This window comes from Tiliqua scincoides, chromosome 2, assembly GCF_035046505.1.
Source record: "Tiliqua scincoides isolate rTilSci1 chromosome 2, rTilSci1.hap2, whole genome shotgun sequence".
Classification (NCBI taxonomy): domain Eukaryota; kingdom Metazoa; phylum Chordata; class Lepidosauria; order Squamata; family Scincidae; genus Tiliqua; species Tiliqua scincoides.
The window spans coordinates 158,743,661-158,815,749 of NC_089822.1; the positions used below are offsets into that span (position 1 = coordinate 158,743,661).

Sequence of the window (72,089 nt, forward strand, 5' to 3'; positions counted from 1 at the left end):
CTACAGATAGGGCAGGAACCAGTCTTTTTGAGGAGCGTTTTCTAAGGTCAATGAGGGTAAAGTTAGATTTTTTTTTTTTGTAGTTGGAGGACAGTTTGGCATCTTGTGTCCCACCCCTTACCTCTGTAGCTCTCATTGGAGCTCTGTTTAAAATGGTCATGGATTCTAGGCATTCTTCATCATCAAGAAAAACAGGTTTTTGCAACTGGATGCTCAAGTTGAAACCCATGAGAGATTCCCCGACTGTGGAGTTTTTTCAGTAGCCTTTGGTGAGGGACCGTGTCAAACGCCTTCTGAAAGTCCAGATATATAATGTCCATGGATTCTCCCGCATCCACATGCCTGTTGACCTTTTCAAAGAATTCTATAAGGTTCGTGAGGCAAGACTTACCCTTACAGAAGCCATGCTGACTCTCCCTCAGCAAGGCCTGTTCATCTATGTGTTTTGAGATCCTATCTTTGATGAGGCATTCCACCATCTTACCCGGTATGGATGTTAGGCTGACCGGCCTATAGTTTCCCGGGTCCCCCCTCTTTCCCTTTTTAAAAATAGGCGTGACATTTGCTATCCTCCAATCTTCTGCCACCGTGGCCGTTTTGAGGGACAAGTTGCATACCTTAGTCAAGAGATCTGCAACTTCATTCTTCAATTCCTTAATAACTCCAGGGTGGATGCCATCAGGGCCCGGTGACTTATTGATCTTTAATTTATCAATGAGGTCTGAAACATCTTCTAACCTCTATCTGACTTAATTCCTTAGTCAGGACGGGCCGTTCGGGCAGCGGTATCTGCCCGAGGTCTTCTGCCATGAAGACAGATGCAAAGAACTCATTTAATTTCTCTGCCATCTCTAAGTCTCCTTTTATCTCCCCTTTCCCTCCCTCACCATCCAGAGGGCCAACCGCTTCTCTGGTGGGTTTCCTGCTTCTGACATATGTGAAGAAGCTTTTATTATTCCCCTTAATGTTGCTGGCCATGCGTTCCTCATAGTCTCTCTTGGCCTCCCGTATCACCTTCTTACATTTCTTTTGCCACAGTTTATGTTCCTTTTTATTCTCCTCATTACAGCAAGACTTCCACTTACGGAAGGAAGCTTCCTTGCCCTTCACAGCCTCTCTAACTTGGCTTGTTAGCCATGCCGGTACCCTCCTGGACTTAGTGGAGCCCCTCTTTCTTTGCGGTATACACCTCTGCTGGGCCTCTATTACTGTTGTTTTAAGCAGCCTCCATGCACTCTGGAGAGATTGGACTTTTTTTGCCTTCCCTTTCAACCTCCTTCTAACCAGCCTCCTCATTTGAGAAAGTCCGCCGATCGGAAGTCAAGGGTTTTTGTGAGAGATTTGCCCAGTATTCTTCCCCCAACGTGCATGTCGAAACGGATCGTAGTATGATCACTGTTCCCCAATGGCTCCGTAACACTGACATCTCTAACCAGGTCCTGAGTACCACACAATATTAAATCCAGAGTCACCTGTCCTCTGGTGGGCTCCATGACTAGCTGCTCTAAGGTACAGTCATTTAGCATGTCAAGGAATCCGGTCTCCTTTTCGTGACCAGAACACAAATTGATCCAGTCAATATAAGGATAATTGAAGTCCCCTATGATTACAACCCTGTTCCTCCTTATCACCACCCTGATCTGTTTCCTAATTTCAAGGTCCCCTTCTGATTTCTGGTCTGGAGGACGTTAGTACACCCCCAGTATTACATCTCTCCTCAGGGCTGGTAATTTAACCCATAGAGATTCTACAGTGGAGTCGGACCCACCTTCAATCTCTACTTTGCTGGATTCTATCCCTTCCTTAACATAAACGGCCACCCCACCTCCAACACGCCCCTCCCTGTCCCTCCTGTAGAGTTTATAGCCCAGGATTGCGGTATCCCACTGATTCTCCTCATTCCACCAGGTTTCCGTTATGCCCACTATGTCAATGTTTTCCCTTGTCACCAGACATTCCAGTTCTCCCATCTTTGCTCGGAGACTTCGGGCATTCGCATAAAAGCATTTGTACACGGAATGCCCCAGGATGCGCTGCTTATTCGCTCATTTGTCTCCACATCCTCTCACTGTTGTCAGCGTCATGTATGTAGCACATTGTGCTGTCTCTATTTTCTTTGCTAGGCTGCTGTTATTTTCCGTTACCTTGTAAATACAGACTGAAATAATGAAGGATTTGTGTCTGACGTGCTCTCTAGCGTGTGTGTTGAGTCTCTGAGGCTGCATTCTGCAGGCAGCAACAGATAGGAGGCTGCTCCCTCCTCGACAACTGTGCCAAACTGTCTATCACATTCCAGCACCCTACCTTTCCCAATTTCTTCTCCTACTCTGCCTTTGTCTTGTTGTTCTCTAACCTCCCCATCCTCGTCCCATAGGGATGAGGAGTCCCGAACCGGATGCCCCTCGGCTCCTGTCGGCCTTCCCCCAGGGATCAGTTTAAAAGCTGCTCTGCCACCTTTTTAATGTTATGCGCCAGCAGTCTGGTTCCATTCTGGTTCAAGTGGAGCCCGTCCCTCTTGTACAGGCCCCGCTTGTCCCAAAAAGTTCCCCAGTGCCTAACGAATCTAAACCCCTCCTCCCTACACCACCATCTCATCCACGCATTGAGACCCCTGATCGCCGCCTGCCTAGGTGGCCCTGCGCATGGAACGGATAGCACTTCAGATAACGCTACCTTTGAGGTCCTGGCTTTCAGCTTCCTACCTAATAGCCTAAATTTGGCCTCCAGGACCTCCTGGCTACACTTGCCCGCATCGTTGGTGCCGACATGCACTACAACCGCTACCTTCTCCTCAGCACTGTCTACCAGCCTGTCTAGACAAGAAGTGATGTCCGCAACCTTCGCACCAGGCAGGCAAGTCGCCATGCAGTCCTCACATCCGTCGCAAAGCCCCCTCTCTATGTTTCTAATAATCAAATCCCCCACTACAAGAAGCCCCCGACCCCTCTCCCGCTGAGGAGTATCCTGAGTGCGTTCAGATACGGGCCCATCCCCTGGAGAAGGGGTCCCCCCTAGGGGATTGTTTCCCTCCTCTCCAGGATGACGTCCTCCAGCCCCGAGACTTCCCACCTGGGCAGCTGAGGAGCTACACACCTGAGGTTGGGACGAAGCCTGATCGTCCACGGAAGTCTCCCCACGGTCCTTCTCTGCCTGCCTCTGCTTCTCCAGGTCGGTCACCAAGGCTTCAAGGGAGCAGACGCATTCCCTGAGACCCTGGAGCTCCTTGCATCGAGGACACACCCATGACTTATGCCCCAGAGGCATATAGTCATACATGTGGCACTCGATGCAAAACACTGGATGGCCCCCACCCTGCTGCTGGCTGTCTGACTGCATAGCTTTTTTTGTTTGTTTTTATTTAGGGATACTTAAAAAACCCTACATTGGTTTGCTACCCTCTTCTCAAGGGAAGAGAAAGGGCGGTATCTGGGGCCCTGGCCTCCTTGCCCTGCTGCTGAACTCATGGTGCCTTACCTGGCACTTTGTTCCCAGAGGCACTTGGTGTCCCAGAGGCCACGTGCGCTTCTGCAGAGAGGCTCATGCAGTGGCAGGCACTAGCTTTATACCCCTAGCTAGCTCTTCCTCCCTCTCTCCTTGCTGATTGAAAGGGAGGGGGGGCTGGTCTTCCCAGGTGAGATTACAAAAACTCAGAAAGACAAAAGGCTGTTGATGGGCTTAATCCACTCTGCAGGCCCCTGAATGGGTTGCTTGGATTAGCCTAATGGGGCTGTTATCACCTCCTAAAGCCCAATGACTATGCTAAATTGCACTGTCTGGTTGGGAACTGGCCCTTCCTAGGTTCTTACTCGCCTATTTCAGTTCTCTTAGGCTGGACTGTTTTTTAACCTCAAACTAGTTTTTATTTGAGTTTGTTAGTTTATTTATTGCTCTCACCTAGATCCTGTGTCCCAATTTACTGAACTGTTTAGATTATGTCCTAATTTAGATTAAGTTTAACTTGGGTTAAGTATAGGGTTAATTTAAAACAAAGTTGAAAAAGTTGCTTTCCACTTTATCCTCCTCTGTTTAATTTATTTTTCCAAGTGACTGACCCTTGGGCTCTTACTCATGAGTAGGACTTTGCTCCTGCTCAGAGTAGACCTATGTACAGACCTATGTACACACCTACGTATTTATTTTTATTGCCCTCACCTAGCTCCTGTGCCCCACCTCGCTGGACCTTAGATTCCCCCCCTTAGGTTAGATTAGGTGCTAATTTAGGTAAAGCTTAGGTAAAGCTAAATTTCAATGTTGATTTAAGGTTGATTTAAAGTCAGAAAACAAGGAGTTAGAAAGAGGAAGAAAGAGTACACTTACCTTCTCCTCGTCCTCTTCCTCTCCTTTTCCTTCTCCAAAACTGAGAGGTCCACTTGCCTTCTCCTACCCCGGATGCTAAACTCGTGGTGCCTTACCTGGCACTTCTTGCCTTCTGAGACCTCCTTCCACATCTCCCTCACAGTGTGTTTGCAGAAGTGACACTGCTGAAAGGGTGGCCAGCTTGATAATTGGGCTCACCAGCACTGCCCTTTCAGCAGTGCTGTTTCTGCCAATGAGTCACTTCACAGTTCAGCAGCTGAGAGCAGCTAGTGGTGGTGCTGGGAGAACCCAATAATCACAGGGGCTGAATAAAGAGCTTTTGGCAGCTGTGTTTGGCCCACAGGCTTTATGTTGACACCCCTATACCGAGCCCTTTCTTCTAGCTCTGTAGCAGAAACCTTCACTCAGATCCTGAAGGGTGCCTTGTTGCTTCCTGAATACAAGGAGCTGGTACTCTAATGCAAAGTTCAGGTAATCAGATGTCAGAGAAAAACATTGCACCTTCCCCTGCCCCCCACCAGCCCATGCTCTTTAACCTGTGAGCGATTATTGTTGTTTTGGCAACCTTCAGTCTCGAGAGACTATGGTATTGCGCTCTGAAAGGTGGTTTTGGAACATCGTCTAGTGTGGCTGAAAAGGCCAATTCGGGAGTGACAATCCCTTCCACACTGGGAGCAAGTGCAGTCTGTCCCTGGTCTGTCTCCCTGGCTATGGGCCTTCCTTCTTTGCCTCTTAGCCTCAGACTGTTGGCCAAGTGTCTCTTCAAACTGGGAAAGGCCATGCTGCACAGCCTGCCTCCAAGCGGGCCGCTTGTTGAGGTCCACTCCTAAGGCCTTCAGATCCCTCTTGCAGATGTCCTCGTATCGCAGCTGTGGTCTACCTGTAGGGCGCTTTCCTTGCACGAGTTCTCCATAGAGGAGATCCAAGGAGGATTGTGTCCATGCTAGTGACTTGTTGGCATCAAGGAAAGACCCTTTTCTTTTCCCAGCCTCTTAACATCTGGCTAATATCTTCTCATCATGTTTAGTGTTTTCATGTGTGTTCTGATTGATATGTTTATATTTTTTGTTTGATTTTGTTATCTGCCTTGATTGTTACTATGCAAGGGTGGTATAAAATCATTTAGATACATGGCAGTCAATGTAGCCTCAATTTACTTTTTTTTCAAAAGCCAATTTTTTAAGGTCTGGAGTATGACCAAGGAACAGAACCTGTAGACAGCAGGCGGCTTCATTTTTAATACCTCCTCTCACCATCTGTGGAATAAATTAAATGTAATTTTAACAGTTCTTGTGTTAATTTTAACAATGTTAATTAAATGTAATTTTAACCGTTCTTGTGACCCATTGGGGTTTGTTGTGTTTTTATTGTTTTACTTGTTTTTAATGTTTTGGTGTTATTTTAAGGTTGTTTTAAGTTGCCTTGATTGCCCTCACCAGGAAAAGGTGGGATATACATTCTTAAATAGACTTCAGAGTGGGGCCTATTTAAGGGGGAAGCAGACCAAACCCAAAGGTTAGGTCTACTCAGTTGCTAGTCAGTAGGGAGTGGGTTTAACCCTCACACATTGCCCTGTGGGGAGCACAGAAGTACCACACCTGATGGGGACAAAACCTATCCCTTCCCTGATCTTGATCCCCAGGTACTGCAGGAAGCTAAATGGTTCTCTGGGGCTCTGAAATCCATAGGTGCTCTCTCTTTCTCTCCATACAGTCCCTGCCTGTCAGAATGACAGGCATCTGTCTAGTTTATTGCCACCAGACTCTATGTTTATATGACTAAACACTGTCAAGGACAGCCATGACGTAAAGAAGAGTTTTAATGCTGAATTTAGAAATAACTAGAAAAAGATTTTAAAAAAATAACCTCCCTTTTAGTGTTATGGAGTGCGGTAGATTTTGCTATTGTCCCCACATAACTACAGAGGGGATTATAATGGGCAGGACAGCCTGAAGCTTGCCAGTTTGCAGGTCAGGGAAATTTTCCTTCTCCACATGGAGGAGACATGTTAAGTCATGTTACTGTAAAGACTTGCAGAGTTTTGGGGTTGCTTTCCTTTTAATGGGTCAGTCTCTGTATTTAAAGGGAGAAAAAAAGAGAGAGACAAAGAGATGTTTCTGGGTGGGGGTTGGAATGGGGCAAATCAGGCCTGGGGGAGCAGGGTTGACAGAAGAGGGCTCCCCCGTATCCAAATTGCCCTCCCAAGCCTGGAGGCCTTACACAGGGCCTTCTTGAACTTGTGCCAGCTAATTAGCTGATGCTGATCCAAGTAGCCCCATTGAGTAGGCTGGGGCTTGACATGGGGTAAGGGAACCAGTGTTCCCTCTAGACTGCAGACTTCCAGCCTACTCCTAACCTGCACTGGATATGGTTTGGAACACTCAGCCCAGCTACACCAGCACAGGTAAGAGTTGCCTTACTGGTCATAATTGGACATATTCAAAATTGCCTATGTTAAGAAGGAATCAAATAATGCTTGTAGTAATTTTAAAAGCATCACTGTAGGATATTGTAGGAGAGTCAGGATGGTGTAGTGGTTTGGGCACTGGAGTTAGACCTGGAAGATTCAGGTTCAAATCCCCACTCAGCCATGAAGCTTCCTGGGTGACCACAGGCCAGACGCACTCTCTCTCAGCTTTGCCTACCTCACAGGGTCGTGAGGACATAATGAGAGTAGCAACTATGTACACCAGTATAAAAACATGAAAAATAAATTTAATAAACAAATCTTTCTGGGACATGGTAGCATTATCCTGGATTTTACCTAGCAATGCTACAGGTCTATGTGGTTGGGAACACAGCAGCAGAAAGGCAAGTCAAGGCCTTCTTTCATGGAAGTCTCAGACCTCTTACCCTGTTGATAAAACTATGACTTAGTACTTATAGCTCGTAGGAATCCCTACAACTTTGCAAGGTAGGCAAGTATTGTCATCCCCATGGAGCAGGTGAAATAAAAGTTGCTGAGAGAAGGTGCTTTGCCTGTGACCACAAATATGCTCCTCATGCCAGAGGCAAGATTTGAAGCAGGAGGTTCTGGTTCTTCATGGCTTCACTCTTCTCTCCCTAATGTGTGGCCTCCAGACATACCTATGAGAAGAAAACTTCCTCTGTTGTGCAACTTTGGAGTGGAGGAGGCAGTAGTGATGGCCCAGGGGAATGTGTCCATTCTCAAGAGAGTGCAGGATAAAGTGGTCTAATGGGACAGAACGATTAGAGTGTGAGAGTCTTGGTGCCCACCTGCTCTGCCCTGCCCTGCTCTTTACTCCACTTGCATTGTCTTCTCTCTTTCTCCTGCTGTTTTCTCTCCCTCCTGCCTCACGCCCATATAACAAAAGAAAACGCACAAAGGGAAAAGATCATTCAACATTTATGCAATTATACAAAGTGGGAAAATGTTTCGGATTACACTCCATCTTTCCCCATTGTGTCTTCACAACCCTCCGTCTGTCACTAGCCTCTGTAACTTTCCCGCAGAGCAAAACTGACCTGATGCTGATCTCTTGGTTGCTATTTACATGCAATTATCTGACAAACACCAGTATGAGATCTGCAAAGGTTACTTGTGTCAATACGATCTATTTTCTTTGCTTCTTGGTGGTTTGTTCTTGTTTAATTAGCCAGTGAAGGAATCTTAGCCGTTGTGACTGAGGCACAGGAGTCAAAGGGTCATGGGATGCCCACTTTTGAGCACCCTTCTAGGGTCACTGGATGATCAGCTGCTGGTTCTTAAACCATTAGTTTTAGCTGGTCCCATGTGCAAAGACTGCACCTTTCCTTTGAATGGGCATCCCTGGAGTTTGTGGTTCCTTACGCTCTTTGTGATGTTGGTTCCAACCAATTATATGTATCTTGTCTCCACTCTCTGGAAATAGCAAAAGGCTGATGTTCCTGGTGGCAGATGTACCCACCCAGTCACTCCATCTCTGAGTAACTTCCAGTAGCTTAGAGGGCCAATAAAAATTTTCAAAACTCCTTAATCCCCTGCCTTTAGGGACTCTTGTAGATGTGTTGAAGAGGCTTTGCCAATTAAAGGGTTCACAACTTAGTTCTGTGATATATAGTTTATGTATAATGTAGATGTGTATGTGTTATGTCTGAAGTTTGGGTATATGAACATTCAAGCATTCTATCAGGTGTTTGTTCTTCCCAAATACTGCGAATGACTGAACGTTCAGTGCTGTGCTAGTGAATGCTGACAATTGCTTAAATGTGACTTTCAGTTTATGCTGGTGTATGTTGGGAAAGGCAGCAAATAAATATATATTTTGAGGCATCCGGTAGTTCAGCATTCATGTGTATTGGTGATTGATTTTGATTGAACACACCAGTCACTGATTTTTGGAAGGTGAGAGGGCAGTTCTGCATTAAAAAAGCTAATGGGGCAGCTAGAAGCACTGTTGGCTTTGGAATTTGTGCCAGTTGCCACCTTTGGTTTTGTCTAGGCCTTTGATGACATTAGCAAGTGGTCTGAGCAGTTCAGATGAAATCTCAGAAACTAAAGGTAGGGCTTAGTGGGAACTTCTTGAGCAGAAGAAACAATCAATTGTGCAACCACTAAGCACATGTAACCACGATAGCCAAAAAATCAAACCACGTAGTGCCTATTAGGAGTCACTAGGAAGGGAGGTGCAGCACTGACGTTCATTTGGCCAGCCAGTTTCACTTCTGAGAAAGCTTTACTGTGGTAATCTGTTGACAGATTTCTGTAGCTCTGCACTCTGAGCAGTCCTTAATAATGGGAAATAAAGTAAAAAAGGATGACTGGAGGTTTATTTTGCAGGTGTATGTTTTCATTGTCTTCCGTCCTGTATTTTACAACAGAATTTTACTTTATAGCCAGACGTAGCTAAGGTGTGGCAAGCCAGCACATTTGCCCTGAGCATCACTGAAAGGGGGCAGATGCAGACTTACCTGGATGGTGAGCAGTGATAGGCGGTAGCAGCAGTGTGCCTCCCCACAGCTGTAACAATCTGTGGTTTCCTGCCCTTCCATGGGGGGAGTGTTTGTTTCCTGTAGGTGGGCCACCCACCCTCCTTAGGGTCCATTTGGCTCTGAAGTGGAGCCCTCCTGGGAGGACAGTGTTGTTGCAATCACAGGGGCAACATGATGATGCAGGGAGTCATGTTGCTGCCTCACCATGTTGCTTGCCCCAGGCACCGTTAGGCCCTGGCACCCGGCTGTCTATAGCATTTCAAGGAGTTTGAAGCTTGAATGTCTTCACACTACTTAAGGACATACACACTCCTGGGAGAAGCTGAGATGCCTATGTGCTTATTTTAATATTTACTTACAATTGTAAAATATTTAAATCAACTTGTCAATAAGAAATCTCTAGTATGTCAGGTATGTTTCATGAAACACTTCCCCTGAAATGGTCTTTCATGCGAATCCCTGAGTTTACCTTGAGAGAAACCCATACTCTGACAGGCTACACAAATACATATATGCAAAATATACAGGTGATCTAATTCAATTTTCCTTGGCACAGAATGTTTTTTAATCACACAGTACAGTATATGCGCACATAGCCCTGTGGCAGCTAGTCAGCTGGCCACAGGCAGCTGCTCTACACAAGGTGAAAGCACTGCCCATTATCAATTGGTAATCGATTGCCCTGTTTGTCAATGGCAAAATGCTTGTACATAGCACAGGGGAACTCAGGGTTTAAGCCGCAATCCAGACCAACTTTCCAGCAGTAACATACCTGCGCCAATGTGGCATGCACTGCATCCTGCAGTGAGGAGGCAGTCAAGAGGGCCTCTCAAGGTAAGGGCATGCTTGTTACCTTACCTTGGGGCTGCATTGCGGCTGGGTCAGTGCTGGAAGGTTGGTTAGGATTGCGTCCTTAGTTACCTGGACAAATTTTGGTTAGTTTGGAAAGTCTCCATGAGTGTCAGCTGGAGTGCCAATAGTGTGGGTAGATTGGCTGCTGCAAATGGCTATTCCCCTGTGAGAGGTGTCTAGTCGTTTAGCCCCCTGCTGATATTGGGTGAGATTGACCAGTGATCTTTTAGCCAGCAGAGAAGAAATTTTCTTTCAGTTCATGATCCGAGGAGGAAATCTGAAACTGGGAGCAGATCTGTAGGAAGAGGCCCTGTTGACACCACCCTGATGAAGGTGGTATCAGGCAGCCTCAGCAGTACAGTGACATAATCTTTTAGAAGAGCTTTCGTTTTCACCTGGAACAATCATTACTTTTGAAGCTGCCCCTGTTCATCTAGCTGCACTGGGGGGGGGGTTTCTTATTTCACACATCAGAACTTGTTCACCCACAGTACTCTATCAGCTGGGTTTACCTCTGGTGGGGGGACGGACATACTGGAATGTGGCTCCCACAGGCTTCATCAAGCAGCAGTTTGCTGCATGAATGCCACATGAGAGCACAATAGTATGGCCACCATCTCAAGTGGGGTATTGGGGTCACAACAAATATGGTGTATCCCAGTCCTGCCCCTTTACCCCCATTTTTAAAATTAGTGTTGTGAGACCACTCCTGAGAGGAGGGTGGAATCTGATAAGCTGTCCTGCTAGGTCATGCCAACATTCCAAGGAGATCAGTCATCCTGCCTCCACAAAAAGCCAGGGAAGAATACCCGATGGTTGCATCACAGAAAATGTACAAGAAGATTACAGATGAGTGCATCCAATAAACTCCCTGATATTGCCCTGGCTTCTTGCAGTCAGCAATATTGAGAGTGTGCTACTGTATTTCCTGTTCCTCCAGCATGGAATTTATATAATGTTATTGCTCATCATCAAATCTTATGGGGAGGGTTTCCACAGGTTAACAAGCTTCTGCAGAACTTCCTGATTGGAACAGGGCAGCTTATCAGTTTCAACGCTGTCCTGTATGAAGGTGAAGAAAGGACTTCTATTCAGAGAAAGTTTTCCTCTTCTTGCCCATGCAGCCAAGTTCACCGCTGATAAAGCTTCATGAAACCAGCTTGGTGCAGGTTCTTCCACAGTTCAAGCTCTAATAGCATGTCATGGTTGGCATAGAACACCAAGGGCTTCTTTTCATGCTCATAGTAATGGGCTGAAAATTTCTTGTAATTCTCTGTGATGAATCCATAGGCACTGACCTAAGGGATGGGAAGAAGCAGAGGTGGTAGGATAAGACAGAGGTGGGCAAGGAGTGATGTGCATTCTGCCCCATTTGTAGCATGGGCTGTAACCCTCCTTGCATCATATAACTCAAACCCACTTTGAACATACTGGGGAACAATGTGACACGAACGCCAGACTGGTTTACACTTCACTTTTTCAAACCCTGTTCATTGTCATAAGAACATAAGAACATAAGAACAGCCCCACTGGATCAGGCCATAGGCCCATCTAGTCCAGCTTCCTGTATCTCACAGCGGCCCACCAAATGCCCCAGGGAGCACACCAGATAACAAGAGACCTCATCCTGGTGCCCTCCCCTGCATCTGGCATTCTGATTTAACCCATTTCTAAAATCAGGAGGTTGCGCATACACATCATGGCTTGTACCCCATAATGGATTTTTCCTCCAGAAACTTGTCCAATCCCCTTTTAAAGGCATCTAGGCTAGACGCCAGCACCACATCCTGTGGCAAGGAGTTCCATAGACCGACCACACGCTGAGTAAAGAAATATTTTCTTTTGTCTGTCCTAACCCACCCAACACTCAATTTTAGTGGATGTCCCCTGGTTCTGGTATTATGTGAGAGTGTAAAGAGCATCTCCCTATCCACTCTGTCCATTCCCTGCATAATTTTGTATGTCTCAATCATGTCCCCCCTCAAGCGTCTCTTTTCTAGGCTGAAGAGGCCCAAACGCCATAGCCTTTCCTTATAAGGAAGGTGCCCCAGCCCCGTAATCATCTTAGTCGCTCTCTTTTGCACCTTTTCCATTTCCACTATGTCTTTTTTGAGATGCGGCGACCAGAACTGGACACAATACTCCAGGTGTGGCTTTACCATAGATTTGTACAACGGCATTATAATACTAGCCGTTTTGTTCTCAATACCCTTCCTAATGATCCCAAGCATAGAATTGGCCTTCTTCACTGCCGCCGCACATTGGGTCGACACTTTCATCGACCTGTCCACCACCACCCCAAGATCTCTCTCCTGATCTGTCACAGACAGCTCAGAACCCATCAGCCTATATCTAAAGTTTTGATTTTTTGCCCCAAAGTACATGACTTTACACTTACTGACATTGAAGCGCATCTGCCATTTTGCTGCCCATTCTGCCAGTCTGGAGAGATCCTTCTGGAGCTCCTCACAATCACTTCTGGTCTTTACCACTAGGAAAAGTTTGGTGTCGTCTGCAAACTTAGCCACTTCATTGCTCAACCCTGTCTCCAGGTCATTTATGAAGAGGTTGAAAAGGACCGGTCCCAGGACAGATCCTTGGGGCACACCACTTTTCACCTCTCTCCATTGTGAAAATTGCCCATTGACACCCACTCTCTGCTTCCTGGCCTCCAACCAGTTCTCAATCCACGAGAGGACCTGTCCTCTAATTCCCTGACTGTGGAGTTTTTTCAGTAGCCTTTGGTGAGGGACCGTGTCAAACGCCTTCTGAAAGTCCAGATATATAATGTCCACGGGTTCTCCCGCATCCACATGCCTGTTGACCTTTTCAAAGAATTCTATAAGGTTCGTGAGGCAAGACTTACCCTTACAGAAGCCATGCTGACTCTCCCTCAGCAAGACCTGTTCGTCTATGTGTTTTGAGATCCTATCTTTGATGAGGCTTTCCACCATCTTACCCGGTATGGATGTTAGGCTGACCGGCCTATAGTTTCCCTGGTCCCCCCTCTTTCCCTTTTTAAAGATAGGCGTAACATTTGCTATCCTCCAATCTTCTGGCATTGTGGCCGTTTTGAGGGACAAGTTGCATACCTTAGTCAAGAGATCTGCAACTTCATTCTTCAATTCCTTAATAACCCTTGGGTGGATGCCATCAGGGCCCGGTGACTTATTGATCTTTAATTTATCAATGAGGTCTGAAACATCTTCTCTTTTAACCTCTATCTGACTTAACTCCTCGGTCAGGAGGGGCCGTTCGGGCAGCGGTATCTGCCCGAGGTCTTCTGCCGTGAAGACAGATGCAAAGAACTCATTTAATTTCTCTGCCATCTCTAAGTCTCCTTTTATCTCCCCTTTCCCTCCCTCACCATCCAGAGGGCCAACCGCTTCTCTGGCGGGTTTCCTGCTTCTAACATATTTGAAGAAGCTTTTATTATTCCCCTTAATGTTGCTGGCCATGCGTTCCTCATAGTCTCGCTTGGCCTCCCGTATCACCTTCTTACATTTCTTTTGCCACAGTTTATGTTCCTTTTTATTCTCCTCATTAGGGCAAGACTTCCATTTACGGAAGGAAGCTTCCTTGCCCTTCACAGCCTCTCTAACTTGGCTCATTAGCCATCCGGGCACCCTCCTGGATTTAGTGGAACCCCTCTTTCTTTGCGGTATACACCTCTGCTGGGCCTCTATTACTGTTGTTTTAAGCAGCCTCCATGCACTCTGGAGCGACAGGACTCTTTTTACCCTCCCTTTCAACCTCCTTCTAACCAGCCTCCTCATTTGAGGGAAGTCCGCCCGTCGGAAGTCAAGGGTTTTTGTTAGAGATTTGCCTGGTATTCTTCCCCCAACGTGCACGTCAAAACGGATCGCAGCATGATCACTGTTCCCCAATGGCTCAGTAACGTTTACATCTCTAACCAGGTCCTGCGTACCGCACAATATTAAATCCAGAGTCACCTGTCCTCTGGTGGGCTCCGTGACTAGCTGATCTAAGCCACAGTCATTTAGCACGTCAAGAAATCCGGTTTCCTTATCGTGACCAGAACACAAATTGACCCAGTCAATATGAGGATAATTGAAGTCCCCCATGATTACAACCCTTTCCCTCCTTGTCACCTCCCTGATCTGTTTCCTCATTTCAAGGTCCCCATCCAATTTCTGGTCTGGAGGACGATAGCACGCCCCCAGTATTACATCGCTGCACAAGCCTGGTAATTTAACCCACAGAGATTCTACGGTGGAGTCGGACCCACCTCCAATCTCTACTTTGCTGGATTCTATCCCTTCCTTAACATAAACGGCCACCCCACCTCCAACACGCCCCTGCCTGTCCCTCCTGTAGAGTTTATAGCCCGGGATTGCGGCATCCCACTGATTCTCCGCATTCCACCAGGTTTCCGTTATGCCCACTATGTCAATATTTTCCCTTGTCACCAGACATTCCAGTTCTCCCACCTTTGCTCGTAGACTTCGGGCATTCGCATAAAAGCATTTGTACACAGAATGCCCCAGGATGCGCTGCTTATTCGCTCCTTTGTCCCCGCATCCTTTCATTGTGCCAAACCGTCTATCACATCCCATCACCCTACCTTTCCCAATTTCTTCTCCTACTCTGCCTTTGTCTTGTTGTTCTCTAACCTCCCCATCCTCATCCCATAGGGATGAGGAGTCCCGAACCGGATGCCCCTCGGCTCCTGTCGGCCTTCCCCCAGGGATCAGTTTAAAAGCTGCTCTGCCACCTTTTTAATGTTATGCGCCAGCAGTCTGGTTCCATTCTGGTTCAAATGGAGCCCGTCCCTCTTGTACAGGCCCCGCTTGTCCCAAAAAGTTCCCCAGTGTCTAACGAATCTAAACCCCTCCTCCCTACGCCACCGTCTCATCCACGCATTGAGACCCCTGATCTCCACCTGCCTAGCTGGCCCTGCGCGTGGAACAGGTAGCACTTCAGAGAACGCTACCTTTGAGGTCCTGGCTTTCAGCTTCCTGCCTAAAAGCCTAAATTTGGCCTCCAGGACCTCCCAGCTACACTTGCCCACGTCGTTGGTGCTGACATGCACCACAGCCGCTACCTCTCCCCCAGCACTGTCTACTAGCCTGTCTAGACGAGAAGGTCTGTCATGGTCCTGGGTCTTTGATTGATTGTGGCCCATTGGCCTAACACTCCCAGTGAGTCAAAAATGCATGCTCCCAATTTATTTCTGTTTGTTTTCTTTAATTTTTATTTCATGAACAGAACACCCCCCCCCCCCCAAAAAAAGAGCATTACATGGATACAGCACCCGGGGCAACCCCCAGTTTTCTGCCCCCCCACACCCCTTGCCCCCCACCCCTATGCTTCTGTTGGGGCCCAGAAAGCCTAGAGTGTTAGCGCTGATGCTCTAGGCCACTGTCTTGCTTCTGGAGGCCTCTCCAGAGGATGCGAGAGGGCAGGGGCGCCCAGGCTAGAGCATCAGCGCTGATGCTCTAGGCCACCCTCTCACTTCCGGAGGCCTCTCCAGAGGAGGTGAGAGGGCAGGGGCGCTTGGGCTAGTGCATCAGTGCTGCTGCTCTAGGCCGCCCTCTCGCTTCTTGAGGACTCTCTGGAGGAGGCGAGGGCAGGTGCACCCAGGCTAGAGTGTCAGCAACAGGAGTCACGCTGATGCTCTAGGGCACCCCTGTCCTCTCCTCCTATAGAGGAGAAGGTGAGGGGCAGTCCAGTCCGGTACTGAGTTGCTGCTGGAGAGGTAGCTTCCTGCTGCCTCTCCAGGAGCGCTCCTGGGCACCCCTCCTCTGTCAGGAGCAGGCTCTAGCCTGCGGAGCTGCCAGTTTCTCTCCCTTTTAAGGAAAAAGGCAGATGGGTGGGTGGCGGGGGGAGGCTCGAGGAGGCGCCCCTGGAGGGTCAGTGCCTGGGGCACTTGCCCCGTTTGTCCCCCTCAGGTACGCCAATGCTACCACCACCCTTCTAAACAGCCAGTCCTTCAGCCCAGGGGAAGCTGAAATACTACTTGCTATTTCCCAAGCAACTGCAAGTTCTGAGCTCCACCAAAGTCCTGGGACTCAAGCCTCAAGTTCATTCAATAGCAGACTGAGTGGCCTAGTCCAGACTTGTTTGTACTGAGATAGACACAAATAACAGACTGGTTTGTTTAAAGACTTAAAGTTACATATTTCTGGAAAGGCATTTAGGTATTTCAGAGAGAATACATATATTACACATACAATGCAAAAACAGTAAAGTGAAGCTCCTAAGCCTACTTGATCCTAACACTCACCTGGAACTGTCAAACTTCTGAGTCAAAGCAAAGGATAACTCCTCTGCCTGCTGTACCACAGCTGATACACCCAAATGCCTATGATGGGATGATAAAGAACAGCTCACCCTCCTCCCTGCTACAAGGTTAACTATTTGTAGCACCTGAGGCCACTGTTGCACTCACTCTGATCCTCCCAGCTGGAGAATCACAGCCACATCCACATCCACTCAGTAAGACCTTGAGGTCCAAATGTTATCAGGTTTCTTGACCCGACACAGTGAGATTCCAGATAAGCCACTTCTTCTCAGCCTTTCAACTAGACTGGTAGTGGGGAAAGAGTGGCTCCCCTGTGGAACCATAAGCGCTGTTTGTGCAGGGGGGGAGGGTGCGGGATTTGGCAAATGGAAGAGCCCTGGTACTGAGTGTCACAAACATGCCTTGAAGCACATTTGCAACAACTCTAGAGTCAGAAGCACCAGTGGAAAGGACTGTGGTGGCCTGCCAGCACTGTATTCAGCCCCAGGAACAACAGAAGAGGTGAGTTTCATGCCGAGTGGCACAGGAGCTTAGGGACGATGGTGGGAGGTGGCATTTTTGGACAGGGGGAGGGCAGAACAGGGGCAGGTTGGGCCTGGGAGGGGGTGAGAATGGCAGAGGTCTCCTCTGCCATACCCTCTCCTTCCTCCTGGGCCTTGCAGCATTATACCAGGCTTCCTTGATTTGTGCCAGCTAAATAGCTGGCACAGATCCACAGAGCCCCATAGGTCAGGCTGGGAATTTACCAGAAAAATATCTCTACCCTGAGTAGACTTCCAGCCTCCTTCTAACCCGCACAGCATACAGCACAGGCCATGCGGCCTGGTTGTGCCAGTGCAGGTTAGCTGTCAGTTGCATAGCCTCTCTTCACCACTTCAACAGATGAAGCAAAGTGCTGAACTTCTACTGAATCTCTTACACTTTGCTACTGAGTGTTCCAGGTATTGGGAAAGGTAACTGTAACATATCTTACCTGATCACAAGTATGCAGAGCTGTGAGAAGCATAATGGCTCCTGTGCTAGGCATGTAGAGGTGCCCAAACTGAGATTTTATGTTTTCTGATCTTAAAAACCTGTAAACAGAAGGAGGATTATAGCAGAGAGCTGTGTGTTGTGGAAAAGACTAGAAAGTGCCTTTACCAATTGACTGAAGAAATGGCCTGTACAAGAATCCAGCAATTGTCATGATTTCAAACTGCCACCCTACTCTTCTTCCTGATGGACTACCTTTCTGCATAGAGGGGCATGGAAAACTGCTTTCAGTCTCTCCTGTGTGACTGTGCTCACATGTGCAGCTCTATGAGAAGACAGTACTATTTCCTTGCTGCATGCAGTTTCCACTTCAAAGAATAGGAATTCTGCACAATATCCAATGTTTCAGGAATCCCACAGCCTTCCCCTTCCACCAGCCTAATTTCCACCATAATTCCAAATCATGCAGACGAAAAAGAGCAATCGGAAAATGCCCACTTTAGCCAACTCAGAACCCAATCCTGAGCTCCTGGGGCACGTGGCTGTGGAGGCACCAAAAACAACGGCCGCCACATCCTGCGAACCCACGGCAGCCATGGGCAGCACCTCCAGAGAAGGGGATTTTCGTTCCCTTCCCCCAGGTAAAAGGAGTAGCCCCACAATGGGGCTACTCGATTCACCACTGACGAAAAGGTCGGTGGTAAGAGCCTTTGTGTCCAGCGCCAAGCCTCATGCAAAGGCTCAGGATCTGGTGGAGCAGCGGTCCCACTGCTTTCCCTCCTTGCTCACTCCCCCCAGCATGCCTCCTCTCACCATCTCCCACCTCCCCATCACACGTCCTCCCCACCCTCCGCCCGCCCTCTGCTCACCTCCCCCCTCCCCAGAATGCCTCCTCGCCTCCCCCCCCCACTCCCGCTTTCCTCTCCACTGCTCAGTGGTCCGTGCAACCACCAAGTGGCGGAGGCTGGGTGCCTGCCCAGCACTAGCCCAGCGCTGGGCTAGTATGGGCGCTCACCTGGTGTTAGAGCTCACAAATGTGCCTCACTCATTGCAACAGTGCATGCGGTCAGTAAGCCAGCATGCTGAGCTCAGGATTGGACCCTCATTCATCCTCCCTATACTATTTACTAAAATGATGAAACTGAGTTGCCTCCCATGCCAATGTGAAGGGGACAGTTAATTCATTCTAAACGGTTATTGATCACTCTGGGGGTTTTAATGTAATGTTTAAAAATACACGGGCCTTGAATAGGTTCAAAGATCCACAGCATTACCTTTCTCTTAGATAATACATGAATTCTGGATGTAGCAACTTGAATTTTCCTGCAGATGCCTCAGACCCAAAGTATTTCTGCGGCCTGTGGCAAGAGATCAAACAAAAATAGTTGTGTGGTAGTAATTAGACAGCTCTCAATTGATCCCCTGAGTATGTAAGCTGAATAATGGTGCTGTTTGTTGGTACTGAGAGATCAGACTTAGGCAGGCCCAAGACTTTTGGCACCCAAAGCAGAAAATTCAAATGGTATCCATGAGGGAAATAATTATGATATGAATATGAAATTCAAAAAGTGTCCAAACCTCCTATCTCACTAAGACTCCTGGTCCTAACCTTGGCCAGCTCCTTTTAAGTCAGAAATGACCAAAAAACTAAAGACAACGGGTAGGTTTGAGCTTGCAATATTATCAGTCAGAGCGTTTTAAAACAAGTAATGACAGAGTCTTGTCTTAAAAACAAGCAGCCCAATCTTATCCATGGACTGGGTGCATTCTAGTGGCATGAAAGCCAGGCTGCTGTTCCACACTGACGGGCCACTCGTACAACCAGTGTGTGCGGCAGTGGCTCCTCCGGCTCCCCCAGAGGTGGTAAATTGGCTGGGGGGGGCAGTGGGTGGAGAGAATCGTGGCAGGGATTGGGGCTGCTGGGAGGTATGTTGGGAAGGGTGGGGTGGTTGTTGGCGGCAACAGTGCCACCAATAGCCTATGCTCCCCAATGGGTCCAATCAAACTTACGCTAGCCAAACAGCTGACACAGATTCAAGTAGACCTATCTTGGACCATGGTACAGTGGAGTAGATAAGTAAAAATTTCCTTTACTCACCTCTCTGTTATGCAAAGGTCCCTAGCAGGCCCACAGGTTGCAGCAGAGGCTGCATCAGTGCTGCTGCACCCCACAGGTTGACCAAGGATAGGACTGGGGCCCAACCCATTCATTTCAGCATAACTTTCTGTGGACTGTAGTTCTTTCCATCAAATGCATAAAGTGTTGTCCTCAGTTGGCAGGTATATACATACACATGGGGGCAGAGGAAAAGGAAAACAATGTAAACAGTGAAGCCAAATACCCATGAAATGCAAGAGAACCTGGCCAGCTTCAGATGAACGACAGCTTTCCTAATGGCAGCCCAGCATTTGTTGCTTCAGACAAAACAGGTGCTGCTCCTGAAGCTTCCTGAATCAGTTCTGTGACCATTCCATGTAAATAGGATAAGCACAGTGACAATTCACCACTGTTGATAACAGGAATCAACAGGAACTGTTGATAAAAAATCCTTCTTGTTCAGCCTAAGTTAATTAACACTGTAATGAGATAGGAACCTATCAGTTCACTTCAAAACTTCACAAATACAGTCAGTCATCTTGATAAATACTAATTCAGTTCTCTCATGCTGGAGTTTCCCTTTGAAGTTCCTCTACTGAAAGTTGCCCTTCTTCATCTTCGCTCTTGCATTTCATGGCTATTTGCTGTCACGGTTTACATTTTTTCTTTCTTAGTTTCTATCCACACCCACCAATTAAGGCTTTCAATTCATGCATCTGATGAAGTGGACTGCAGTCAACAAACATTTAGGCTGAAATAAATGGGCTAATCTTTAAAGTGCCACAAGACTCTTTGTTGTTTTTGTGGGGACAGACTAATATGGCTACCCCCTGGAAGCAGTTAAAACAAGAAAGCCTTTTTTAAATTAAAGAACTCAAAGAGAGACAAAAGACATCAAAGAACCACAGGAGGCAATTGCAGAAAAGAAATCTAAAGGGAAACTAAACTGTCTTCCAAACACAGACTTGCACGTATGTTAGCGGCAAGCTGGTCTTGCATATTATTACTAAGGCTAATTGAAGGTGCCTGCTTAGATGATGGATGGACAGAGATTCCCCTGGATGGGACAGGTCTGGTATCAGATAATACAAAACACCACAATTCTCCAAGAAAGGGCAAAAATATTTTCCATCTGTGGAAAAGCTTGTTTCCAAAGGAGGGATATAGCACTGGCCCAAATGGCTCCCAAGAGGCTGAACTACATTTAGGATCAGTCAATGTGAACACAACTCCTACAGCCAGGTGAGCAGTGACATTACTTCCTCTGAAGTTTGAATTCACTGAAAATACTAAGAGTGGGTGGAAAAGAATTTTCTAGCGTAAGTTCATTATAACATTAAAAAGTCTAGTCAACAAAGTTTAACACTTTAAAAGTACAGATGGACCTTTAAAATAAGTGGAGAGTAAATGTATAGCAAGAGAAGTTAATTTGCATTTGTTAAAAACATCAGCTATCCTGACAATCAGGACTTTTTAGTGGTGGGATAGAGGGTGGCTGGTAGCACTTTGTTTTGTCTGCAAAACATTAATGGCTATATACGTATCTTAAGACTTAGTGTATCAGTTTGCTCTCATGCACATTTATAGACAATTTCTATATAGAGACAAAAGGCATGAAGAAAAGGGATTCTTCATCTCATAAGCGTCTGTTATCACAGAATAGTGACAGATCTTGTGATAAAGCAGTGAAGATCACAGATCTTCTTAGAGAGAGATAAGGCTTCCCCTCTCACTCACAGACTCTAGTTTACTGCTTCCTTGACGTTTCATTTCACATTGTTCTCACCATATGCATGACTAAAACAGGTTGTGAAATAGTTTTTTGCTGCTGCTTTTTAAAGTGTGAGAATTCTATAGACTTTCTCAGTCTATTTTTTTTTTTTTTTGTTCACATTGTTGGCAACCTTCAGTCTCAAAAGACTATGGTATCGCGCTCTGAATGGTGGTTCTGGCACAGCGCTTAGTGTGGCTGAAAAGGCTGATTCGGGAGTGACAATCCCTTCCACACTGGGAGCAAGTGCAGTCTGTCCCTGGTCTGTCTCCCTGGCTATGGGCCTTCCTTCTTTGCTTCTTAGCCTCAGACTGTTGGCAAAGTGTCTCTTCAAACTGGGAAAGGCCATGCTGCACAGCCTGCCTCCAAGCAGAGCGCTCAGAGGCCAGGGTTTCCCATCTGTTGAGGTTCATTCCTAAGGCTTTCAGATCCCTCTTGCAGATATCCTTGTAGCGCAGCTGTGGTCTACCCGTAGGGCGCTTTCCCTGCACAAGTTCTCCATAGAGGAGATCCTTTGGGATCCGACCATTGCCCATTCTCACAACATGACCAAGCCAACGCAGGCATCTCTGTTTCAGCAGTGTATACACGCTGGGGATTCCAGCTCGTTCCAGGACTGCACCTTGGCTCAAAGATCTCAGACACTCTTTCTCTGGATACCGAGCTAAACAAACGCATCGGTAAAGCAGCTACCACATTTTCCAGACTCACAAAGAGAGTCTGGTCCAACAAGAAGCTGACAGAACATACCAAGATCCAGGTCTACAGAGTTTGCGTCTTGAGTACACTTCTGTACTGCAGCGAGTCATGGACTCCGCTCACAACAGGAGAAGAAGCTGAATGCTTTCCACATGCGCTGCTTCCGATGCATCCTCGGTATCACCTGGCAGGACAAAGTTCCACAGTCCTGGAACGAGCTGGAATCTCAGTCTATAGAATCTCAAAATCTCAGTCTTTAGAATCTCAAAACACATAGACAAACAAGCCTTGCTGAGGGAGAATCAGCATGGCTTCTGTAAGGGTAAGTCTTGCCTCACAAACCTTTTAGAACTCTTTGGGAAGGTCAACAGGCATGTGGATGTGGGAGAACCTGTGGACATTATATATCTGGACTTTCAGAAGGCGTTCAACATGGTCCCTCACCAAAGGCTACTGAAAAAACTCCACAGTCAGGGAAATAGAGGGCAGGTCCTCTCCTGGATTGAGACCTGGTTGAAGACCAGGAAACAGAGAGTGGGTGTCAATGGGCAATTTTCACAATGGAGAGAGGTGAAAAGCAGTGTGCCCCAAGGATCTGTCCTGGGACTGGTGCTCTTCATAAATGACCTGGAGACAGGGTTGAGCAGTGAGGTTGCTATGTTTGCAGACGACACCAAACTTTTCCAAGGGATGAAGACCGGAAGCGATTGTGAGGAGCTCCAGAAGGATCTCTCTAAACTGGCAGAATGAGCAGCAAAATGGCAGATGCGTTTCAATGCAAGTAAGTGTAAAGTCATGCACATCGGGGCAAAAAATCAAAACTTTAGATATAGGCTAATGGGTTCTGAGCTGTCTGTGACAGATCAGGAGAGAGATCTTGGGGTGGCGGTGGACAAGTCAATGAAAGTGTCGACCCAATGTGCGGTGGCAGTAAAGAAGGCCAATTCTATGCTTGGGATCGTTAGAAAAGGTATTGAGAACAAAATGGCTAATATTATAATGCCGTTGTACAAATCTATGGTAAGGCCACACCTGGAGTATTGTGTCCAATTCTGGTCACCGCATCTTAAAAAGGATATAGTGGAAATGGAAAAGGTGCAAAAGAGGGCAACTAAGATGATTATTGGGCTGGGGCACCTTCCTTATGAGGAAAGGCTACAGCGTTTGGGCCTCTTCAGCCTAGAAAAGAGGCGTCTGAGGGGGGACATGATTGAGACATACAAAATTATGCAGGGAATGGACAGAGTGGATAGGGAGATGCTCTTTACACTCTCACATAACACCAGAACCAGGGGACATCCACTAAAAATGAGTGTTGGGAGAGTTAGGACAGACAAAAGAAAATATTTCTTTAGTCAGCGTGTGGTTGGACTGTGGAACTCCTTGCCACAGGATGTGGTGATGGCATCTGGCCTGGATGCCTTTAAAAGGGGATTGGACAAGTTTCTGGAGGAAAGATCCATGATGCGTATGTGCAACCTCCTGATTTTAGAAATGGGCTATGTCAGATGCAAGGGAGGGCACCAGGATGCAGGTCTCTTGTTATCTGGTGTGCTCCCTGGGGCATTTGGTGGGCCGCTGTGAGATACAGGAAGCTGGACTAGATGGGCCTATGGCCTGATCCAGTGGGGCTGTTCTTATGTTAGGTGAAGTCAAGTTAAAGCCACTTCAGAAGTTACACTGGTGCAGGTTGTGTGGAAGCACAAATGATGCATGTGCCTTCTCTTTTCCATATTTTTGATGTTTCATGAGAAAGGGGTTCTTGAGCATCTTCCCTGCAGAGAGGGGTATGAACACATGCATCTCACCGTGACAAATCCCCATTAAACCTGAAGTGGAAAAAGAGGAAAGCCACATCACTCATGCTTCCTCTCTCCACATCAGTGAAACATCCTAAAATCTTGAGTAATTATAAGAACCTTTCAAGAGCAATGTTATAGCGGTCTTCCACAAAACATGTCTTCCATTCCATGATATGAACTTAAAATGGAGTAGACTTCCTATTGAGTCTTCCAATCACAACGTTCTCCTAAGTTGCATCACAGAATACAGTTCTGTAATACAGTATTATTATTAAAGAAGCACAACTACTATTGTGGAAATAACAAAGCAAGGCTCTAACCCATAGAAACGAAAACTAAAGTGATTATTTTTAGCACTGAGGCTGACTATATGAAAATTCTTCTGCAGTAGAGTTAAGTTTGCCAACCTCAGGATAGTTTTTAAGCTGCACCACTAGGAAGCGGCAGCACTGAGACATGATAGATGAAAAAAAAGAAGAGAGCAAAGATGAGACACTAAGAGACGACTGACACAGAGTATATTTTTTTGCTGCAGAGTATTTTTTTGCTGTGGAACGTGCTCCAGATGTCTTCACAAGGGACTTAATGACTGAAATAGCAAGCAGGCAAAGAGCAATACTTACTCATCTCCCTCATCATAGCCCTCTGGAACAGCGATGCCCAGTACGGCAGCTCTAAGCATGATGTAATCTCGAACATGTGAAGGAATGAAAATGTACTGTAGGTCCTGCAGCCAGGAAAGGGGAAAGCAAAACACAAATTAGGAATATCAGATTGATGGACTAAAGCAGGGGTGTCCAAAGTTTTTGGCAGGAAGGCCACATCATCTCTCTGACACTGTGTCGGGGGCCGGGGGGAAAAAAGAATTAATTCACATTTAAAATTTGAATAAATTTACATAAGTTTACATAAATGAATATATTAAAGATGAACTTATATGAATGAATGAATGTCTTGCAATAGCTCAAGGCCTATAAAAGGCCTTGCACAAAGCAAGGCCGGCCTTTCTTTTGCTGCCACTACTGCATCACAGACGTGAAACAACAAGCAGTGGAGGGAGCCCTCATCCCACAGCTCATGCAAGAGGTCAAACAGTCGCCCTCACACTGAGAGCAGTTGTGTTGGGCCAGTGCGGGCTCCAACAAATCTCTGGCGGGCCAGAGGCTCATTGTAGACTGGGGGCTCCCTGAGGGCTGCATTGAGAGGCCTCAAGGGCCACAAGTGGCCCCAGGGCCGGGGTTTGGGCACCCCTGGACTAAAGCATGCCTCAGGTATGTCTTTTTAGATGACAGTTAAGCAGCAATATAACTAGGATTTCTAGAGCAATGGAGAAATACCATGCTTGCTGAAAGTGGCACCACCAAGCCCTTCTTCCCACTACTTTTCTTTCTGAGAAAGAGATCTTCCTCAGACTACTACCTGGAATCCAGTCACTGAATATACTAGATGTAAAACCCAGGGCATTTGACATATAAAGCTTCTGCCTGGCATTGGTTCAAAAATATTGTATGGCAACATCCAGTAAGGTCAAGATAGTCTGAACTGCAGCAAATAGTATTGCCAAGGGGCTTGCTGAAACTCAACTACCTGTACATTTTAAGGTTAAACTGCACATCTGAAGTGCAAACCTTCAGGTTCGCCTTACCTTGGCTTGTGGTATCTGGGTGAAGCCATACTCTGCATAAGCAATGAGGGAATTCTTCATGGTGTTGACTGTGAAACCAAAGAAGGAGGTTTTGGTCCCAACATCTTTCTCAAAGCCTTTGGTCACTGCCCCATTTACCCTGTGAAGAAAAGAGACATTCTGAGAAATATCTATCAGTAAAGGATCAGGGACTTCTAAGTAAATAGCCTGGTCAATAGTCAAGGCCTAGAAGCCAACCTCATTGTACCTGAAGACAAAGTCATGAGCATCTATCTCCTTGCCTTGGCGGGATCCATTCAGAATTCCCCCATTCCCAACCACAGCACAGCGGATGCAGCCATTAGGGAAACTGGCCGTACTGAAAAGTCTACTGTTGGCAGAGTCATTGAGGACCTTCAGTGTAGAAGAGATAACTGTAGATAAGAGGCAGTTGATGTAAGTCAGGAGGACTACATGCAAATGCAAAAAATCAGAAGAAAACACAATTTGGAGATTAAAGATTACACAAGCACTAAGAAGGCAGGAAGAGTCAACATAAGGCAATGTTCAGTTTAAACCATGATGCATTTTCCATAGGGTTGCAGTGAAACAGAAATTCCAACCCTTACAAATGGTGATTAATCTGAAACAACAAATTTTGAGTACCCTTTCTTATGTTCTTCCTTTTCCCTCTTTGTGCAGGAAGGACATTTCATTAATCTGATTTGGAAGTGCCAATGTTTTAGCCAGAAAAGGAAGACTCAGTTGGAGGGAATGTATCTGAAAATGCCAACACTTAGTTTTTTTGTGTGACTCCAACAAAACATTTTTTGAATGGAACTGATTGGATTGTTCTGATCATCCTCAAAATCACTCTAAACATTACCAAGTTGATATTCAGCAGTGATATTCAGTGTATCAAGAGCCCGGGGCTACGATCCAAAGAGAAGGAGCTACCTTGGGGATGCCTGAGGGCCTGGGCACACCTGCTGTTTTGTTTTTTAACCACTTTTTTCCCTTTGAACAGCAGGCCCCTGTCATGCTGTAACCTGACATTGAAAGTTCCATCAGTTTCAGCAGTTGCTTGCCATGTAGCATAAATTCTAGAAACGCAATTCTAGAAACACATGCCGAAAACTTTCTTGGGAAGTACAGTCCTCGTCACACAGTTCCAGGTGTGATTTAATCATCTGAGTTTTATTACTTTAAGACAGGGAGGGGAGTGACAAGAAAGGGGTATGAAAATGAGTGTGCTGATGCATTCAAAGAAACACAATACTTGGGGATATGGGTAACAGAGAGTGAGTAACAGGAAAAGGCATCACACATACACTATCATGTGGAAGACAAAAGCATGCAAATATGCACATGCAAGAAAGATTTGGCATGTGTGTGACTTTCCTAAATATCTGCACAGAAGTTAATTCACATATACGATATTCAAAATGTTTCACTTAGCACTACAGAACCAGTCACTACCATAGTGGTGAGTCATGATGGCTCAGAGCTTCTTACACCTAATGGTGCAAGTGGATAATTTGAGCTGACACACACGACACATCGCTCTGTGAAGTATCCAGTAAGCATCATGGAACTGAATAGGATGAGCTGCGAACCTCTGAATTCTCTTGGTATAATAAACATCTGTACATTGTATGAAATGTATCTTACAACAGCTGAACATGCATTATATGTTGTGACTACTTGACAAAGCTATGGGCACAATCCTAACCAGGTCTACTCAGAAGTAAGTCCTATTTTGTTCAATGGGGCTTACTCTCAGGAAAGTGTGGTTAGGATTGCAGCCTAAGACATTATTTCCAAAAATAAAGGAAACCTGCAATCTTATGCACAGTGGAACTTACTTCCAAATAAATAGGTATAGGATTGTGTTGTAAATGATGTACTAGAACTACTGATTTTCCTAACGCTAGCTCAGAACAGACTTTTACTGAGGGGGTAGAATTGTAGATGGCCTGGAAATACATGACCTTTTAAAAAACCCTTTTGTGTTAGCTAGAATTCCTGCATACACTGGAACTGAAGAAGTATTTTAATTATTTTTAATCTTCCTCTGCTTCTCCTCTCTCTCTCTCTTTCTCTCTATTTCAGTCAGAGCTCCCTTTCCAACTCTATGTGACCAGGTACAGAGTGGTGTCCACAAAAAATGCCAATAAAAAGGTAACCTTGTGAACGGTTCTGTGCCAGCACATGGCTTCTATGCGTAGTTCATCTCAAGGCAAAATCCAGCAAGAGCTCTCAGTTTTTCTCATGCTGTTTCAATTTTCCCACTATTCCAAGTGCACCCCTCATTCACTTAGACTAGAGTGATGAGAATTGGGACAGTAGCTGGCCAGACAGATAGTGGGCTTGCCAAGCAAAGAAGAGTGGGCATGGGGTAGGAAGTGAGACAATTCCCAGAAGCCAATGGCCAGCAGCAACAATGGAGTGGGCTGAGCCAATGTCTTTTAGTTGAAGTTAATTATCACAGAGACACTGGGTTCTTTTATTCAGGCAAATGTCACAAGATGTTAGCAGCAGCATTTTCAGATACTTCCTCTCCCCCCAGATCTTTAAAGAGAAACTGCATATGGTGAACCATGTTAAAAAAATGACGACACTGGCAATAGTGAGCTGTGCTAGCAAATTGCAACTCTAAAAGATTTTTTGGGCTTAGTTGCAAATTCTTTCTTTCTTTCTTTCTTTCTTTCTTTCTTTCTTTCTTTCTTTCTTTCTTTCTTTCTTTCTTTCTTTCTTTCTTTCTTTCTTTCTTTCTCATTTCTGCTACTATTCCTTTTTTATTTTAGCATTGCTTGCTTCAGGATCACCATTCCTTTAATGCAGGGGTGTCCAAATATTTTGGCAGGAGGGCCACATCATCTCTCTGACACTGTGTTGGGGGCCAGGAAAAAAATGAATTAATTTACATTTAAAATTTGAATAAATTTACATAAATGAATTTTTTAGAGACTGAACTTATATGAACTTAAATGAATTTTTTAGAGATTGAACTTATGTGAATGAATGAAGGTCTTGCAGTAGCTCAAGGCCTATAAAAGGCCTTGCACAAAGCAAGGTCGGCCTTTCCTTTGCTGCCTCTGCTGCATCACAGACGTGAAACAGCAAGTAGTGGAGGGAGCCCTTGTCCCACAGCTCAGGAGAGCAGTCGAACAGTTGTCCTCATGATGAGAGCAGTTGCGTCGGGCCAGCATGGGCTCCAACAAGTCTCCGGAGGGCCAGAGGCCCATTGGAGACTGGGGGCTCCCTGAGAGCCGGATTGGGAGCCCCCGAGGGCTGCAAGTGGCCCCTGGGCCGGGGTTTGGGCACCCCTGCTTTAATGTATTAGAATACATCCATGGAATATCTGCACCAGAGTAAGCTACATTTAATGCTAAGATAGCCAGCAAAGAGGTGAACTTAAAACTGGAAGTGTCAAAAAGTAGTGGGGGTGATGCAGATTATTTTATTTATTTATGGCATTTATACCCCACCTTTCTCCCCAAGGGGACTCATGGCAGCATCCAAAAGGGCAGACACAGATGAGGAAAGCAGCAATTTGAAGAGGTGGGATATCTTCCCCTTGCACCATTTTCCTGCCAATCATTCCCCACAAGCAGGTTTGTACAGAAAATGAATGGAGATAAGAGGCAGTAAGAAAGGGAGTTCCTAATTATTTATATCCAAAAGGCCTCACATCCTTTGACTTTTCACTGCACATCTAGATGGGTGAGAGTGCCACACAAATAGGGTTGGTCATGGTCGGAAGGGGCAGCCTGGGAGCATGTGCAAGGAAACAAAAGGGGCACAGCCACAGAAGAGATGTGCAATTACTATAAGCACCATTCTGAGGAGCAGGAAAGTGGAAAAGAAGTGGCATTACTGAGTTAGAGCGGAGTGCACTTCCTTATTCTTGCTCCCTGTCTTTTCAAAAGGCAGAGCAGGCAGAGGAGAGGAGATTGGCAGTCACAGCGGCAGGAGTGGAAGCTATCTCCCATCCCTGCTGCTGCCAGGTCAGTGTGGGGGGAGCACTGGCAGAGGTAGCTGGCACAAACAAACCATGGGTGCAACCTGGCATCCACCCACCATGACAGATGGACTCCTTATCCCATCTCATTAGCGCTATATACAAGTTATCATTTATGAATTGTGGAATTCCTGGCATTGTTAGGGTCAAACGTCATGTCAGAATTATCTCACTGTCATCAAGATTGGCATTCTGTTACTTGTATATTGGCTACCTAACTTCTAGGAACAGACTCATGCAAGCCTGGTTCAAAGAATGAGACCAAAGTGCTCACATCCACTGTCACCCATTGAAAGGCAGAGTCGTCCCCCCCCCAAATCTGCAATTGTTATCCCAAGCTGTTACCTGAATATGGCAATCCGTGCCAGCCATTGGGGGCATTGCGTTGCTTCAGTCTGTCCCATGAATCTGGGGTGAAGTGCCGCTCCCATATCAGCACTGGGATGTCAAAGTTGAATTGCTGTCCAAATGTGGGTTCAATCTTCACTTTGGATTTCAATGACCAGGGGCACAAACTGGACTGAGAAAGGCTGGGAGTGAGTAAATGCTAATGCAGTCGGTGTTAACATCAACCCACATCTCTGTGAAAACTCCACATATGTAAGACACCACAAAGATTGGCAAAGTACATCAAGAAATATAAAAAAGTCTCCCAAACAAGTCTCATAATTATGTACGAGATAATTAATGTCTAAATGACTAAACTGTAACATATCTCCAATTTCTGCAGTTAAGAAACTTAAAATCTATAGTCAGGATTTGCAAGCTAGAGAAGCCCTTTCTGAAAGAACCTCTCTGCATTGCTACAGATTCAGGTTAGGCTATTGTCAGATGGCAGTGTCATGTTATGTGTTCTGTGTGCATGTGATATGCAGTGAATTAGAACACCATCACTGGCAGTACAACATGGTCTGAAACTGGAAGTAATGACTGGAGAAAAAGGTGGAGAAATGTTAGGTGGGATTTGGGGCAACGGTTTCTAGGCAACACCTTGTCTGGGCTATGCAGCTGTGCTGACTCTAGTGTGGGATGAGTACAGAGGTGTTTGTTTTGGGTGAGTAAGATAGGATTACAGCCCAATTCTTACTGAACACAATGGGCTAAGTCAGGGGTGTCCAAACATTTTGGCAGGATGGCCACATCATCTCTCTGACACTGTGTCAGGGGCTGGGGGGAGAATTAATTTACATTTCAAATTTGAATACATTTACATAAATGAATTTATTAGAGATGGAACTTATATGAATGAATGAAGGTCTTGCAGTAGCTCAAGGCCTATAAAAGGCCTTGTACAAAGCAAGGCCAGCCTTTCCTTCACTGCCACTGCTGCATCACAGACATGAAACAGCAAGTAGTGGAGGGAGCCCTCGTCCCACAGCTCAGGTGAGAAGTCATTGGGCCAGCATGGGCTCCAGCAAGTCTCTGGAGGGCCAGAGGCTCATTGGAAACTGGGGGCTCCCTGAGGGCCTGATTGGGAGCCCCTCAGGGCTGCAAGTGGCCCCCGGGCCGGGGTTTGGACACCCCTGGGCTAAGTAAAATAAATGACCATTTTCAAACACCTCAAGGGATGAGGTAGCACAGAAGAATGGAAGAGATCCCATATGGCTTGTGGATGTCATGTGCACTGGATCAGCATACCTAATATCTAAACAATTCCTCTGTTTGGGAAATGTCTTTAGAAGTGACACTCGGATTCAAGTGTTCATGAATTCTCCAGTGGACAAGAGAAGCTGTGTCTAGGGCATGTTGTGTGTGTTGGAGTGAACCATTTAATCAACCAAACAATTGTAAAGATGGACACTACTCAAGAAGATACAACTGTCTTAATTTCTTTTGTACTTGTGTAGTAGTTTTGTTGTGCTTCTTCCCTTTTGTGTAAACTCCTTCCTGAACCTCATAGCAATGTTCTGGTGGAACAAATTAAGTGAAGAAAGTTCTGTTCCGATATTCAGGTCATACAAGAGCAAGGCACTGGGGAGTGAGTAAGGATTAATACCAGGGTTGAGAACAGACAGGGATGGATACAGATATAAAGGCCCACTGGTCAGGGGGAGCGCCTGTGAGCAGAACCCCAGTATTTTCTTCTCCATCTGTCAAAGCCAGATGACAGAAACGGAGGTCAGAAAACTTGGGGTTTATCCCCCTTTTGTTATTGTGCATGTGTCATGGAAGGTAAGAACCTAATGGGAGGTGTCATTGGCTAATTTCTTTATTATTCTGTAACACAGCTTCCCTAACATCCTGCAGTCAGGGAATCCAATGGACTCAACAAAACATTCCAAACAGACTTCTATGGGCACAACATTTCTGGCTTTAAGTCACGTACTAAACAGCATTACAGAATCGAATGTCCAATTTCCATTACTTGATGCATTTGCACTGCCTTTATAAATACTCAGTTCGTGATTAAATGTCTGCTACACAGATTCTGTTGACGTCAAAGGCAGACAAACACAGTCTGCACAGATGACATCTGTCATCTGACTGATAATTTTTAATGCCAACATTTGAATTCCAATTTTGGGCGCCAAATACTAATTTTTAAAGTCAAATATGGATGATATTTGAATTTTGATGAGCAATTTAACTCCAGCATCAGAATCAAAAGGTCTAACAGCAGAATCCAACAAGGTGGATTTGAAGCTATGTTTTGAATACTTATTACATTTATTTGAACCATACTTGTGGCCACAGCCATCTTTCTGAGAACTCTTTATTTCATTTCATTTATTGAGTTCAGATTTTTCAACTGGTTTTCAGCCACGAGGGCTCTCAGAGTAGTTTTTACTGAAATCATAATAATGCATTGTTAAAATATAAAACTAAATATACAGACCTAAGCAGCAGTTTGTCTAATTCACAGGAAGCCTGGTGGAATAAAAACAGTTTCATGGAAATTCTTTGGTCCATGTCAAATTGTATAACATCCAAAATCTCTATCAGTTTCTGTGATCACTGAATCCCCAGAGCTCTGTTGGCAACTCTGGTGCATTACAATTATCTCTAGTAATTATCCATATTTGTTCTCTTCTAGTAGTATGGTTAGCAGGGATAGGTCGGTGGGTTGTTTAAAACTTGCAGGGCCCAATCCTATCCAACTTTTTAGTGCTGGTGCAGCAATGCCAACAGGGTGTGCACTGCATTCTGCAGTGGGGGGGCACAAAGGCTCTTCAAGGTAAATGAACACATGTTCAGTTATCTCGGGGACACATTGCGGCTGCATCAGTGCTGGAAACTTGGATAGAATTGGGGCCCTTGTGATTCTGCTTCTTTGTAGAAGGATCCGAAAGTAATTCTGGAGGACTATGGTTTCACTTCCCCATGCCCAGATTTGAGGTGATGCAAAGTTTCCCAGGTAGTGATCATTTTACTGTTGCCAGTCACCCTGGGACGACCCAGTCTAAATGGCAGGTTATAAATATCTTAAATATTTATAAATTAAACCAATATCTTAAACCAATAAAGTTGTCTAATGGTATTTGAATATCTACATGAGACCGGCAGGTGCACTGATAATTAAGGTATGGTGTCTTTTCCTGCACAGTGGATTCTGTGTAACCATGCCTAGAGTTAGTAATGGACTGGATGAGGGTGAATAAACTTAACTAGAACTTAGACAAGACAGAGTTCTCGATGAGAGGGACAGAGTTCATAAGATAGAACTTATGACATGATTTGAAGCAGAACCTAGACGCCTTTAAAAGGGGATTGGACAAGTTTCTGGAGGAAAAATCCATTATGGGGTACAAGCCATGATGTGTATGCGCAACCTCCTGATTTTAGAAATGGGTTATGTCAGAATGCCAGATGCAGGGGAGGGCACTAGGATGAGGTCTCTTGTTATCTGGTGTGCTCCCTGGGGCATTTGGTGGGCCGCTGTGAGATACAGGAAGCTGGACTAGATGGGCCTATGGCCTGATCCAGTGGGGCTGTTCTTATGTTCTTAACCTGTAACCTTAGAAAAGCACCTAGCCTGGCCAAAGCTATGAATCTTAGAGGTGTAGTTTGCAGTGCAAATATCCCTTATGTAAACAGAGCACTGAGAGATGCTGAAAATATAGATAAGAGAATAGAAAGGGAAGACTAGATAAAGCTAGATGGTTCAAATGTCACCCAATTAAACTCAAAAGCAAACAAGGTAGTAGAGGACAGTGAAAGTTCAAGCTTTAACACGCATGCTTAATAAGCAAATGTTAGTTAGGAAAGTTAATATAACTTTCCTGCCCTGCTTAGCTGATTAGGGGCGCAATCCAAACCTGCACTGGAGCAGGCAAGCCAGATGGCTTGCGCTGCATCCAACACAGGTTCGTTGGCTGCAGCAGCTCAGCCAGAGGCAAAGGGAAGTTCTTCTCCTTACCCCTGGGTAAGGGCTGCACGCCCTAATGGGTATCCTCGGACCTGTGCCACCTCTGGAGGTGGCGCAAGTCCGAGGAGAGTGGAATGGCTTGAAGCCACTCCATTCTCCCTGGTGACGGGGTTGGGATCTGGCATAACCACCGGGTCCCAGCCCCACCCCTGGCTCCCCACACACCCGCCCCGGGGCTGCCCATTGCCTGCCCTCCCCTGCCCAGAAGCACCCCCTCCTGCCTCCTTCCCACCCCCCCATGCCTACCTTCGCCGCTTGTGTTAGTGCGGATGCACCAGCACAAGTGGTACTGAGGAAGCCGCCACGGAGGCTTCTGCTGGCCTCCATGCATTGGCACATCTAGATGAGCCAACGCAGCTTCCTCCCACGGAGGTGTAAATGTGCTTTACAGCACATTTGCGACCCTCCCAGGGCTCCTATGCCAGCATAAGTTAGGATTGCGCCCTAGGTCATTCACATGAGCATGGGATGTATGTATAGGGTGGGGGAACATATCAAAGAGTAATATGTTGCAGGCGGTTGGACAAGAATGTAACTCCCTAGTAATCAGTCAGTGAGAAACGGGGGAGGGACTTTGGCTATAAAAAGGCTATAAATTATGTACTCTGTTGTCGCTTCAATGAGCAGGTCCTGACTAGCATTGTAGTCGGGATCACTCCCTTTACTGCAGTAAAGATTCAAATTACTATTGCCAATAAGCCTTGTGTGGTTTCTATCAGTTTGGTCTGAGCTGTTTCTAACATCGAGAAGGAGAGGCCAACTGACTTAGAAGTAGGTGGGTTGCATATTTTGTAGGAGGCCATGTTCTTCCACGAGGAGTTGGTTCACAGTTTGGGAACTTCTTTATCTCTCTTAATTTAAACTCCTTATATTCCTGAAAACCTCTAGCAAAATCTCTCAAGATCTTACAAGTTCTAAACACCCCATGTAGATTCAGAAAAATGAATCCGCACAAATACCCTCAAGTACACTCTACAATTTATCTTCAATTTTTTATTCATGACAAAGGGTTTAAAAAGCCCATGCCACAGCATCAGGACTTCCAGGTGACCCAGTTTTCCACCCTCAAACTTGGGCCCATTTGTAGCTACTTCCTTTCCAGGAAGGCTTTCTAGTCACTATGTGCTTTGGTGGTTACTCAATGCTTGGACTACTGTAATGTGTTTTCTGTGGAGCTGCCCTTGAAGACATTCAGAAGGTGCATATAGTACAAAATGTGGTCAACCACCTGCTCATTTGGTTTAGCTGTAAAGGAAACATTAGGGCAGTAATAAAAGAATTTCACTCATTACAATATCGCTGATGCAGGTCCAAACTGACCCGTTGCAGCTGCTGAGGCTTACCCTGGGGCAAGGGGACAAATGTTTCCTTACCTGAGGAGACTTCCAAAAGATGAAATCTCTACCCCTGCTGAGTAAGAGGCACTTTTTCAAGTGGGTGCTCCTTTTTTTTAGCAGGGGGAGAGTAACTGGCCCACCTCACCCCAGCACTGTCTGTTCTAGGGGCTGTCTGCTGGTATTCATTTGCATCTTTTTAGATTGTGAGCCCTTTTGGGACAGGGAGCCATTTAGTTATTTGATTTTTCTCTGTAAACCGCTTTGTGAACTTTGAGTTGAAAAGCAGTATATAAATACTGTTAATAATTAATAATAATAATACATGCGGATTTAGGTAGGATTGGGCTGTAAATCCCATTGAATTTAACACAACACTGGTGGGCTGGCACAAGGGACTTGTGCCTGCCCATTGCGTTTTTAGGACTGCGCTCTAAGGCTTCAATCATATATACACTTACCTAAGTAAGTGTTTATATGATTGCATCCTTAGAGAACAATCCTAAAAATGCAATGGTCAGGCACATGTCCCTTGCACTGGCCCACTGGTGTCATGAAAGTGCCATAAAGAGGGAGGGAAAGGAGGAAGGCCCAGTGGCATCGCTAGGGGTGTGTGGGCCGCACCATGTGATACGCACGGGGGGGGTGACGTGCATGGGAGGGTGACATGCTAAAATCGTGGTGGTTAGGAGTAATACTGTCATGTTACATACTGTTGGATGCAGAATTTCCAGTGGAATGCAATGCAAAAAACCAGAGTGAAATATCTCCTTTCTTTCAAAAGTTATGGCCAAAAAAACAGAGAACAAAAATTGCATGGAGCCCTATGAAAAGTGAAACTGAGCCATACATCACCATGCCCATCACCTGGGGTGTTGCCCTGCCCACTGAATGGGGGGTGACGCGTTGGCATCCCGCATCAGGTGATGCGAACCCTAGTGACACCACTGGGGAGGCCAGTGTGAGCCCCACTTGGCTGACCTGAAAGGTAAGCCTGTGCCGGCTGAGCTAGGCTGGCTCAGGGGTCTGAGGGGGCATGGGGAGGGCAGGAGGGAGGCGTTTCGTGGCAGGGGAGAGCTGGGTGGCAGGTGAAGGGACAGGACCAGGATCTGGCACTTATGCCGAATCCTATCCCTGTTCCCGGGCAGCCTGGGCTACCTTTGTCCCGGGCAGAGCTGCTTTCAGTCCCAATCCTGCCTTGGATGCGCTCTTGGGTGTACGTACGTACGTACGTACGTATGTATGTATGTATGTATGTATGTCGGTACATTTTCACAATTTTATATCACCCTTCCCCCATGGAGCTCAGGATGGTGCACATGATTCCTCTCCTCTTTTTTGTACTCACAATCACCCTGTGAGGTAGGTGAGGCTGAGAGACAGTGACTGGTTCAAGGTCACCCAGGAAGCTTCAAGGCTAAGCAGGGATTTGAACCAGGACCATTCAGGTCTAAGTCCAACTCCCGAACAAGTACACTATAGTGCCTCTCAATGTCTACAATGTGGTACATGTAGTAGCTATGCAATCCTATGCATGTCTATTCAGTAGTAAGTCCCGTTCAGTTCTATGGGGCTTGCTTCCTGATAAGTATGTTTAAGACTGTAGTCTAAGCTGCCAGTCATCTCACTGTTTTACAATCTCTGATCCCCAGCTGTAAAATGGGAATAAAAATCCTTGCTGTTCTTTTTTATATAATAGATGAGTAAAGCAACATAAAGCATTTTGTACATAAAAGGTCTATACAAACTATTAATAGATTGTAGATTGTGGAGGGCAGGGGAAGGGACAAAACAACAGGAAACCCCTAGTATGAAGGATGTACTTGCTACCTTCTCCTTGATGGGATTAGAATTTTGTTCTTTAGATGAATTTTTGGTTCGGTTCTCTCTATAGTATTAAAAATGTAAGAAATCTGGAACCAACATTTTTTAATAAAACCTTCCACTTGCTAAATTATTCCAAAAAGAATTCATGGATGCAAATAAGAAGGTATCTGGATCTTTCTACAGTCATAAAACTGGTTACAGACCTAGGATATTGGATCCTGCCCATGAAGCACATGCGGTGGCATATCTATGGTATGGCAGGGAGGGCAACTGCCCTGGGTGCCACTTGAAGGGGGCTCCACTGAACAAAGTCAGTGCAAGTGGAGGCAGTTGTTAAGCCTCAAAAGGAGGTGGAAGGGGGGGCAGCAGCCAAACCACAATGCTGTTAAAACATGAGGAGGCAATCCAGAGAAGGGCAGCTCGATTACAAGGTCATAGATACTAGCACCTCTTCGGGAGAGGAGAACCTGGAAGTGACATCAACATCACATGACATCATGATGTCACAATGTCACTGCCCGGGCACTGCAGCCTATATGAGCACATGATGCTAACAGGTTGACCTGTTGGCTCAGAATATTCAGTAGCTTGTAGTCTAGCTTCAGTGAGAAAAGCTAAAGTTGTATTTGTAAAGTTGTATTTGAGAAAAGCTAAACTTGTATTGGCTAGGGTTAAAAACTCACCAAGGACTAAAGACTGGAGTCTTCAGACACAGGGAAGCTCAGGAATCCACAGGCAAGGGGGCTGAAGGAAGGGTAAGCAACAGACTGAGGAAGAGGAACAAGAAGGAAGGGTAAAGGAAAATGGCTTGAGCAAAATAGTAGTTAAAATGAACTTCAAAGTGCTTAAGTTCAGGAGAAGCTGTATGTGATGGTAGGGGAAGGGGAGGTGTTCTAGATATGCTAGCCAACAAACTGGGTCAAAGTCGGTGACCTGACAAGCAGGATCTGTGGAAACAATGCCTTGTGGAAATATGGAACTGAAGAAGGGTGGGGCCAAAAGGAAAGTAGGTTTGGGGTAGAGGTAGAACTGGAAAGTAGGGTTGCAGCTGTGCATTGTTGGCAGGAAAGAATTGGACAAGTAGGTCAGGCTGGTGACTGAGCACTGGCAAGATGGGGGGGGGAAGAGAGAGAGAGTTGTTAGATCTGCTTAGACCGTGTCAAGGAAATTTTGTCAACTGCAGCTTCTTCAGTCATTGCAACATTGTGGCCTGGCAGTCCTAAGATGCCAGTCACAGATTTCAGAGAAAATATCTCCTTCAACCTTACTCACCCTTTCTCCAGTCAAGTGATGGCCCCTGGCATCCTGGGATATTTCTGCTTGTACCAGCCCTACTTCCCCTTGCTGTGGCATCCTGAAACACAGTAAGCAAGCAGAGACTCTAAGGGGGAGAGAACAGTGGAGGAGGCTGCAGCCTCACCGTGCGTGTTCATGAGAAAATCAAATTTAAAACCTGCCAATGTCGAGTTAGAGATGGCGACTCAGAAAAAAAGCCACACCGGAGTAGAAACAAAGCTGAGGATCAGCACAAGCTGCTGGCCACCCCCCTCTGCCACCCGGGAATGCATGTACTTATGGACACCACCTAGGTACGCCACTGAGAGACACCTGATATTTAAGAACAATTTTCCTTCTCCTTGCTTTGAAAACTGTGACAGGATTTTGCCTGTGTTCTTATCATTTCACCTTCATTGTGGCTTCCCAAGCCTTGCTGTTTTCAATTAAGGTAATATGCCCAAGAGGTGAACTGAGCTTGCTAGTCTAGACCAAAACATAGCACAGATCTTCAGAAAATTCCAAGGTGTTGCAGCCTACTTAAATATTAACTAAAGCAATTAAATCTAAACTGCTGTCGTTCAGATTTAAGGTCTTGAAAAGGAGACCTTGCAAGACTTTAGATCTCAGTTATGTAGCTGCTGAAACTTAGCAAGAACTTTTATTTATTAGTTGCTAAGCTGGCAATTGAGAAGATGCCAAATAGCTGGCAAATGAAGTGGGCTAATGCTTCAGTTAAGCAATAACTGTTCAATAATATGTTCAGTTTAGCACAAGACCTTTGGGAATACGATGTGCAAATTGCAGAATAGCAGCTCTGGGTTCCCTTATCTTTACTTTCATTATAGGAAGTGGAGACAAGGTCTTTTTTCAAGATCAAGAACAGGTACATAAATTCCCCTCTGCTTAATGTTCTAATGTTTGCAAGCTTCTTATATTGTGACCTGAGTTGGCATGAACATGCACAATGGCTACGCAGAAGGAAACAGAATTCAAACTGTGCAAGAGAGTGCACAAGGACATAGTCACCAGCCCCAGCTAGATGCAACAGCGACAGTGGCAGGTTGTTGATAGCTGATCTGAAATTTCTGTCCATCTACATTTTCTTAACGGGAGTAATGTCGTCTGATTCCTTCTATACCGGTTTCCAGCCATGCCTTGCCTTGTGCAGATATTACAGGAAAGATGCATGTTGACCCACACCAAATCAAACCAGGTATGTGGCAATTGGGCAGAGTAGGATTTGAAAGGTAAGCCTGTCTTTTTTCTTTCTTTCTTTTTTCTGCCCAGACATTTAGCAGGCCAGAAACAAAGGAGAAATGCTGGCCCAATTTCAGAGACATTTCCATGTGACAGCAGGCCACATGCCCAAGGCTGTGCAAGAGGATCCCATTCCTTCTGTTTATCAGCTGATACAAGGACATCTGCAAGAGGGATCTGAAGGCCTTAGGAATGGACCTCAACAAGTGGGAAACCCTGGCCTCTGAGCGGCCCGCTTGGAGGCAGGCTGTGCAGCATGGCCTTTCCCAGTTTGAAGAGACACTTGGCCAACAGTCTGAGGCTAAGAGGCAAAGAAGGAAGGCCCATAGCCAGGGAGACAGACCAGGGACAGACTGCACTATATATATATATTGCTATCAGCTCTGGGAACACTGATTGCCCTTTGGAGAGGAACAGTTCCCAGCTGCAGTGCCACACATAGCAGATCCCAGCTGGTAATAGTGATATGCTGTTGGCAGTAAACATGTACAGGAGCACCAGATGCATACCCTTCCTCCCACCCATGCAGAATCTAGGAATTTTATATACTGTACAGAGATCTCTAGATCTCAGTTTAGTGTACACTGTGATTGTCAGAACAACAAATTCCTATGCATGTAAAAATAATGTTTAAATTCAGATGTTTGGCATTTCTGTCTCTGAGTTATGCTCTCCTATGATTCAAAGTCTTTGGTGAGCCTTGGCCACTAGCAACAGAGGATCATTAAAGGGCCATCAATGCAGCAGATCACCTCAGCCATAAGGATGGCCAGTTGACAGCAAGCTGAAACAGATGAGCTAAAGCTCAGACCAGATGGAATCAATCCCTGTATGCTCATCTGCTCTTATGTTAATAGGAAGTGTGGGGGGCAATCCAGATTGGGATGGGAGGAGGGTTTATGCCCCACCACAGTCCTAATAAGGACTGTGGCACCCAGACATCCTATCTGCATAGAAAAAAGTGGTCTTTGGAAATGGAAAGTCCCCCCCCCCCCCCGGCAAATAGCATGCATGGAAGGGTCCAATCTGAACTGGGACTATGTCAAGGGGGAAGGCATGCTTAAGGCTGCAATCCCATACACACTTACCAGGGAGTAAATTCTGTTAAACCCAATGGGATTTACTTCTGCATAGGGCTATGGTGTTAGTCTCACTGATCTCAGTGGGCAAGATTTAAGTATATGATTCACTCTTCCATTGAAAGAAAGAGCACTTTAAACGTGCTTAACGTTAGCTGGTTTAAAGTCTAAAAACATCTGAGTATTTACAGATGGAAATCATGACATTCCTGTACAAAAAAGAGCAAATGTTGGTTGTTAAACATTTGTTGAACTGCAAGTTTTAATAATTCCTCCCCCCCCCCAATTTTTCCTGTCTAAATATTAATTAAATTAATATTCAGTTCTGTAGACAAACAGAAGCTGACACACTGCATCTAGTACCCTTCACAGCTGCAAACAACGGGTGATGGTTTTTTGCATGAAACCAAAAAAATGTCTTTGCATTTCCCACATCTGATTTACATGTAAAACCAATATTGGCTCAGATGCATATTCCATTTTTCAAATGCCCCCCTCTTGCTTTCCATTCTGCAGGGGTGGCAGAGTATCAACTGCTTCATTTCTTCCTCAGGCCTTATTTAAATATTAACATGAATGTAAGCACCAGCCCAAAGAAGCAGTGAGTTAAGAAATCAGGAGCAATCTGGCTCTGATCACCTACAGTGTGACATCAGCATGCTTACGATGTGAACAGCCTTGAGCCAGTAATAGCTGTCACAGACTTGCAATGGCTTTGGAACCAAGGAAGCATATAACCTAGTAGCACCCCATATTCACCATTAACTTGAAGGAAAGTGCACTAGCCTATAATACACGAGGATGTTGGTTTGGTTTGTCAAAGACTTATCTAAGGGCATATCTAAGTCATAGACAGGTTTCGTGTTAATCCAGCTGACATACATTCCACTGAGGAATCGTGGGAAATTAGAATTGTAGTTTGAGGATTGTGTGAGATCTCATTGCTCCCCTCTCACAATTTCAGGGCCCAGGAAAAAGAAGGAATTACTATTACATTCATGTAAGTTGGCAGAGCTGTGCCCTCACTCTCCTGGAGTGCTCTTAGGCCTGTTATTGGATGACTTCACGGAGTTTTGTTACATCGGAGGTAAACAGCAGGGCATTCTATCCAAGTTGAGACACAGTTTCTATCTGGTACTGATATCTGAAATGGAATGGGAAATGGTGATCCCCTTGTAATCTGACAGATGAAAGACAGAGAAGGGGATGTCCCTGCTAATCAGAGCACAAAACAGCACTACGGGGCAAAAGTAGTGTTTTGATGTGGTTGAAAGCAGAATGCCAATTCACAAAGAGATCACTTCCCATTCTTCATTATAAAGAATTCCCTTTTTTCCCCAGGGCAAAATGCTGTCATATTATGAGCAGTAAAAACTCATAAATCCTGTTATTCCCCCCCTCCTCCAAAGGTTGGAATAAAATCCACCAATGGAAATGACATAAAAGCACATCACTAGTATTATTCTGTTCATGCCAATGGGTTTTGGTCCGGCACGTGAGATTTACAAGTAGTCACAAGTTTCTTGCAGTGCTCCAGGCAGGTTGGTTTGAAAGTATGTCTTGAGGGAGCACTCTGACTTGTAAACTTAAACCCAAATTGAAAGCTAATGCGGCACAATGACTCAGAAACCGAGCTGGGAAGTCCCAGATTCAAATCTCACTTCTTTTTGAAGAACTCACCCAGTGGCCTTAGGCATGTTATCCAGTCCTGCTTCTCCTCCCCTCGCTTGCTGTAATAATGGGATAACGAGACAGACCCAGCTTTTGAGGGTTGTGCACAGGATTGCAGCCCCAATCCTTAGCCGCTTTTTGTAAATGGCTGCCTATTTTATCTGTTGTTTAATCCTTTGCTATTTGCACTTTACAGGAGAGCAGTCTCCTTTGCTGTTGCCAGCACAGCAGGCAGATACAAAATGATGGGGAAAGGCTATCACTCATGCATAGAAGTAGTACCTATCTTTGGGCGAGAGCAGGTAGGTGGGCACCAATCCATGGCTAAGAGCTAGAGGGGAAAGCAGGTAGCTTTCTGCTGCTGATCACCCACTGCCTAGGTCTTTCAGGTTAGTTGCCACCCCTGGTGCTGCATACAGGGTGCTGCACAAACTTTTACACCCTACCCTCACCATTTCCCCTTCCCAATCTTCCCCACATCCCCCCAATCTCACCCACTCATACCCCCTGCAACCCAGATCTCTCTCGTGCCCCTTTTCATCCCTCCTGTGACTCCCCCGGCACCCCTCTAAACATACCTCCTTGCCACTGCCACTTCCCATCCTTCTCCCCACAACAAGCAGGGAGGGTGGGGGAGAGAAAAAGTGGACAGGGATGAGAATGCTGAGGTACAGCAACTCTTCTCACATCCTCTCCCATATGGTCTCTGCCTTTTTAACAGCAAGTCAGGGGGCTGAGAAGAGGAGGACGGCAGTGGCAACAGTGACAAGTGAAGATGGCAAATCCACATGTCAAAGAGGCCTGGCGAATCCGGGTGGCCAGTGGAGTGGTGGCTGCTCCTGCCAATGTACTTCCTGGGCCACCATTAATGGACTGTCCCTGGGAACCATGATGAAGGATACAAAGTAGTCTGAATGGATCTCAGCTCCTGCCACTGAGGTCTGATAACACACATTCCACTAGAATCACACATGGAGAGGCTAGAAGGGCTTTAAAAAAAATGCTTTCTGTGACGGAGGACTGTGCATCTAGCTGGGGCAGGCAGAAGAAGTACAGAACTGTTTTGCTTTCTAGCCAACAGCAAGCCATGTCAAGTTGTTGGGCTACTTGGCTGCCTGCACTTTCTCAGGCAGAATAGATAAGCTTACAGCAGCTCCACCTCCCAACATGCTAGGTGAAAAAGGAAGAAAGAGGTTCATTCATTGGGAAACAGAAGCTTGACTTCAAAGCCCTCTCGGAGCATGATTTAGGTGGAGGCAGGAGCATAACCTGCCCTGATTTAGGTGGAGGCGAGATCAATATCAGCATGTATCCACAGAAAATGCTTTATTGTGGATTAGACAAGGCCCATGTTGTTGAGGAAGCCTTCTCTGAAATATGAGGACTTGCTGATAGTGAACACAAACTCCTGACTTGGGTTTTTGGCAATTCCCCAGCTCTAAATGGGCTCTAGGATTATGTTCTTCTGTGGTTCCACTGAGTGACCAACGTCCGCCCACTCTGTCTGACAAGGCTCTTTATTTTGTATGTGTGCGCGCACTTCAAACTCCTACAGTGATTCCCTCAACAACTACAGTACACTCGGAGACAGCTGGAAGAGAGGCAAGTCCTGCTTCTGTTTAGAATCCTCAGTATGGAATCCCCATATTCCCTCTGGTTTACAAGTAGCCTAACTGTAAACTGGTTCAGTTGCAGAATTGAAGTCTTTTTTTCTTAACTGTAGCCCACAGGGGTTTACGTCAGTTTAACTGGTTTTGTGCCTACTGCCTTTGTCACAGTGACCTTCACTGAGAATATGCACTTTTCTCTAATAATAATCATCTTTCTACCTCTTTATCTAACCAAAGAAACTCAAACTCTCAAACTAAACTCACACTCAAAAACTCCAGAGGTTTGACAGAGTTGAACAACAAAATAAGTACAGGCTGATCTCCAGTGGGATCGGTGACTAACCCCTTGGAATAGCAGATCTCCCCATTACCATATCACAAAGTGCTTTTGGGGGTTCCTCAGTTTCCAAGTAGGTTTACCATGCAGCAAGAGGAGCTGCTGTTAAAAACAAACAAACCATAAACCCAAAGGCCTCCTTGACTTGTGGCATGAGTCATGTGATCCCTTGGATCTTGGCAATGTCATAAAATCAAATCTGTCTACATTTTAGTGTTGACAAATCTCCCAGTTTAGGGAGATTATTGTTCTTTCAAATTAGTGTTCAAATTATTTCAATTTCAAATAATAGTTCTTTCAAATTTAGTCTCAAGTGGATGCCAAAAATCACATTAAGGCAAATCATTTAAAAAAACAATGACCCTTTGCTTGGTGATTTAAAAACAGCCTTGCTGAGCTTTGTGATGTAAACCAGAGTCATTAAGAAGATAATCTATCAATCTCTCTCTCTCCAGGCACTTAGAAAGTCTTCAGTAGGAGTCAGCAACCCCTCCCTTCACCCAGAGCAAAGAGATTATATTTTAGGTGCTCAGGAGGAAAGGAGGGGTTGCTTACCTGAGAATGAAGCTAAGTGCCTGGAGAATGACTGATGGATTGTCAACCAGCTACCCTTTCTCACATTAAAGAGGCTATTGTTAAAGGACTGTTTTCCTTTAATTTAAAGGGCCCTTCTCATCCCATAGAAAGTCAATGGATTTTTGTACATGGATGAAAAACCCATGGATAGTTAGGTTATACCTGTAATTGCTTACATGACTGTCTCTCTCCAATAGTAAGAAAAGTGGGTTTTAAAACTGTGATTTTAAAGGGATGCATTTTTCCCCTTCTCCAGGGATCAGCACATTCCTTCTCATTTGCAGGGGCCATTTGTGTCGAGTCAAATCCGTGTATAAAAAATCTGTATAACAAGGTTGGACCTGTACTCTTAAATTCAGATTGCACACTGCTATCTTTGTAAACCCTCAGATTAGATTGTTAGATTGTAAATCCTCAGATTGCAAATTGCTCCCACACATTTGTGAATGTGATTTTGTAGGATTTCTATACCTTGTAGAGCTAAAAAAAACACAAAAACCTTCTTGTATTATTTTCACAAGCAAACTTTGCTGACATACACAGAATACCAGCATGAACATGTGCAGTTCTCACTTGTTTCATATTGGGCTGTGCTATTTTTACGGACAGTTCCTAGAATTTACCAGCACCACAGTTTTCCGAAGGTAGGTGCTTCATGGGTGTGTTTCTTTTTCGTTCCACCATTAGAGCTACTTGCTGTTGTCTTTTAACTAGAACTATTCTGAGAATGTTTCATATGACTTGCAAGCATAAGTGGTGGCCATGGTTTAAGAAGAAGAAAAAAAGGCAGCTTAGTCCAGCTCTAGCACATTATATCATGAGATTCCTTCTCCATGTCCTGAAACGAATTTAGCTTTGTTTGCACACACTAAAAATCAGTTTCAGATCGCATGCATGGCAGTGATATCACAACAGCAAATTGTCTCTTGCTGGAGCACTCTTGTGTAGCCACATACGCCAAATTGCTTTGTGAATTTGCTCTGATGGAATTGCTTTGTGGTCTTATCCTGGCATCTGCCTGGAAAACCAAAAGACATTAGACTAAGATCTTGTCCACATGACAACCTTGCTGTTGGGCAGCAGAAATACTTGCAAGTATAAAAGTGTCAGACATTCCAGATTGTCCAAGACTTGTCAAGTTGTAAGCAGCCTGACAACTAGAGCAGAAAACCAGGTCTCCAAAACCAGGGCAAACGATCAGGAAGCTTACAACAGACATTAATGACCAGGACTGGGGTAGATAAGTAACTCAGGACAAAAGACTGACAGAGCAATTGCATAAATCCTGCCTGCCACTTGGCAGACATTACTGTGTTTGCTATGGGCTTCAGGGCTGAGGAGTGATGAACTTAAGAACATAAGAACAGCTCCACTGGATCAGGCCATAGGCCCATCTAGTCCAGCTTCCTGTATCTCACAGCGGCCCACCAAATGCCCCAGGGAGCACACCAGATAACAAGAGACCTCATCCTGGTCCTTGCAAGATCCTCCCTTGCATCTGGCATTCTGACATAACCCATTTCTAAAATCAGGAAGTTGCGCACTTGTTGGTTGACACTTGATGGTTGACACTTGATGGTTGACACTTGTTAAATATATGCAGAAGTGAACAAACATGATTCCTCGGTTTGTTCCTCAGTTTGGAAATCATTGTTTGGCCATCCATCACAAAGGTCCTTTGTCTCTTGTTCTGCCCACACAGGATGGTCCTTGACATTGGACCATTCCTGGACGGTCAACTCCTTGAACTGCAACCATCAGAACAGATTCCAAAACATTCCGCTCAAGGAATGAACCAAGCTCCACATGCTTAGAGAGTGCAACTATGAGCCAGCTAATTTTTCAAAGAGATGCATTAAAGTGATTTGTGAATTTGAAAAGCTCTATTGTATTTAGCTCTAGGGTACAAGTTCAGGAATGAACATGGTACCCCTTATGAATGTACACTAACCAGTTTGCAGAAAATTTTCTCACCCTGCAACCTACATTGGCCTTGCAACACACACATGTTCACACATGTAAGGTTTGAAAAATGTTGCTAGTCTTCTGAGAATGGAATTATGTCCAAAAAATGGTATAAAAATTTATAGAAAGAACAAATTGGGGAGAAGATTTCAAAATATAGGCAGAAATACTGATCACCCAAGAGGAGTTGTGAGTCCTTTGTTGCTGCTTGGATATTCTACAGTTACTTGGTAATGTCAAAATAGTGGATTAGTAGAATTGCTAACCTCCACGACCAGCCAAGGATCAGCCTTCATCTCCAAGTGATTGCTGAAAGCAGTCCTGGAGATTTTAACAGGGACCCTGGTAATTTCCAAAGTAAAGAACATAAGAACAGCCCCTCTGGATCAGGCCATAGGCCCATCTAGTCCAGCTTCCTGTATCTCACAGTGGTTCACCAAATGCCTCAGGGAACACACAAGGCACACAATCCTGGTGCCATTCCTTGCATCTAAAAACATTATATCATGCTGGGGGAAAAAAATATCCAGGAATAACTTCAGACAGAGTTGGTAACTCTAAGGTAGCAGGACTGCCACTTGGTTTTTTGTGTAGGGTTCCTGTGCATGAGAAGCAGAAATCTAACAAGTAACACAACCCTGTTGCTGAATCATCATGCCTACACATGCCACATTGGTTGAATTTTCTTTTTGCTAATGTGCCTGGATTTATGTTATTTTTTTTTTTTACTTAATTACACCTTTCTGATCTTACAGCACTTTGTCCTGGTTATTCAGCTGTTCTGACATACACACAAAACTTCAACAACTTGCAAACAGGTTATGTTTGTTTTAGACTGAAGAGCGTTCAATAGTATGTGTCAGGCCTTTGGCATCCCAGGTCGTGAATTATTGTAAACCAGGATGTGGCAGGAGGGGCCTTGATGTCCAGGCCTGGTATAAAATGTACTTAAACGAACAGCAGCACTCTATGCTGATTAGCAATCAGCTGCACCTCTTACAGGTGAGAGTCACGTGAACTGGGTGGATGTGTGCAGAGTCACATAGGCTATGGTGGAGTGGTGCAATGCACCACTGGAAAGCCAATCAGAGTGGGTCACAAGACTGTCTTGTGACTATGAGGTCACCCTACTCTGATTGGCTGGCCCGGGTATATATAGGGCAAGCACAGACACCAAGGTGTGGGTTGTGGTGGTGGTGTTTCTTGCGTACTGATTTGGACTGCCTTCTTGTGACTGTGACCTGCTGTATCCCTGACTTCTGGACCATTTGACTGACTACTCTTCTACATCTTAAAATCTAGTGGAAAGATTTAAGCAAGTCTGACTTACTCAAACATGCCCTTCCCATCACCTTCATTGCAAACTCTTTTGGAAACCAAAAAAGATGAGGGCGAAAGCATCCATCAATGCTCAACTGGAACTGTCAGCATGAAGGAATGTCCATTGCTGATGATATCACTGCCGTTAATGATTATCTCTTGACTAGGCACATTGCCTTGAGGTCAGCTTCAAGTTGGTTTTATAAAAAATAAATTATTAAAATTATTCAGTTTTAAAGAGTTAAAATTATTCAGAGTAGTCTCTGAAATGCCACCTTTGCTGAAAAATAGCATTAAAGGGTTACAATCACACTATTCATTCAAGTGCAAAACCTTGAATGAGTTAATAGCATTCAGTGTTTTCAATGATTAGATCAAGAGGCCCATTGTAAGGAGAGGCTAATGCGTGGGGCAGGCACAGTTTTGTTGTGGTTACCTCCTAGCCTGCTCACCATAGTTCCCTGAACAACAAAGCAGCAAGTGCAGATCTAAGTTGAAACCATCAGTGGGATGATTGGGAAGGCCTGGTGCCAACTACAGTCCTTTGTGTTGAAAAGAGAACTAGGAGCAGCTTAGAGTTGAGGAGGGTAGTGATGCCAGCCTAACTAAACGTATCGGGCAATTGTGTAGATTTATGCCCTTTATGGACAGGGAACCATGCAGCGATTTCTTTTGCTCTGTAAAACCATGTTGTGAGCTACTGTGGAAAAGTGTACGTTACTATTCTTAATAATACTCTCCAAGGCACTGGAGGGATACCACATAAACGAGCAAATTCCGTGGTCTTATAGTCCAAGGATTTACTGGATCTCATTGTGGCTTGGGAATACATTCCCAGGTATGGCTGAGTTCTGAAGGTGCAGCCTCCAGCAGCTGTTTATGTCCCTGAAAATCTATTATCTGGGTGGGAACAGTTGATGAGATTTGACTGAAAGCAGGAAGAATAATTGTTTCTTTCAATGAAGAGCATGTTAGACAAGATGACAAGTGAGAACCACTACCTGGCATTCTCCAAGAAAGTTGACCTGTGTCACCTATCCTCTAAGGGCTTGTGTCACTGTAGGCCAGGGCTTTTCAAACTGGGGCATTGTAACGCCACAGCCTGGGGGCCCTGGCCCCTGCCCCCTTAAGGGGGGCTCAGGGGGGCTGTAGGGGTGCGGGGAGCCCGGCGCGACCTGCAGCAGGGCTCCCCACAGCAGTGAAAGTAGATGCGGAGCGATCGCGCTCCACTGTGGGGCACGATTGCTCCGCATCTACTTTCACTGCTGTGGGGAGCCCTGCTGCAGGTCGTGCCGGGCTCCCCGCACCCCCAGGAGGTTGCAGGGGCTTGGGTACATGTACCCAAGCCCCTGCAGCCCCCCCTGAGCGGCACGATCCTGGGGATCGCGCATTGCCTTCCCCCACCCCTGCTGCCTCCCCCCTCCCGCCCACGCAAGAACTCAGTGGCTCTCAAAAACTCCCAGAGAGTTTGAGAACCACTGCTGTAGGCATTTCTCCTGTTCAGAAAGTTTGGTTGTTTCTAAAATATATCTTGTCACAGGTGACTAAATGTTACACACAGTGACTGTAACGAAACTCTGGCCTTCCTTTTTTTACAGTGACAGGCAAACTGGGAGGCTCCAACCTGAAGCAGAGTAAAACAAGGAGGGAGAGAGTACATAACCCTTTCCCCACCAGAAAATTGTCCTCAAAATTGTGCCCTGGCTGCTTTTTGCTCCTGCGTGGTCTCAAGATCTAAGCAAAACATGCATTTGGCAGAACAATGGATAGGGGGAAAAATGTTAAGCAGTCTTTTCCCTCCACCATCACTTCTCAGCTACACAGTTCAAAATTCAAGCCTTTGGAGGCTGCTTTGCACTGAAAACAAGTCCCTTGTTGTCATGAAAGTGCCATAAACCACGCCAGCACAATTGCACTTTGGCCGGCACAAGGGACTTGTGCAGGCCTTCCCATGGCAACATGGGCCCCATGGAGGGTGAGTTTGTGTTGGCTGATGCAGGGGTCAGGAGGGGCATGGGGAGGGCAGGGAAGAGGTGGGAGGGAGGTGTTTTGGAGCAGGGGGCATTCCCAGGGGTGGGCAGGTGGGGTGTGGAAGGCATGGCCAGGATCTGGCAATTATGCCAGATCCTAACCCCATTCCTGGGCAACCCGAGAAGGCCCCAGGCTGCTCAGATTTGCGCCGCCGATTTCCCTTGCCCAGGGCTGAGCTGCTTTCAGCCCCAATCCTGCCTTGGATGCAGGGCAGGTTAGGATTGCACTGCATGCCTCATTACAAGCATGTATATCTAACCTGTAGTTTGCTGACAAGAAATGGGTACAAGTGTGATGCCAAGTGCTCCCTGGCTTTGCTATCTTAATGAGCATAAATATTTCCGTTCAACTGAAACGCACTCTGGTTTGGTGTCTCGCTTTTGAAAAAGAGATGATACCCCAACAACGCAAACCCTCCCTTTGCAAATGATCAATAGACCTTTTTGACTCAGCCAAGACAGTAGTTTCCAGCAGCCTTTCCTAAGTGAACAAAGGTGGGGCGGTTCTGAATTTCTGGCCACACATTCATTTTTCATTCTGAATTGTTTGCAGGAAAGATAACCATCAGAACTCTTTGATCCATGTTATTGTAAAATACTAATGGGCTTGAAAAGAAAGAGATATTGTTTGATCAGTGTAAAGAAAAAGACTGAAAGACAGACAGGCTGGAACGTTCTTTCTGCAAATACTGAGCTCCTCCAATGAAGTTCCCTGAAATGTCTGGTGATGAATGTTCTGCAGGTTCTAATTTCGAACACTAGTCTGTAACAACTATAAAGACAAATACATTTTGTTTCACTGTAACGTAGTTACAAATACAGTGCTATTGAGAAAAAGGGACATAGCGGGAAAATGGGGGAAGGGGGATACAGAGCCAGCCCTGAACCACAGGGCTTTGTTACCATATAGCTGGAAACGGAAAGGATAATGTAGTGGGAAGAGTTTTAACCTTATGGAACAGATCTTCTGACCCCAACGCTCACCTCCAGAATACTGTAACCCGGTGGTTCCCTAACTTACCAGGGTCACGGGGGTTCCCTAGCTTACCATTCTTCCAAGGCACCCTGCCACAGTGGCAGCAGCAGCTAGTACTTCCCCCAAATCGTATGTGAACCACGTGAGATCACGCAGACATTGTGCGAGACCTCATGCAGTCTTGGGCCAGGCAAGATGATGATGCCCAGGAGAGCTGGAGGAAGAAGCCACCAGGGACATCTCAAGTTTGCTGCAGTACCCTCAGGCACCGTGGCACACAATTTGGGAACCACTGCTATAACCTGTTAGGGGCTCAAGCAAGCCAATTCTCACCCCCACTCCTTCTTCCCTCCCCAACTAGCACCTTCAATATCCTGCGTGTCAGCTTCCCTCTTCCATAAAGTTAGTTTCCAGACTCAAGCAATTTGCCCAGCTTCCAAGCCCTCTTGGCTCCCTTAAGATGGAAGTGAGAGGAGCCCATGGGAGGGGGGGGCAACAAGAGGGGGGGAATGGAGAAATCCAGGATTTCAACGTAACTGTGATTGGGCAGCAGCATGTCATTGTGTGACCCTGCCCAGACAAGGAGTGGGGCAAAGCCAGAGGTTCTTGCCTCTGCGATGCGAACAAAAACTTTCTTCTCAGGAGATGAGCTACTTTAACATTTTCTTATGTCTGCTCTCTCAATATTCTGTAAGTCCTGGAAGCTCACAGAGTGCACAAACTCATTTGAGGGTTTTTAAACATTCATTTTCATTTATTAAAGTATATTTTAGGCTTGTCCTTAAGCCTGTGAAATTTAGCCGCCTGCAAAAACTTTTGCTCACCTGCTTTTGGGGGCTATTTACCCTTCTTATTGCTGGCAACGAGGGAGCTTTTTTCCCCTTTTAAAATGTTTGTCACTGTGCTGGTATCACCAGCTTTAGCTCCACTTGAAGCACTGATAGCATTTCCTATCAGTTAAATGCTGAAATGGGGTGGTCCTCTTTTTTTCTTTTCTTTTGCTGGTCCTCATCTTTTAATCTCCAGAATGCACCAGGAAATGACCTTACAACACATTCTAGAGGGAGAAAGAAGGCTACTGGCAGGAGCCTCGCCCCAGCAATGCTACCATTGCTTCTAGTGCTATTGAAGTCACTGCTGCTCAGAGAAGCCCCACAAAACAAAGACAAGTCGCTGAGCCAGCTGCTCTGCCCGCTTCTCACAGCCATGCCACGGACCAGAAGAGACCACTGAAGGACACCCAGAGTGCCAGGAACCTGAAAGTACCACTTTGGATACATATGTGGTGGGGAAAACCCCTTCTAGGACTGAAGCACCTTAGCATGCAAAAGGGGATCAGATTTTGTAAGAACATGCAAGCATTACAGAAATATGTATCTTCTTGTCTGTCTATTTAAAACAAATCTGGTCCCATTGTGACTATAAAAGAGTCATCATGTACAAAGCATTTCTTAGCTCAAAAGTGGTGTCTTCCAATCTAAGCTAATGTTTATTTACAAATTGTACACTGAACATTTAAAGTCTCCAAAAGGTGACCTGCGGGCCCCATCTGGCCCACCAACACATTTTGATCAGCCTGCTGAACCGAGTGGCATTATAATGATGTATGGCCATCCCTCCCTCAATCTGTTCCTCTTCTCCTGTTCCTGCCACCACACACCTTCTTCTTCCTGCAGGATGAAGTAACTGCTGAGCTGGGTCACTCTTGCTAAGGGAGAGAGAACAAGAGCAAGCAAGCAGTCTCACAGCTGCCAAAGTCTTCCAAATATTTTTTTCTCCTATTGTGAAAATTCATAGAGTTCTGTACAATGTATGTGTTGTTTTCGATAATTGACCTGCTCCAGCCCAGTACGAGCAAGACAGAGTGACGTGGCCCTGGTAGCTGAAGCCTTGGGTTCCTTTCCTTTGAACAGTAAACCATCTCAAAGAAGAAAGAAATAATTAAAATATTTGACTTTACTCAGACTTATGTACCTTAATTTTTCTCAGATTATTATTGTACAACTGATTCATTGATTTGTGGACATTTTTACATTCCAGGGTTGAACAAACAAGGACAAGTTATTCTTAAATGTTTTAAGTGCCTTAATTCTTCCTGCCCAACTCTCTTTAATAACTAATAATTAAGAACTCACAATCAACACTAATGGTTTTTGCAACCACTTTATTTTTTCTAGCCTTTTTCTAATTTACCCATCTTTTTACCATTACAATTCCTTAGGATAGGAGCAAGAACTCCTTGACTGCCTCCCTATTGCAGGATGCAATTCACGTCACATTGGCACAGCTATATCAGTGCTGAAAGGTTGGTTAGGATTGCACCCTATGTGATCACCAGCTATGTATAAACACCCACTAGCAGGAAGTCACATCTCCAACAGTTTGACTTTACCCCAACCATTATTCCAAGAGAAGCAGCATCAATACAAAATCCTTCAAGTTTTCCCTTATGGCAATATATTTTGTGAAACAGAAAATTCTAACCTATCAACATATTGTCATTTCTTGATCAGAATGTAGATCTTTCTCCTGTAGTCACCTAAGCTTGCCAATAAAAAGGTTCCTTATGTATTCAGATCTTGTAGATATTAAACAATAATCCCTTTCTCTCTTGAGTTATTAATTAGGTTTATAACTCTGTTATGCTCCTCTTATTGACTTATTTTCTTATTTAAATTCTTATTAACATATTTCTTAGCTGAAAATCTCAAAAACTTTGAACCCCTTGAAACAAGTACAGATGCAAAAGTATAGTCATACAGTGGTTAAAGTCAGGAGCTATGCACCCCAAATCCCGGGTTCTAAGCTTAGCCATGAACCAACTGCATAGATTTAGAAGAGTTACAGTGCAATCCTAGACATGTCTACTTGGAAGTAAGTATGAGTATGTTAAATAGGGTTTACTCCCAGGAAAGTGTACAAAGGATTTCAGCTTTACTGTCTCTTTACTTCTGCATCTGTAGTACAGGGATGGTTGGTTGGCAACCTTCAGTCTCTAAAGATTATGGTATAAGTCTACAGCACCCGGTATTCCCAGGCGGTCTCTCATCCAAGTACTAACCAGGCCTGACCCTGCATATGTAACATGCATTACAGTATGTATGATGTATCTGTAGCATCTGTATAGCCCAGGGTCTTCAAACTTTTTGGCCAGAGGGCTGCATGAAATATCTGGTGCAGTGCTGAGGGCCAGAAAAAAATTTAATTATAAAATTTAAATAAATAGAGATGGAACTTAGATGAATGAATAAATGAATGAGTGGGCTCATTCACTCAGCCTCTCTGGCCTTCAGAACACCCTCCAGAAGCAATTGGAGCACAGCTCTGGTCATGTTCAGTTGAGTGGGCCAGATGCTTTCAGGAGACAAGAGGCTGGCCGCAGGCCAGATAGTGGCTTGCTGTGGGCCACATCTGGCCCCCGGGCCAGGGTTTGGAGATCCCTGGTATAGCCAATACAGGGAACAACCCCACTGGATCTTGCAAAAATTATTGACTTAAGATATGGAAACACTTTAAGCACTAATAAACACCAAGCATAATCATAATGTCATTTATGAAAGGCACTCACACATAAAAATCATGGGTTCCGCCTTCAGGCGAATGCATGGATGTTAACCAGGAAAAACCAGTCCCGTGTTTATATACCTTTGGCAGACAATGATTGATTTATACATGGGTGACATTAAATGACACAATTCAGATGTAATCTGCACCCAGAATCAATCCCTGAGGACACAATGTATGATGTTTCCCCAGTGAGATTTGAACCCAGGTTTCAATGATACATATTTGGTTTATTTTCCTTTGTGTGTTCCCCCAACACAGAGCTACACATATGAAATGGGACATATTACCACAGCTATTTTTATCAATATGCTTCTGGATAACACAGCAGGAAATAGTGCCCCCCTCCCCTCCCAGACTGATGTATTGGTAAGAACAAGTGACTTATGCAGAAGGGGGACAGGACACTGAGCACAGGATCTTATGCTAACCACTGGGATGCACATTCACCAAGCACTGTGTCTTAATGTGCAGGATAATTCAGCATGTCACACATAGAGTATAGAGCCACATACAGTATAGAGCCACAAACTCTATACTGCTCTCTCAGCTATGGGGAAAGACTAAGTGGATTAGCAACATGGATTGTGGCATTGTCCACATCCACAACCCTGAAATTGGAAATTCCAAAACATTCCCACTCCACATCCCCCAGTTTAAAGCCATCTGGTGATCCCCTCCCGAAGAACCCTGCAGTCCTCTGGTTGGTCCGCTTGACCCACCAATTGAGACTCCCGCATTGTTGTAGGGAACCCTGGAGCACGGCAGGCATCTAAAGGCTCACCCGCTTGCGCATTTATGCACTCCACTGAACTTAATGAGCATGCCCTGCCTGCTTTTATTCCCAGCCTTTTGGAAGGGGAGGACAATACCCCTCTTTCTCTCCAGCACTTGGCTGCCCTGGGTTGCCTTTCCTCCCTCTCCAGGAGGAGAGGTAGCCTAGTGGTTGCTGCGCTGGATTGTCTCTTGCACAGCTCGGAACATCAAGTGGGGGTGGGTGGGTGAGAGGGCTGCATGCATGTTCTCTTTGTGAAGCAACATGTGCAGCACATCTCTGGAAGCCAGATTTTGCTTGGCATCTTCTTTTATCCCATTGCATTCCCCCCCCCCAACCTGTGTCCTTTCTGTACACTGACCACAAGAGATCCCCAGGAATCAGACCCAGACAATGGAGAATGTTAAGCAAGAAGTGCCTTAGGACCCAATCCTATCCAATTTTCCAGCTCTGGTGCAGCCACAATGCAGCCTTGTGTAAGGGAACACATGTTCCCATACCCTGAGACTGCCCCTCCACCACAGGGTGCAGCGCACACTCCACTGGCACAACTGCACTAGCACTGGAAATTGGATAGGATTGAACACTTAGAACCCATTCCTATCCGTGTCTACTCAGAGGTAAGTCCCATTCTAGTCAATGGGGCTTACTCCCTGGTAAGTGTAGATTAGGCTTGCAGCCTTAGAGCCCAATCCTAATCTAGTCAACGGGGCTCACTCCCAGGAAAGTGGGGACAGGACTGCAGCCCCAGAGCCCACTCCCAGGCACGTCTCCTCAGAAGTCAGTCCCCTTCTAGCCAATGGGGCTTACTCCCAGGGAAGTGCGGCGAGGACCGCAGCCCCAGTTGGGGCTTTCCGGCAGCGCTTGATGCCCCTTCAGCGGCACCCTTGCTGGATGGCTTGGGGCGGCACCTTCTTGCCCAGCGCGATGGGCATTCCCAGCTCCCGGCCGCTCTCGAGAAGAGGGGGGCTGCTTTCACCCCCCCTTTCTTGTGCACGCCTCGCCCTGGGTCGCGCAGCCCCCCCCCCCCGCCCGCCTCACCTGGACGCGGTGCTGGGACTGCCGGGCGAGGCGTAGTGGCGCCCGTAGAAGACGAGCGAGGCGGCCAGCCCGGCCAGGAAGAGCAGGCAGAGCCGCTTCCAGCGCGGGGACCCCATGCGGGCAAGTAGCGGAGCAGCCGCCTGTCCCGCCGTCCTCCAAGGGAGCCCGGCGCAGCCTGCCCAGCAGATCCGCTCCGGAGCGCTGCCGCCTCTTGCAGCGGGCGGCGCCTCTGCAAACTTCTGCCCGGGCGCGCCTGAGCTCCGTGGCACGCGGCCGGCTGCCCCCTCCCCTCCCCTCCCCCCCCCTCCCCCCTCGCATCTGCTGGCCGCCACCTTCCGAGGAGAGGGAGGGGGCGCAGCTCGCCAACTGCTTCAGACCCAAGCCCAGGCGTGTCTACTCAGAAGTCAGTCCCACTGCAGTCAATGGGGCTTACTCCCAGGTAAGCATGGATAGGATCGCAGCCTTCGAGCCCCATCCTATGCATGTCTACTCATAAGAACATAAGAACAGCCCCACTGGATCAGGCCATAGGCCCATCTAGTCCAGCTTCCTGTATCTCACAGCGGCCCAGCAAACGCCCCAGGGAGCACACCAGATAACAAGAGACCTCATCCTGGTGCCCTCCCTTGCATCTGGCCTTCTGACATAACCCATTTCTAAAATCAGGAGGTTGTACATACACATCATGGCTTGTACCGTAATGGATTTTTCCTCCAGAAACTTGTCCAATCCCCTTTTAAAGGCATCCAGGCCAGATGCCATCACCACATCCTGCGGCAAGGAGTTCCACAGACCAACCACACACTGTGTAAAGAAATATTTTCTTTTGTCTGTTCTAACTCTCCCAACACTCAATTTTAGTGGATGTCCCCTGGTTCTGGTGTTATGTGAGAGTGTAAAGAGCATCTCTCTATCCACTCTGTCCATCCCCTGCATAATTTTGTATGTCTCAATCATGTCCCCCCTCAGGTGTCTCTTTTCTAGGCTGAAGAGGCCCAAACGCCATAGCCTTTCCTCATAAGGAAGGTGCCCCCAGCCCCATAATCATCTTAGTCGCTCTCTTTTGCACCTTTTCCATTTCCACTATGTCTTTTTTGAGATGCGGCGACCAGAACTGGATGCAACACTCCAGGTGTGGCGTTACCATCAATTTGTACAATGGCATTATAATATTAGCCGTTTTGGTCTCAATACCTTTCCTAATGATCCCAAGCATAGAATTGGCCTTCTTCACTGCTGCCGCACATTGGGTCAACACTTTCATCGACCTGTCCACCACCACTCCAAGATCTCTCTCCTGATCTGTCACAGACAGCTCAGAACCCATCAGCTTATATCTAAAGTTTTGATTTTTTGCCCCAATGTGCATGACTTTACACTTACTGACATTGAAGCGCATCTGCCATTTTGCTGCCCATTCTGCCAGTCTGGAGAGATCCTTCTGGAGCTCCTCACAATCACTTCTGGTCTTCACCACTCGGAAAAGTTTGGTGTCGTCTGCAAACTTTGCAACCTCACTGCTCACCCCTGTCTCCAGGTCATTTATGAAGAGGTTGAAAAGCACCGGTCCCAGGACAGATCCTTGGGGCACACCGCTTTTCACCTCTCTCCATTGTGAAAATTGCCCATTGACACCCACTCTCTGCTTCCTGGCCTCCAACCAGTTCTCAATCCATGAGAGGACCTGTCCTCTAATTCCCTGACTGTGGAGTTTTTTCAGTAGCCTTTGGTGAGGGACCATGTCGAAAGCCTTCTGAAAGTCCAGATATATAATGTCCATGGGTTTTCCCACATCCACATGCCTGTTGACCTTCCCAAAGAGTTCTAAAAGGTTTGTGAGGCAAGACTTACCCTTACAGAAGCCATGCTGATTCTCCCTCAGCAAGGCTTGTTCATCTATGTGTTTTGAGATTCTATCTTTGATGAGGCATTCCACCATCTTACCCGGTATAGATGTTAGGCTGACCGGCCTATAGTTTCCCGGGTCCCCCATCTTTCCCTTTTTAAAAATAGGCGTGACATTTGCTATCCGCCAATCTTCTGGCACCGTGGCCGTTTTGAGGGACAAGTTGCATACCTTAGTCAAGAGATCTGCAACTTCATTCTTCAATTCCTTAATAACCCTTGGGTGGATGCCATCAGGGCCCGGTGACTTATTGATCTTTAATTTATCAATGAGGTCTGAAACATCTTCTCTTTTAACCTCTATCTGACTTAACTCCTCGGTCAGGAGGGGCCGTTTGGGCAGCGGTATCTGCCCGAGGTCTTCTGCCGTGAAGACAGATGCAAAGAACTCATTTAATTTCTCTGCCATCTCTAAGTCTCCTTTTATCTCCCCTTTCCCTCCCTCACCATCCAGAGGGCCAACCGCTTCTCTGGCGGGTTTCCTGCTTCTAACATATTTGAAGAAGCTTTTATTATTCCCCTTAATGCTGCCCCATTAGAGTCCATGGGGCTTAGTCCCAGGAGAGTGTGGACAGGACTGCAGTGTCAGAGCCCAAGCCTAGGCATGTCTACTCAGAAGTAAGTCCCATTACAGTCAATGGGGCTTACTCCCAGGTAAGTATGGATAGGATTGCAGCCTCAGGCTTGTTCCTGGGCATGGGCAGGAGAGAGGGGAAGCCCTTCCAGGGGGGACTACACATTTTTCCTCCCATAGGCTGCAAGAGACCATGTTTGGACATGCTTGCTCCCTAACCCCCAACACCTAGATGGGCCTGAGTGTGTGGGCTTCAGGTGAAGCAGGAGTCAGGCAGCCCAATCTTATGCATGCCTACTCAGAAGTAAGTTCCATTGAGTTCAGTGGGACTTGCTCCCAGAAAAGCGTGGGTAGGATTGCAGCCTTAGGTATCTACAACACACAGACAGACGCTTCTTTTTATCTGTGTTGTACCATCCCAAATGTATGCCACAGAGTTTGGTGCGTGGGGGTGGGAGGACTGGTTGATCTGATCTACCACATTGTAACTTTGGAGTTCCTCCCAGTGATTGAATAATAATAGAACCGTGGAGGGGGCTGGAGCCCCTGTGCTAATTAATTCCTCCTCACTTTCCTTTGGAAGCCCTTGCTTTATACAAAGGTGCTGAAGGAGTCATGGAAAAGCCTTCCCTTCTTCCCCATAAGCAGCATACTCATGACTTTTCATATGAATTTGTTCCTCAGGTTGAGGTTCATCTGGCTGAAGTTCCTTTGGGTGCCCTCGATCAACTTGCACATCCACTTCTCCTGCTGCCCATTAATCCAAGATCTGAATGTCATGGGGCACCTCAGGCACAGATCTCCATAACATCAAATGCCAGGGTTCAGACCTACCAATGGCTGTAAATGTCCCTGAGTTTCCTAAAGTAACAATAATGAGATCTGAGCACATGCAGATTTCCTTTCTCTCTCCACTGCCTAACCATCTCACTCCCTTCTGGGATTAAGAAAAATCAGGGTGCCTTCTCAGAGGTCTGACTCCCACGCCAGCTTGAACCCAGGCATCTCACTTTCAAAAACAATCACCAGTTGAACTTTACAACAAACCATGAGGAATGACTGTCAATTAATGCTGAAGTAGCCACAATCTGAATCTCTCCCCCCCTCCAGCCCTCCTATTCATGCTCACAATCAATATGACACATGCTCTTATGCAAATTCACACCTAAAAAACCTACTGGTGGATGGAAAATGAAATGCTGGCAGCTTCATACATCTCTGTCAGAGGAATTGCATGAGCAACAATAGCCTGTCAAGCTCAACTTCCCAGTAGTCTCATTCACATTTACTCCCACTTGGATACAAAATAAGAGACGCTTTCAGATGGGATGCAAAATCTTATCTGTGCATGGATGTTGTCACATCAACTTGCTCCTAAAAATACCAAGAGGTAAATAACCTCAGGAGGTAAATACCTTGATTTACCAAGATAAGGTCAAGGTAAGTGTGCTACAGTGTAGGGGTGGTCAAGGTACATCACCCCAGCCAAATCTCTGAGCCACCAGCACCACTTTGAGGTGAAAAGGAAGTGCTTGCGTGTGAAAGGAGGTGTTTCAGGATCAAGGACCCACTGCAATCACTTTCTGGACCTTCCTGAAACATCAAGTTCCTACCAGTACACAGACACTTGCCCTAGCTAGGGTTGCCTGCCTTTTTCACAGAAGCTTTATGAGAAACAGCTGCGTGTGATAAGCAGAAATTCAACGAATGCAGCACTCCTCACCATGTCTAGTCTGGGCAAGATTATCCTTCCACCAGTTGCCCAGTTGAACCACAACAGGCCACAAAGAGAGAGAAAGTGTACTGCATAAAGCTACTGAAATGTTTTTAAAGTCAGTGGCTTTCAAACGGTTGGGGGGGGGATGCTGCTGTTCCTTGAGACAGGGCTTCTTCCATGGAAGAATGATGATGGTCACCTCCCTTCTCTGAAGGGCAGCTTGCTCATTATATCCTAATCTCCTTCTACAAGGCAAAGTCACAGGGGAATGTTGAGTCGTTTTCACTGCTGATGTTAGGGTTATCTCAGGCTGTACATACCCATCATGGCTTGCAACCTATGATTGAGTCTTCCACTAGAACAGTTTTTCTCAAACGGTGGGTTGGGACCCATTAGGCGGGTCACAAGCTAATGTCAGGTGGGTCCCCATTCCTTTCAATATTTTATTTTTAATATATTAGACTTGATGCTACCATTATATGTGGCTGCATTTGGGGACATGTTACAGATCTGTACTTTTAACAGGCAACTATGTATATGCTTTTAACAATGTTAGTAAATGGGACTTGCTCCTGGGTAAGTGTGGGTAGGATTGCAGCCTAGGATTGTTAAAAATTTTCCTGCTGGATGATGCCACTTCTGGTCATGACATCACTTCTGGTGGGTCCTGACTGATTTTCATTCTAAAAAGTGGGTCCTGGTGCTAAACAAGTGAGAACCACTGTTCTACATGGTATGTACAGTACCTCATTTTCTTCAGGATTATTATTACTCTTCATATCTGCAATTCACACAGGGCAGCAGTGAGGCCCATCAAGCCAGGCCAGTGACCCACTTGAATATTCCTTAGGACATGTCCTGGAATCTACAACAATGCACCAGGTTTTCTCAGCAGGTAAATCAATGTGGAAAGGATAGGTAGGTTCAGCAGGTAGAATGTTGAAAACCGTAAGGTATCTAAACAAGCCAAGTTCCATGCCACAGGGAAAGACACACACATATGCTCACACACATGTGCACACACGTCAAATGACACTGACATGAAGAAACTGCTTCCTCAGACCAAGTATGCCTGAGCAACATTGGTCATGCCTGAGCAAAACCCAGCTCATACCTACAGACAGGTAACTGAATGTATCACCCTGTACCTAATTGGGATATCCCAGAAGAATTGAAATTTTGGAATTGTAACATGAGGGCAGGGCTGGCCTTAGGATCTGCAGGGCCCAACTGGAAACTTTTTTTTTTTTGCGGCGCTCCAGGTTCACAACCAAGGCCTGTAGAATCTTCGAGATCTAAATAAAATTGGTTATAGACTTTAAATCTCTATGGTAGAATGGCAAGCAATCACAATGAGCACTTTAAAGTTCACGTGCGTTAATAGACCAAATGGGTCTTAAGCACATTTTAATATAAAATTGCATACATGTGAGCCTGCAAGTAAACAAACAAAATGTGCAGATTACCTTTGAAAAGTAAATTGTTACAAAACCACTTTTGACTGTGAAATGATTTAGTAAACACATTATTTTTTAAAAAATATTTGCCCTAGCGCATGGCCGCCTCCTTAAGTGCAGAGCCCAATGGGGAGCAATTGATCCAATTGGCTTAAAGCCAGCCCTGCATGAGGGAAAGGCCTAAGTCCGGGCCTCTGAGAGGGTGTGCAGGGGTATATCGTACCCGGATCTGGGATCAAAAAGGGAGCCCGGAAGCCAAGAGGGAGTCCAGGAGCCAAATTCACATCTGAAGGGAGAAGGGAAGGGCCCAAAAGAAACTTTATACCCCCTAATAAAATTCTTCTCAGTGGCTCTGGTCTAAGTGCACCCACAAGTAGGATTCAGTTGCTATGTCAGTTAATGAAGAGGGATGTATCTTCTGCAGCGTTGTCTCTTTTCGACTGTATCGCATTGCTGTGTGACAAGCTGAGACAGCAATTGCATTGGAGTACCTACAGTGCAAGCCTATGCATGTTTCTTCAGAAGTAAGTCAACGTGTATTCAATAGGACTTATTCCCAGGTAAGTGTGACTAGGACTATACACCTAGAATTGTTAAATGCCAGTTTCTGGTAAGTGTGTAGGAAAGTCTGGGGATACAGGCTCCACTGACATGTCTCTGCTGACATTTTCCAGAGCCTGCACAGTTCTTTGGAGGGATGGCTAACCAAGAGGTTCTATAAACCTAGCTAGTAATTACATATTCTTCCATTTTACTCCAAAGCCCTCTGAGGGAATCAGCCAGGCTTCAGATTGTTTAGGCCCTGAGAATCTCAGTGATCAACTGATGAGGACATATCACACCCTTTCGAAGGTTCCAGAACTTAGCCTCTATATAGAGTCAGACCTTTGAAATGCATCTCCCCTTCCACAAGTCTCCCCAGCAAAAGCCCTAACTGGCCAACAGCCCAATCCTAACCACACTTTCCTGGGAGTAAGCACCATGGACTCGAGTGGCACTTACTTCTGAGTAGACATGCATAGGATTGGGCTGCAAAGCCCCAGTATGGTCAAGACATTTATCTTCAAGGCTGGTCTATGTGAACTTAATTTGGCTTGAGATGAGTCAGTTTCTTGACGTGAATGATGTGAGCAAATAGCCAAACAGGCTGATCCACAGAGAAGGATTAAACAAGTATAACAAGGAGGTGACTTGTGTTTATTGGAGCAGTGACTCCCTATTATACCAACAGTGGTAACTCTGATGTCTTACTTGGGACCCTGCACTGGCACAGCCAATAGTATCAGTGCAGGGGTCCTAGAAGTCTCAATGGAGGCACATGAAGGTAGAAATATAGGGCACAGCCAGGAGGGAAGAGAGTAGATAGTTCACTTCCAATTGGCAAGAAGCTTCACAGAACCACAGTGGACATTGGGATAGGGGTGTGTGTGTGTGTGTGTGTGTGTTTAATACTGCTGAAGTTACACCACACCTGTTAACCCAGTAGGTTACTCTAAAAAATTATCTGGGATTTTAAAACTAGGCACATTTGTTCTGTGTCTCCTGCAGTGTGATTCTGGCACAGAGCTAACCTGCACCAGCAGATCTAAGGATCTTTAAAGGAATGTGTCAATTATGTGTGTCTATATATTGCAGAGGAGGCCTTGGATCTACTGGAAACAAGACTGTCCAAATGAGGTGATTTGCATATTCAGTGAACATGGAGAGCAGTGAGGTGATGAAAGCAAGGGGGGGTGTTTACATTTGTTCCATTAGAAATCAGGGGAAATGCCACCACCCTCCTACCTTGCAGCCTTGATCAAACATCATTAAATTGGTCCTAAAGGGCTGCTTTTTGAGGTATAGGAACACCCAACATTTCACAGCTATCAGTTTCCTGCCTGTGATTAGGATGTGGCCTGAGGCAGTAACCCTTGGAGAGCAAAGCATGATCAAATGTAGTCTCTTCTTGATGAATTCCTACAGCTTCGGATGCATGGCAAGGAGGCACCTGCTCGTCCGCAAGGGCAAAATTCAGAGCATCAGGCTCCTAATATTGAAGTTGCCAATTAAAGTCTTGAAGGAGGAGAGATTATGATGGCCAGCAGGGAGCGTCCTTTTTATCCATATCTTTTGATTCCCTTAATCCCTTTTTAGAATCAGAGCCAGAGCAGAGAATGCTAGAGAAAGCAAAACAAAAAGCATTCAATGCCTCCTGGCTGTGGGTGCCCCCCTGCAGAGAGATGGAGCTGAAGACATACAGTGTTTGAATGAAGCTGATCCTTAGAGACCTGCATCTCCATCCAGTATGAGCAATCTGTGTGCCTAAGCAGCCTTTGAAATATGTTGCCAGTATAGATGTGCATCTGGAGGCACGTCTCCATCCCCACTGCAATGCTCCTCCAAGCCTTATCAGACTGGCTTTCAAGCATTTTTTGATGTGAATGGTGATGTATATCCACATCTGGAGCCACCAATTGTCATGTGGGATGAATGTGGGCGGCTGCATCAAGGCCATGATATCTGTTATAACCCATTCAACAAAGGGCCAAACTGCTAACTGCAGAAAATGTTGTACAAACATAACATCTTCTGTGAAGATCAGTGGTGGGGATTTGCCATCAACCCAACCATAGAACACAGAGCATATGGCACTTTGGGAAGACAACTCTGTAGCATACTGATTGAGTAGGCAACAGATGTCTCAGGAGACTTGCATAAAATCCTTCCATGGTGAACGTGATGTGCTTAGACATGAGAAAATGTGCCTATACCGGCAGTTGTGGTACATCATTAAACCAAAAATGTCCACATGTTGAAGAAGAGAAGAAGCAGACTCAAGGGGAAGCTTAGGAGAACATGAAACAGATCCTGGGGTGCCACCCAAAACTACTATTAATCTGGACTAGAGTATTGCTGCTAAGCAAATTATTACAAACAACACAACTGTAGGCATGATTGTCAGAGGCTGTCAGAAACTAGTTTAAAGATCTGGCTTCCAGGAGGAGTTGCTCCAAGGAACTTTTCTGGCAATTGGCACTTAAAGAATACAGCCTTGGCTCGTTAGCAATCTAATATGCCTTTTATTTTTGCACATGTGGTTCTACACACTCTACCCCATCAATCAATCAAGGAGCTAAAGAAATAAGTTTGGGCAGGTTCAAGAAAGCAAAGCACACAAGCAAGCAACACACTTGCAACAGGCTAAGGGTTCAGGGTAGATGTGCTCAAGTCACTGAGCCCAAGTCCTGAGTTGAGTCCCGAGTCAGCAACCCCATGGCTCAACGAGTCATGAGTCATAGTGTGCAGCTATTGTGACTTGACCTACAAAGAATTTAGTCCTTCAAGTCATGAGTCATTTTGTGAAACGAGTCGGGTCTCCAGTCAAGGACTTCCCTGACCAAAACTTCACAGTAAAAAATGAACAAACAAAAAACCTTAAGCCTTCCTCCTTGCCAGCACCCTTCCAGCACCCTCCTCCTGGAACCTACTCTCCCACCATGTCATCTGCCATGCTGTCTTTCAGAATATCTGCTTCTTCCGAATTGCTCACAAGGTCTTTGGTGTGATGCAGAAGCAGCAAATAAATAAGTAAAAGTACACTGGAAAACACATTCAAGATAGGGTAGAACTCATTCTGAGTCCAGACTTGGTTTTTAGAGGCACTGGCCCCAAGCCGCTAGTTGGGGTCAGCGATGTCCATGACTTGAGTCAATACAAGTTGTCCAAAAACATGTGTTTGGGCAACTTGAGTCGAATCACCCTGAGTTCCCATTCCTGGATACTGATTCAGGGAGAATATGCAAAGGGCAGAGAAAGCCCAGATGGTTTACTGATGTGATATTATGTTGGCAAAAAAACACACCCATTTAGGAATCGTTACAGAGTGGGTCACCCTACTTCTGCAGGGGTTGCTGTAAGATTGGAGCCAAACAGAGCAGGGATGGTCAAGTGGACTCAGGAATGTTCACATTCCAAGGTAAGGTGAGGATGAAAAGCAAGTGCCCAAAGGTCCTCAGAAACAAATAATTATTGTATTGCCTCACTCTCTCCCTCCCATTTCCCAAAGAGCACTTCTTAGCCATATTGTCTACATCTATCTTATGCCTTAGAAATCCAGTCACTTCAAGCACTGAGTTTGGCCTAACATGTGTGGCTTTCAAATGGCTTCTCCAGAATCCTCCATTTTAGAAGAGAAACACAGCACAATCCTAGGCACATCCACTCAGAAGTAAGTCCCACTGAATCAAATGGGGCTAGTCCCAGGAAAATGTGTATAGAAATCTATGCAGAAGAATTCTGAGGTGATGCAATGGATGGTTACTTTTCAGACTGTAGGTGGGTTGTACCATGTTTTAAAATATTTCTCACATTAAATCAACAACATCCTCACAGGATGTAGAAAATGAGCATGTGCAAATGCCTGATCTTGTCTGATCTTGGAAGCTAAGCAGGGTCAGGCCTGGTTAGTACTTGGATGGGAGACTGCCTGGGAATACCGGGTGCTGTAGGCTTATACCATAGTCTTTTGAGACTGAAGGTTGCCAACCAACTACCAGAGAGACACAGTTTCAACTCCCTGCTCTGTTTTTAATCTGCAGGAATTTTAATATATTTTATATGGGGAACTATTCAAGAATGTGGTTCACCTGCAATCTGAAATGGTACAGTCCATTTTACCTCCTCTGTCACACTCTGCCTATGTGTAGACCAGGTCTTAGTAAAGAACAAAATGCAAATCAGAAACTAACCATCTTCCTCCTCTTGCTTATTGTAACATTTTCAGAACTAGGCTAGAAGCACTAAACTGAGCGCTCCAAAACGCAATGTTCAGCCATGCCTGCGCCATGATTGTCAAGTGAATGTTCAGTCTGGAAAACAAAGAGGTGACACAGATCCACCACAGTCCACCCATTCAAGAGCCACTGAGAGTAGACCTCAGCGAGACTGGACTCTGGAGATGTGACATGTGAGCTCTAAGATGCCTTCTGCAGTTCATGTCTGCCCATGAGTTGCTCTGCATGTTGAACGTTACTGAATGAGTCCTGGGAAATGGTTATGTTTGCCAGTTCAAATTAGGGAAAATTACACTTGGGAAGCAAGGAAACCTGTGCCACAGTTTGCTTTTTCCCACTTCCACACACGCCTACCGAAACGAAAGCTTGTGTTTTCTTGCAATTGTAACACAAGTGCATTGATACAAGAAGCACTTGACTGTAAGAAATCCTTGACTTGAGAGCCTGGATTTGAAGAAATCAAAACACTCAATGCATTTATCAAAACTGTACAGCATTACCTTGCAGTTGTGTCTGGTTAGGAACCAGAGCATGGATAAAAGTAAAAAATGGATGCATGTCAAAGCAGAGCCTTATTTAGCTTGCAAATTTTGGCCCACAGAAAGCATAAACAAAGCTGCAATCTTATAACGCTTTGTTGTGAGCAAGCCTCAATGAACACAATAGAACTTACTTCTGAGTAGATATGCATAGGCTTGTGTGCTACCTGTATAACATATGCAAATGCATATGAAACCTGAATAAACAAAAATAAAAGAAAAACATAAGAATGTGGATGAACGTCATGGAAGGTTGGATGAAATTGAAAGAGAAAAGAACATGGATGAAATGTGGTTATAACTGTAAAGAGCAAAGAAAGAGCAAAGCAATGAAAGTCAAGGTACTGCTGTATCTGTTACTGAGGGTTCACAGTAGCTACAAGTGTGCACCTTGTTCAGACTTCCTCCTTTGCTTTTACTTTTAGAATGACTTTTAGCCAACTTGCTTGCTTGCCTGCCTGCTTTGCCTCTCTGCTATCCTCTGGTTCTGTTCCAGTTGCTATCTTTGCCACTGGTTCTTAACGCTTTGTCCCCTCATTTCTTAATGCCTCCCTTTGCCTTTCATCACATGCAGAACATGCTGCCTTGCTCTGGGAAATAGCTTTGGCACTCAGTGATGTTGTTCCTACTTCCAGCAGAGCTTCCCACACCTTGGGTCATGCAGCAGCACTTCAGATGGATTGTTTCTACCCTGCCTGTGTGTCACTGATTCACTTTGCTCTTCAGGCAAAGGAGGAACTGGACTGACTAATGATGGAATTGCGTTCAGGGAGCTTATTTGGTTTATCTGGTTATTTCAGCCTAATCTACTGTTCACCTTGCACAAAGAAGATGATGGTAGAGTTGACTCCAACAACCTTTATTGGCATCATACATAATAAATACATGATCATAAATATAACCCACAAATAAAATAAACACAGAAGCTACTGCATGGGAAATGCTCACACAAACATGCCAGTCAGGGCTGCCTTGGGCTGTTAGAAATTAAAACTTTTACAAGAAACTCGGCAACAAGCATCGTCGTTTCTTGCGAAAAGTCATGTAAAAGAAACGCTGCAAACAGATGGGGGGGCAGAATAGCTGGAGAGAACAAGAAAGTGAGTGACAGAGTCTGGCTCAATGCCACAGTGATGATGGTAGAGTTACACGTAAGAGCAATTTCTTGTTCTGTCACCAGTATTTAACTTTTCAACAGTTTGCTGTTTTCCTGCCAAAGAGAAAGGGACATTACCTGCAGGGGTGGGTAGGTCTCCTTGTGCACCACTGTGAACAGTTGCATCGTGAACAGTTCTATATGCCAATGTGTAAAAACGCCATACTCTGAGATGCCATGCTAATCATTCATTTTACCTTTGACCTCTATGGAATATAAAGGCAGCAAAACTAGCTGTACTGTATAACTAACTAATCTGGAAAGGACTGCATGTTTAAATATATGGCCAAGCATTCAGCCTTGTCTTAAAAGAAGAGAAAAAACTCTAAAATTGCTCTGAGCATTGTGTATGTGTATACAGGGGTGTGGCTTGTCATGGGTATTATTATTATTAACAGTATTTATATACCGCTTTTCAACTCAAAGTTCACAAAGCGGTTTACAGAGAAAAATCAAATAACTAAATGGCTCCCTGTCCCAAAAGGGCTCACAATCTAAAAAGATGAAAATGAATACCAGCAGACAGCCACTAGAACAGACAGTGCTGGGGTGAGGTGGGCCAGTTACTCTCCCCCTGCTAAAAAAAGGAGCACCCACTTGAAAAAGTGCCTCTTACCCAATTAGCAGGGGTAGTGACTTATCCATTCCTAAGACAGAAAGCCATGTCAAAAATGCACACACATCTATTGCTGCAGTTCTAGTTCCACTTATGGGGGTGGTTTCAACTTTTACAGGATAGTTTAAAGTAGGATGGATACCCCTCACACACTCCCATATGTAACATGTGTAAAACATGTGTAACATAAGCAACAACTGCTGTCATACTCCCTCCAGGTCTCTGGAAAACTTTTGTTCCTTACACAACCACAATACTTTTAACTTAGTGTGTGTGATAGTATCAATTCTGAGCAATGCAACTCTCTCAGTCCATGCTATTTTATGAATACTAATTATTTTTCATTTGTTAGGTTCTGTGTGCCTGTGGCACCTGCTTGCTCTGTTTTTCACACCAGTTCTTTCAACCAAAGGATATAGGACAGCAACCAATCACATGTCTGCTTGATCCTTGCCCATCCTGGTTAATTAAAGCATTAAGGTAGGGACTGGCTGGTTGGATGCTGGGTGTTTCAAATGCATTCCTGAAGAACGGATAGGGTCCAACATTGCTGACAGAGCAATTATTAGTCTGTTGGGGGGGGGAGGGACTTCTCTAGATCCTGCTGCCCTGGAAAACTACCAGCCAGTCTCTGATTTACCATTCTTGGGTAAGGTGAGCAGTGGGTAGCAGCAGGCTTACCTGGATGACACGGATTATCTTGATGCTTTTCAGTCTGGGTGTAGGCCTGTTTTGGGGGCTGAAACAGCTTTGATTGCTCTGTCGTTGATCTACGTAAGGAGTAAGACAAGAGGAGTGCATCTTTGCATCTCTCAGTTGGACCTCTCAGTGGTTTTTGATACCTTCTACCAGGGATGGAAAATTCAACAGGACTTGACTCGAGTCAAGTCTAGAGTCACTGCTTCCTGCGACTTGATTTGAAAAAGAATCATAATGGGGAGTACTTTCTAAGTCACCAAGTCATCCTTTAGTAACTCTAAACAGCCACGTGGAGGAAAGTGTGATTGCTACAAACCGCCTCCCCCCCCAACTTCCCTTTCTCTCCCTCCCTAGGGTTCTGCAGCCAATTGCAAGGCAAGAACTCCCTTGGGCTTCTCCTCTGCATCCAATTATCATCCCTCCATCCCTATCACAGACAGATCAAAAGCCCACTCCTGCCTCACCCCTCCTATTCATGGCAAGAGAAAAATATTAACCGTTCCCTGCCTCCCAGCTGAAACTCCCTACTGCTTGTCTGGCCTGAATGTTGGCCCCACAAGGTTTTTCATACTGCAAAAACAGTAAGCAAGCACACCTAGACACAGGCAGACTCAAGTCTGCATGCATGGGAACGAGTGCTGAGTCAGGGGCCCCTGCCTTGAGTATTTTTCAGAATCTTCCATGCACGTGATTCACAAGGCAAGTCACTGAGAAATATGCATTTTCATAACTCAAGGCTGATTCCAGATCCCATTCCTGCCTTCTACCTTCTAGACTGCCTAACAAGAGTGGGCTTAGTAGACTAGGTTACAGTGGTTTTGCTCTTACCTGTTGGATAGGTTACAGAAGATAACTACGGGAGGCTGCTGCTTTGCCCTTTGATCTCTGGCCTATGGGACCCACAAGGTTCTATCATGTCCCCAGTGCTATTTAACAACTACGTGAAGCCACTTAGAGAGGTCATTTGAAGTTTGGTGCCACCAACATGCAGATGACACCCATTCTAGCTCTCTTTTCCATCAGACCTCTGGAGGCTGTGGATGTTCTGAATTGTGTTTGACAATGGGACATGGGCTAATAAACTGAAACGCCATCCACGCAACACAGAGATTCTGTTAATCCGTAGAATAAGCAGATTCAGACTTGGGAGTACAGCCTGTTCTGGACAGGGTTGCATTCCCCTTAAAAGACTAGGTTTGCAGTCCAGTCATGCATCTGGACCTGGCTTTGACCCTGGCAAGTCAGGTGTCCACTATGGCCAGAAGTTTGTTTGCTCAGCTTTGGTTGGTGCACCAGCTTCGTCCATTTCTGAAAAAGGCAGATCAGCGTTCCATGCTTTAGTCGCATCACATTCAGAGTATTGCAACATGTGGTTTTGGCCTTGTAAATGATATGGAAACTTCAACTGGTTCAGAACGGAAGGGCATGGTACAAAATGTTTCGGATGAATAATAACACAACTTGCTACCTATTCATAGCATTATGTTTTTGGCTTTGCTGTCAAATCAAATTATGAACTAAAGAGGTGCTGCCACCTAATGGACCAGAACAGCACTGCAATTCTGCCAGGTGGACATGGAGGCCAGCTCATTAGCTTCCTTTGCCACACTGTTCATTAGCACTTTAGGGAGCAAGTTTAGTTCCCACCCTAATACGAGCATCATCTCCAAGTGCATGATCTTATTTTACTTGCTCCCATACAAACATATGGCTGCCATTCTCTCCTGTGAAGAAAAAGTGAAACACGGACATGTGGGGAAGCCTGTCTTCAAACTACTCCAAACAATCTTCCATCCTCCCTGCAATAGGCTCTTGCGGGGAGGAGATAGCAATGGAGCAATTCTCTGGGCCGAATCATTCTGCTTCTGCCTTCTTTTGCCCTCAATGTGCAAGAGTCGCTGGTGGAATCCGAGACCCATGATTTTAGCAAGGCTAGTGTAACTAACTATAGACCTTTTAAAAAATCCTGCACAATTTATAAATTGTAAGCTTAACTGACTTTTCCTATCCTTGAACAGCATAGTACTTGTTTGTTATGGTATACTGATAAGTGAGCCATCCTGCTAATTGTAAACTTAAGACCTACATGGCACTTTACTCTTGGGGTCCTAAAAGTCCAGAATCTTAGAGAGCCTACTGCAATTAATTCCAAACCGATCTTGTAGAACACAAGACAATACCAACTGACACAGAGTGAGGTCACATTTTGCTTTTTTGAACTGGGCATCTTTCCTCTTGAGTAGATAATGCCATCATGTTTCCAAGGCTAAATGTAACCAAGTGGGAAAC

General features: G+C 45.6%; 1 protein-coding gene across 3 annotated transcripts; it reads right to left on the reverse strand.

Moving 5' to 3' along the window:
- Positions 1-9,567: 9,567 nt before the first annotated feature.
- On the reverse strand, positions 9,568-56,586 carry ST6GALNAC2 (ST6 N-acetylgalactosaminide alpha-2,6-sialyltransferase 2). Of its 3 annotated transcripts, XM_066617865.1 has the most exons (10): positions 56,363-56,586; positions 38,156-38,237; positions 32,193-32,224; positions 29,702-29,871; positions 25,601-25,766; positions 25,354-25,492; positions 24,332-24,435; positions 18,613-18,696; positions 17,340-17,439; positions 9,568-11,399 (listed from the first exon to the last, which is right to left on the reverse strand). In XM_066617865.1, exons 1-10 carry the CDS (start codon positions 56,476-56,478, stop codon positions 11,232-11,234), a joined length of 1,161 nt encoding a protein of 386 aa, XP_066473962.1. In that variant the 5' UTR covers positions 56,479-56,586; the 3' UTR covers positions 9,568-11,231. The 3 variants fall into 3 exon arrangements, with proteins under 3 accessions (XP_066473962.1, XP_066473964.1, XP_066473965.1); XM_066617867.1 differs by lacking the exon at positions 32,193-32,224 and having other exon boundaries at positions 29,702-29,876; XM_066617868.1 differs by lacking the exons at positions 32,193-32,224; positions 38,156-38,237.
- Between the last annotated feature and the right edge of the window lie 15,503 nt (positions 56,587-72,089).

Bases quoted from the DNA above. Each gene is read 5' to 3' on its own strand.
- ST6GALNAC2 (XM_066617865.1), bottom strand. From the start codon at position 56,478: ATGGGGTCCCCGCGCTGGAAGCGGCTCTGCCTGCTCTTCCTGGCCGGG. The intron at 25,767-29,701 runs GTAACAGCTTGG...TCTTATCTACAG, and splicing joins GCACGGATTGCCATATTCAG to TTATCTCTTCTACACTGAAG. The intron at 18,697-24,331 runs GTAAGTATTGCT...CTCTTGCCACAG, and splicing joins GGCTATGATGAGGGAGATGA to GCCGCAGAAATACTTTGGGT.